The sequence below is a fragment of the Neoarius graeffei genome, chromosome 13 (genome assembly GCF_027579695.1).
Source record: "Neoarius graeffei isolate fNeoGra1 chromosome 13, fNeoGra1.pri, whole genome shotgun sequence".
Taxonomy (NCBI): Eukaryota; Metazoa; Chordata; class Actinopteri; order Siluriformes; family Ariidae; genus Neoarius; species Neoarius graeffei.
In genome coordinates, this window is record NC_083581.1 from 43,343,963 (window position 1) to 43,416,051 (window position 72,089).

The 72,089-nt window shown below is 42.3% G+C and overlaps 1 protein-coding gene across 1 annotated transcript; it reads left to right on the forward strand.

The window, feature by feature from the left end:
* Nucleotides 1-2,792: 2,792 nt before the first annotated feature.
* On the forward strand, nucleotides 2,793-59,282 carry syde2 (synapse defective 1, Rho GTPase, homolog 2 (C. elegans)). Its single transcript, XM_060937772.1, has 7 exons — nucleotides 2,793-4,687; nucleotides 17,094-17,558; nucleotides 28,915-30,020; nucleotides 33,633-33,759; nucleotides 45,060-45,241; nucleotides 47,174-47,405; nucleotides 57,893-59,282. The coding sequence occupies exons 1-7, from the start codon at nucleotides 2,905-2,907 to the stop codon at nucleotides 58,510-58,512; spliced, it is 4,515 nt and encodes a 1,504-aa protein (XP_060793755.1). The 5' UTR covers nucleotides 2,793-2,904; the 3' UTR covers nucleotides 58,513-59,282.
* Nucleotides 59,283-72,089: the final 12,807 nt, after the last annotated feature.

Sequence of the window (72,089 nt, forward strand, 5' to 3'; positions counted from 1 at the left end):
TGTGAATGGTTGTCTGTGTCTATGTGTCAGCCCTGTGATGACCTGGCGACTTGTCCAGGGTGTACCCCGCCTTTCGCCCGTAGTCAGCTGGGATAGGCTCCAGCTTGCTTGCGACCCTGTAGAACAGGATAAAGCGGCTAGAGACAATGAGATGAGATATAAAAGTTCTGAACAAGTTAGAGAAAGATTATCAAAATATCCCAATTTTGTCCTATATGTCCGGCACATTGCAATTAATTATGGGTGGCAGCCAAGGGGTTAAAGTGCATATCACGGGTAAATTCAGGAGCAAGATCAATGTAATTCTCCTAGTTTATATTAAACTTTGGTCAAATATCTGTCACATTTTGCATTTTGTACAATTTTTTTTACCTTGCCCAATACCAGAAAAATTCAGTTGAAATCAAGCCATTTGAGGCGAATTGGTCCGCCTCTGAAAAAACTTTGCATTTGAATTTCCCGGCAAACGTTGATTTTCGTGACGTCGCGTGTGGGACGCCTCCCTCTGAATTCTACGTCAGCGCTGGTTTGTTTATGAAAATACGACCTGGTGGTTTTCTGCAAATTTCTTCAACGTTATCACGTAATTATTAAAATGGTTAACAGATGTATCGTAGGAGGGGGTAGCAACACCAATCATGATGGGATTAGTACTCATCGTTTCCCAAAAGACCGGACAATGAGAGAGAAATGGGAGCATTTGGTCTACACAGGCTGTGCACTGAAACCATGCAAAGCTCTCGCAGCCTGCTGGCGCTTCCGCAGGTGACGTCACAAATCTGGCTCCAAACTCTGTTGGGATTTTCCAGACGTGTTTTATTGTTTTATTTTTTTTCTGCTATAGACAGATGGCCTTGTGCAAAATTACCCTTCTGGATGAGTGTGTAAAGGGACATACTTTCATTAAAAAAAAATGAAATTGGTCCAGGATATGCACTTTAAATATGCAAAATGAAAAAGCGGTAAAGGTATGGAATCAATTTTGTGCCAAAATGTTCATACGATACTTTTGAAATATCAAACAAAAACGACAAATCAAAATACAAAAAAAAGGAAATTTTTTTAGACTGGCAAACAAATTATTCGTGTAATCGTGCAAAATATCAGTCTATTACTCTTCAGAAACCTTTTATTTTTGTTCCGCGTCTTTCTCAGTTCTGTTTGACGTAATTTATTTTGGTTGCGATTCCAGCTTTCTCGTTTGCGCTCCCTGACTTTTTGCTTGCAGTTTTGGCACAAACTTCACGTGTGGGTAGGCTGTCCAGGAACGCATTCCCATTGGCTAACTTGTGTTTGACTGACAGCTACGCTCAGCCATTCCCCCGGACGCTGTTGCGGCCATTTCCTACTTGGATTTTGGCGGACTGTTTGACGAGTGACAAGTGTAATATCATAGTCGCCACTGAAGTCCACTCGATCCTTGTTTACCGTCAATGGATCAGTCACTCGTCAAACAGTCCGCCAGAATCCGAGTAGGGAATGGCTGAGCGTAGCTGTCAGTCAAACACAAGTTAGCCAATGGGAATGCATTCCTGGACAGCCCACCCACACGTGAAGTTTGTGCCAAAACTGCAAGCAGAAAGTCAGGGAGCGCAAACGAGAAAGCTGGAATCGCAACCAAAATAAATTACATCAAACAAAACTGAGAAAGACGCGGAACAAAAATAAAAGGTTTCTGAAGAGTAATAGACTGATATTTTGCACAATTACACGAATAATTTGTTTGCCAGTCTAAAAAAATTGACTTTTTTTTTGTATTTTGATTTGTCGTTTTCGTTTGATATTTCAAAAGTATTGTATGAACATTTTGGCACAAAATTGATTCCATACCTTTACAGCTTTTTCATTTTGCATATTTAAAGGGCATATCCTGGACCAATTTCATTTTTTTTTATGAAAGTATGTCCCTTTACACACTCATCCAGAAGGGTAATTTTGCACAAGGCCATCTGTCTATAGCAGAAAAAAAATAAAACAATAAAACACGTCTGGAAAATCCCAACAGAGTTTGGAGCCAGATTCGTGACGTCACCTGTGGAAGCGCCAGCAGGCTGCGAGAGCTTTGCACGGTTTCAGTGCACAGCCTGTGTAGACCAAGCGCTCCCATTTCTCTCTCATTGTCCCGTCTTTTGGGAAACGATGAGTACTAATCCCATCAAGATTGGTGTTGCTACACCCTCCTACGATACATCTGTTAACCATTTTAATAATTACGTGATAACGTTGAAGAAATTTGCAGAAAACCACCAGGTCGTATTTTCATAAACAAACCAGTGCTGACGTAGGATTCAGAGGGAGGCATCCCACACGCGACGTCACGAAAATCAACGTTTGCCGGGAAATTCAAATGCAAAGTTTTTTCATAGGCGGACCAATTCGCCTCAAATGGCTTGATTTCAACTGAATTTTTCTGGTATTGGGCAAGGTAAAAAAAATTGTACAAAATGCAAAATGTGACAGATATTTGACCAAAGTTTAATATAAACTAGGAGAATTACATTGATCTTGCTCCTGAATTTACCCGTGATATGCTCTTTAACCCCTTGGCTGCCACCCATAATTAATTGCAATGTGCCAGACATTGCACGATTACATGAATAATTTGTTTGCCAGTCTAAAAAAATTGCCTTTTTTTTTGTATTTTGATTTGTCGTTTTTGTTTGATATTTCAAAAGTATTGTATGAACATTTTGGCACAAAATTGATTCCATATAAAGGTGGTACAAATTTTTACCCGTTTGCCCTTCATAAAGAGAGAGAGAGAGAGAGAGAGAGAGACGCACACACATACAGTAGAGAGAGAGAGAGAGAGATGGAGCCGCGGTTGGAGGAACGGGACCCGGTCTCCCTGAAGCGGCTCTGCTGAACCCTGGCGACCGGAGACCCGAACCGGGGAGCGGCGGAATGGCCGATCCTCTGCGGCGGACTCTGCTCGCCAAACTCCGGGGGAAGAAAACCAAGAAGGGTTCGGTACCGGGCGCCTGGAGCACCGAAGAAGGTAAAGAGAAAGTTTTGCGTGCTCGGGACGCGCACAGTCAGCGAGCGGCCGCCGCCATCGCGGAGCGGGATTCCGTGCCGAGCGCGCTGAGAGGTAAGCAGGGCTGTGTGTGCGGGGGGTTCGAGCGCACAGGCGCGCGCTGGGCCGACCAAAACGAGCCGCGTGTGCACGTGCACGCCGGGCGGGGGGGCGATCAGAGCGGCGGATCCGGGGGGCCAGGCGCACAGACGCTCTCGGGGGCCTCCGGGCATAAGAACGAGCCGTTCCTTACAAATGAAGTGGACAAGCAGCCGGTGGCAGTTCCGCGGAGACACACCGAAGGAGACTCGATAGGGTTCGGGAACGGCAGCGAGGTTCCCTTCATGCTTGCCATGGATACCGTTAAAAATGCACACTCCAGAGAAGCTGCTTTCAAAACCAGCATGACCAAAGAAAAATATGTAGAGGTGGAACGATACCAGAACACTGGCAGACCAGAACCTGGCGGAACCGAGATGGACCATTCAGATCCACCTGGCCTTTTCCAGTATCTCCATTCCAGACATGCTCACGAACACGACTTGATCCGGACTATTGAAAGTTCTTTAGAGCTTTGTGAAGATTTCAGCATGCCTTCTTTGCAGAGTCCTACCTTCTTCCCCACAGAGCTGGAGATCGTAGATGCTGATTTGACTCCACACCTGGTGTGTGCAAGAGAGGGAATGAATCGCCACAATTCCATAGACAGTGAGGACGAGGACTATTATGATAATGAAATCTTGCCATTTTACGAGTCCCGGAGCAAAGAGTCAAACAACAGCGAAGATCCATCCAGAGCTTCTTTGCAGTCTGAGTCAGACCAGATTGTTGATTCCAGCGCTCAGGAAACGGACAGGCTCAGGAGTCAACTCAAAGAAGCGTACTACCTCCTGATAAACGCCATGGATGGCATCACTTTTGATGGGCAGATACAGTCAAATAGCTACGTGGAGCAAAGCAGCAGCTCGAGTCAGTCTCGTGATAGCCTGAGTTTAAGTTCTGATTCTTCCATGAGGCTCTCCAGGTCCTCTGGAGAACATGGTGGCCACCATTGGACCCTTCCAATTCCTGGAGAAAGCAGTGCTTCTGACCGTGGGAGTTCTCAGAGGAGCAAAAGTTTGCAGAATCTTCTCCTGACCCAAAGGAGGCCTAATCTACAGCGCTCCATGAGTGATAGTGGTGTCCGGTATCCTCTGCAGGAAAACCAAGGTGAGCCGTGCTCCGAAAATGGGACCCTCACTGAATATGTGCCAGTTGATACACCTCCATTGGCAAATGGTGGAGACCTGGATTTGGAGACTGCAGCTAGCGAACCCATGGTTTCAGAGGAGGAGAATAGTGGTTCCATTAGTAACCAGGACGCTTCTGATGGAGTTCCCCACAGAACGTCTGACCCATTGCGCTCACAGCAGATGAATATTAACAGACATGTTGGAACAAGTGCAGCAAAACCTCCTGGGGTCACAGTGAACAAGATGCAGGAGTGGATGCACAAGGGCCGCTTGCTTTCATCAGAGATGAGGCAGAGAATCGCTGGATCTTCCTCACATGGAGTGGCTCAGGAGCGCCATGGAAATGAGAGCCAAGCCTGGGCCAAAACCTTCAGCCAGGCCAGCGCCATCGGTGGCGAAAAAATAGGAATCGTAAACCCTTCAAGTGGGCATCACTCAGGTACGACTAGCCACAGGGGATGAAGAAACTTCTCTCTCTCATTCTTCTCCCTCATCTCTCTTTCTGTCTATGTTCCGCTGTTTTCTTCTGTTTCTCGGGAATACATTTGTACATCCTCATTATTTGAACCTCAGTCATCATGGACTCTGCTGCTCTAGACTCCATGTAACCGGTGGTGGGTCACGGTTTCTTCATTCCTCTTCCTGTCTAATGAAGGTTCATGTAACGAGGGTTTAGCTAGCTGCATGCTGGTGGAGGGCTCCCACTGGTACACCACTTTAACACCACATTACTAACACTCTGGTGGTGGGGTCATCTTTATCCTAAATCATTCTGTGCTTTAAAAAAAAAAAAGTTTAATGTTTATATGTGCACTGCCCAAATCTTATTCTGAGATTTGTGTCTCTCTGGCCGATGACTTGCATCAGGAACCTGAATTCTGTCTTTGTTCTCAGCAGCAAATCCACCTTCTAGATTTGAGAGGCTCATTTGTCTGACTTCATTAGATAATTATCATAAAGTCTACAGGCTGGATAATGTGTGTGTGTGTGTGTGTGTGTGTGTGTGCACTGATTTGATGTGCTGTGCATGGAAAACAGGCAAATGGAGACCACATTTTGGATGAAGATCTTGTTAGATTTATAGCGTTTAATTCCATGTTGTCAGAAAGTGTTGCTGTGGTGGATACGATTTTGTACCGTGAAAATAAAGCAGGCATTGTTCACATTTTGGAAGCTAATTTTTCCTTACTTTATTACCTAATCATTACGGTTCTACCCTGGATAATGGCTGTGTGTCTGTGCTGATTCAGTATAAAACCGTCGTAGTGCAACGAGAGCTGGATTTTGGTGGAAAGCCTGGCTCCAAAGTTCTTATGAAACATTGTTCAGGGTTTGGATTTGCGAAGCCAATTTCTTTCACCATATTAGTGAATCATTACCGTTAGCCCAGATAATGGTGTTTACGTGCTGATTTGATATGAAAGAAAGAAAGAAAGTGCAACTTTATTCATCACACACTTGTGAAATTTCCTCTCTGCATTTTACCCATCTGAAGCAGTGAGCACACACATGAGCAATGAGCACACACACATACCCAGAGCAGTGGGCAGCCATGCTAACAGCGCCCGGGGAGCAGTAGGGAGTTCGGTGCCTCGCTCAAGGGCACCTCAGCCCAAGGCCGTCCCATATTAACCTAACCGTATGTCTTTGGACTGTGGGGGAAACCAGAGCACCCGGAGGAAACCCACGCAGACACGGGGAGAACATGCAAACTCCACACAGAAAGGCCCTCGCCGGCCGCTGGGTTCGAACCCAGAACCTTCTTGCTGTGAGGCGACCGTGCTAACCACTACACCACCGTGCCGCCCCAATATGAAACTTTACAGCTCAGTAACAGCCATATTTTGCTGGAAGAGCTTGTTGGATTTGTAGCATTTTTACTCCTTGTTCTCAGAAAGCGTGCCTGCAAAGGTTGTTTGCAACAGTGTAGCTCACTTTTTATGCAGGTCAAGACTTTGCATGGTGAGGTTTGGATTTTCAAAGCTAATTTCTCTCACTGTATATTAGCTAATCATTATGGTTAATGACTACGTCTGTGTGCTAATTTGAAATGAAATATCAGACATATTTTATACAGTAACGGCAATATTTTGGTTGGAGACCTTTGTAGGTCTGGAGCGTCTCTGTCTTGTGGATTTCCTTGCTAATTTGTCTCACCTGACGAGATAATAATAAAGTCTGCATCCCCGAAAATGGCTGTCTGTGTTGATTTGGAAGGACTGTAATTTTTTTTTTAAAGATTTTTTTGGGGGCTTTTTTCACCCCCATTGGATAGGACAGTGCAGAGACAGGAAACGAGCCGGAGAGAGAGACGGGGAGGGACCGGGAAACGACCCCGGGCCGGAACCGAACCCGGGTCCCCGGACCCACGCCACGGTGCCCCCGTCGACTGAGCCACGGCGCCCCCAGGAAGGACCGTAATTTGATGGAAGATCTTTGCAGATCTTTAGTGTGCCATCTTGTCCTCAAAGCTGTGTGTGTGTGTGTGTGTGTGTGTGTGTGTACACACATCACTGAGTTACGCACTGCTATTATTGTCCTGCCGCTCTGGGTTCTGAGGGAAAATCCAGTGGCTCATACTCTGCTATAATTGTATTGGTGTGTAGGATGAGTGGAAACGTGTGTTCTGGAGTGGAGACAAAATGGCAAAATCTTTCAAAATGCTGTATGAAACAGAGAGGGGTGGGGTGGGGGGAGTGTGTCAAGGGAATTGTTTGTTTTCGACAGGGCAACTGTTAAGCTTTTAACATATGCACACTCACAGATGCTGGTAGTGTGTGTGTGTGTGTGTGTGTGTGTGTGTGTGAGAGAGAGAGAATGAAGGCTACTGAAGGAGCTTGACATCAGATACAGTGGTCCTAATGATCTCCCACCATGCACTTGAGCCAATTCCAGAAGCTCCCTGCTGCTTCCTCATTCAGGACACTTTCTGATCTCAGATCAGTTTCCACAACCTCAGCACATCCTAAACTATTCAAATCCTCATCACCAACAGTTCTCTGACCTGTATGACTCTTGCTTTCAGATACATTCCTGTGCTATGGAAACGTGACACTCTGGGAGGGAATATTTGGCATACTCGCCGCGCGGCTCGTTTGTGTTTGGTTACTTAACACTACGGATAAAAAAAGCAGCGATTACGCACGAGTTCAAGTCGACTGGGGATTATTCGTTCCGGTTATCCTCAGGTTACCTAAAGAAGAATGATGGCATTGATTCGTGCTGTGTATGACTCGCTGTAATACACTGTGTAATGCACGGCTCGCTCTCAGATAAGTGTATCTGCTTGATATTGTGTGTTGGTTTCTCTGCATACATATTGAAAGTCTTTAATAACAAAGTATGGATAATTTGACAAAGGGACAGAGTTTCCAGGGTGAGCAAGAGTAGAGCTTTTGCCTGACCAGTTAGTTCCTGTTCTCACTTACGTTATAGCAACTATAAACAGTCATTCCTTCACTGGGCTCTTTTTCCTCTCAGCTTGTCATGTTACACGGAAACAGCAAAGTGTAAATTCATTTGTCCTGAAGATATCAAAGTGTTACACTGGAGACCTCCATAAACATTACATCAACATTTCCTTGGGAAAAAACTTCACCGTATCAACAACATAGAGTATGTTATAAAACAAACAAACAAACAAACAAACAAAAACCCACAATTGCAGCTTCTGTTAGAAAATTAACCAACACTTTCTGACCAATCAGAATCCAGAATTCAACACTGCTGTGGTGTAAAAGTGTAGTAATATAATTATAACAATAATAAAACCTTCTTCCTGGTTCAACTATCTGAAAAGTGTGTGTGTGTGTGTTTTGTGACTAATATAACAGTCATTGACTCGTGTGAGTGAGCCGTCACAAAGCTTCCTCATTTCTCCTGACCTAACAGCTGAAGGGATTGGGATGTACAGTTAATCTTACATTAATCCAACACCAACGAGAACCATGGCGAGATTAGTTAAAAGGAATGTGGTGTAGTGTTTTACCCACTGGTCGATTTTTCAGGAACTGTGGCGTGTTTGTTTTTAAGTGATTATTTTAGTTTTAAAGTTTTCCCTGAGGCATGGCCAGTTCAGCTGAACATAGACATGTGTGTGTGTGTGTGTGTGTGTGTGTGTGTGTGTGTGTGTGTGTGTGTGTGTGTGTGTGTCTCTGGTCTCGAATTCCCTGTGTGTGTGTGCATGCTCCTTCAGTAATGAACAACCCTTCAAAAGAAAGACGGCAGCATCCAGCACAACACAGACCTCAATATAGCAACCACAACCAAAGCTCACATTCTCTCTCTCTCACACACACACACACACACACACACACACACACACACACACACACACACACACACACACACGCACACACACACATACACACAAACCTCACTGAGTGGTTGATTTGATAAAAACAGGTTGGTACACACCACACACAAGTTAAATTACTCCCTCTTCACCACACACACTCTCTCTCTCTCTCTCTCTCTCTCTCTCTCTCAACCCTAACACAGTTCTCTGCTAAAAGTACCAAAATGTGTTTGTTTGTTTTTTAATTAAACGCAAAGTGGAATTTTCTGATTAGTCAGATTTTAACGTTTGAATAAAAAAAGTCTGTTTTTAATCACTGTGTAATAACTGCAAAATTCTCAACACATCATGTGATTTGTTATTTATTACAAGAAAACAACTTGCTAACTTGAAACTTCTATCTACAGAACCTGTACTAGGTAGCTAGTTTAAATATGCTAATAAAAAAATCTTGCTAACCAGAAACCGTTATACACAGAACTTATCGTTGATAATTTATAGCTGCTAGCTAGTTAGCTAATTTAGCTAATGTTCGCAATGGGGAAAATTGTGATATGCTTATTACATATAACTTGCTAACCTGAAACTTGTATCTACAGAACGTGTGTGTAACTTATAGTAGCTAGCAGCTAGCAAAGGCTAGTTAAGGCTAGTAATGTAAAAAACAAACAAAAAAACAACAACTTCCATGTTATTTTAATTAGAGTTTAAGGTAATTTTTAATGTTCAACTGCTGTTAAATTGTGACATGGACATCACTTATTGTAGCAAACGTGAGCCAGTTTCTTAGCCTAGCTATAGCCTAACATTATTGACAGTAAAATACATTACAGTTGTACAGTAGCACTGAACTATGTCAATAAACACTGTCACAAAAGTTGAAAACTAGACTTGCTGTTCAGATGTCAAAATATAAATTTTTGTAATAGCATTGAAAGTCTTAGCTAATAGCATAGCATACTGAAGCTTGTGAGGTGGAATAAAGGAATGAGGTGATGTCGGGTTGTCATGGTGACATTTCTAATGAGCCAATCATGCATATTTATAGCTTTGTGCACTTTTTATATGAATGAAGGTATGGACAATTTTCTTGACCATTTTACTAGTGTCTTGGGCAAACAAAAAAGTGTGTGTGTGTGTGTGTGTGTGTGTGTGTGTGTGTGTGTGTGTGTGTGTGTGTGTGTGTGTGAAGAATGGAAACAAGTCTTTTGGTTGAAAGAGAAACAATAATGTCTTTCCATTCAGCATTTGAATCTGAAGAGCAGCACTTGTGCTAATCCTGTGCTAAAGCTCTGTTGTCGCGTGTGTGTGTGTGCTGTGCATTATAGACTCAGGCTAGTAGAAAGTATATAATGGCCCTTTTCCACTACCCTTTTTCAGCTCACTTCAGCTCGCTTCAGCCCGACACGGCTCGCGTTTCGACTACCAAAAACCAGCACGACTCAGCTCGTTTCAGCCCCGCTTAGCCCCTAAAACTCGCACCGTTTTGGAGTGGGGCTGAAGCGAGCCAAACCGTGCCGACTGAGGTTGGGGGCGTGAGCAGACACTCCCCTGTGCACTGATTGGTGAGGAGGCGTGTCCTCACATGCCCACACACGCCCCGCGAGCGCGCTGGGATCTGTAAACACCGCAAACCCGGAAGAAGAATAATTATGAATTACGAGAATTTCTGAAGCCTTATGCGCCTCGCCTCATCTATACGCTCTTGCCAGTATCTGTCCGCGTTGTTGGTGACAACAAGCCACAGCACCGAGACCAGCAACACTAACGACTCCATGTCCTCCATGTTTATTGTTTACTATCCGGGTCGTGAGACTACCGCTTAAAAGCTCACTGAATCAGTGACATACAGAGCATCGTGCACGAGTTCGCGGAGCGCAAGGCTCGTCGTATGCCCTTCAAATAATGCGCGCAGTAGGCTATTGATGTTTTATTATGAGCCATGTACAGTATGTCACCTAATGTTTTTTTGTTTCTGAGTTACATGTTCGTTTGAAGGACTTAATGTACAAAATAACAGTTGCACCCCGTAGTGTTGAAATTGGTAAACACAGTGCATTCAGTGAGGTTTGCACCGCCCTCCTTTTATTTCTGACTCTTCCTGTCACCACTCTGAGCGCTCATTCGTATGCCCTTCAAATAATATGCGCAGTATAGGCTATTGATGTTTTATTATGAGCCATGTACAGTATCCTAATGTTTTTTGTTTCTGAATTACATGTTCGTTTGAAGGACTTGATGTACTAAATAACATAGTTGCACCCGGTAGTGTTGAAATTGGTAAACACCGCAGTTGCGGACATTTTGTAGCCTAAAATGATGTTATGATAAGCTTTAATAAAGGGCCCGGTCATTTGCCCCGCCCCCGGCCCGGCTCTGACTTGTTCCGCCACTGTCACTGATGTCACTGTTTGCGCTGCTTAACGACATCACGTGACGTCCACCCACTTTCGCTAACTCCACCCAATGTGTCCACCCACTTCCAGCCAGCACGGTTCAGCGCGGTTGTAGTCGAAATGCAACTCCAACAGCCCCGCTCAGCTCGACTCAGCTCGACTCGGCACGGCACGGCTCAGCCGCGTTTGTAGTGGAAAAGCGGCATAAGTGTGGGAAGGAATAAATAGACACTGTTTCTAAGGGCCCGTCCACACGAGTACGTTTTTGTCAAATCTGCATAAATACTTCATCGTTTCGGCCTCGCGTCCAGACGGATCTGGCTTTTTCGAGGTGTGAAACCGGTATCTTTTGAAAACGGGTCCCAGAGTGGGAAAATCCTAAAACGCCGGATAGCCCGGAGTCGTCTGGACGGCGAATGCGGATTTTTTCAGAAACGATGATGTATAAGCCCCGCCTCTCTAACCTTTAACCTCAGCCGCCGCCGCTAGATGCGTCATAACAACAACAATGGCGGACTACAGGCTTGTGCTCGTACTGCAGAAACGTCCAATGTGACACGAAGTAGAAGTTCCACTTCATTGTCGGTCCACACAAAAGACTCTCCTCTTCCTCTCAGAGTTGCGCTGGCCTTAATTGTCCTCTTCTCGTGTTATGAGCTTGTTTATAAACATCGCGTGACCTTTATACGCATGCTCCATGGCTTCTCTTCCTGTTTTAGTGTATTGGTGTGGCGGCATCACAGCGCCACATACAGGCCTGGCATATGTACTACAGCGTTTTGGGTCGTTTCCAGTGAATCCGTGTGGATGCAGATATTTCTGGAAACGACGCCGTGTTTACGGAGATTTTTTTTCAAAACGACAGCGTATTGGGTGAGGCTGCGTACTCGTGTGGACGGGCCCTAAAAGTACTGAGTCAGGTTTGCATCAGGACTGTAACAGCTATCATGCTAATATTAATGCTAATATGGTCCTACAGTGAGCTCTGGTGAGATATTAAAAGCCAAGAAACTCAAATAACGTACATAAATATATGTTATTTACCAGCTGGGAGGTCTGTATCGTGAAATACCGTGACCGAGGTCTTGAAAGTACTGACCGAGATCACGGTATTTCACCATACGGACCGACCCTAAGCTGATAAATAATATATTTATTTTTCCTTTACCAAATTCTAACAGAAAACAAGAGCGCCCGAAAGGGAAAACTGAGCCAAGCCGCCATTTTGAACCTTCATTCACAGCTGTAATGCAAATGGCTTCCTCCTTGGTATACAAGTGCACTTCCATGGCAGGAAAAAAAACTACATTTTGTCACCTGTGTAGTCCCCTATTTATACAAAATTGAGTCATTCAGGATTCGGCTATGTTTTTGCTCAGCGTCAGCAAGTTAGAGGTTTTTAGCTTTCTCCTGAAATGTTTTATTTTATTTCTTCTTCCTCAGGGTAGTAAAACTCGCTTTCACTGTGAACACTGTCGTTATCGCTATCCATGCTGTAAAATTAATGCTATTCTCCTGAGAAATGCTGGCAAAAATTTACAAAATTTTTGATAATCTTATAAATAAATCTTATAAAAAATAAGATAAATGTTGACAAAAAATTCTACTAAGTTTGTTGTTGTTGTGAACGAGCGAGTCGCCAGAAGTCCGTAACTGGGGTCCATATCATAGGATATGGACCCGCTCGCCAGCCAATCAGAGCACAGGAATTGATGGAAACTGCACCGCAAAAAAAAATAATTTAATATATTTCAAGGTGTCAGTGTTCTGTATAGTCTAGCTAATAAAGGAATGCCTGATTCCTATCCAAATTACTTTTTGCTAGTGTAACACAAAACCTTATATGAAGTGGAGCTCACATCTATGCAGCTAAAAAAGAAGTGACTTAATGAAAAATCTTCTCATTTTCAGTAAAGTTCCCCAGGGACGGTACATAATGTTACACTTATGCTATTATGGTGCCGTGATCGCATGTACCTTGCTAATAAAAATGAATATGTGCACTCTTAACCAAAGATGTAAAACATTAATGTTGTGCTAATTCTAAATGATATTAAAGACACAAGATAATGCCAGTGTTTCCCACAGCTCTGGGTTATACTGGTGGCAGCTGGTGTAAAGGGCTGGCATTACCTGCTGCCACAAAAATGCTCTACTCCATGTGACTTTGTACCACACTGGAACCTGTTCCACTCGCGCTGCTCAGTGAATCACGCATTATCTATCGGTGACAACCACAGGTTTCAGAAAAAAGACTCCTTTCTTTTTATTTCGTTTACGATTTATTTTTTTGAGTTACAAAGAAGAAACAATTTGCTTTCCCCCACAGTCCAAAGACATGCAGGTTAGGTTAACTGGTGACTCTAAATTGACCGTAGGTGTGAATGTGAGTGTGAATGGTTGTCTGTGTCTATGTGTCAGCCCTGTGATGACCTGGCGACTTGTCCAGGGTGTACCCCGCCTTTCACCCGTAGTCAGCTGGGATAGGCTCCAGCTTGCCTGCGACCCTGTAGAAGGATAAAGCGGCTAGAGATAATGAGATGAGATGAGATGAGATGAGATGAGATGAAAAAGCCAAAAATAAAGAGATTTATAGTTTAGAGTATCAGGGTAAGAATTACAGATAAAGGCTTCTTCGTGTGGGGCAGCACGGTGGTGTAGTGGTTAGCGCTGTCGCCTCACAGCAAGAAGGTTCTGGGTTCGAGCCCTGTGGCCGGCGAGGGCCTTTCTGTGCGGAGTTTGCATGTTCTCCCCGTGTCCGCGTGGGTTTCCTCCGGGTGCTCCGGTTTCCCCCACAGTCCAAAGACATGCAGGTTAGGTTAACTGGTGACTCTAAATTGACCGTAGGTGTGAATGTGAGTGTGAATGGTTGTCTGTGTCTATGTGTCAGCCCTGTGATGACCTGGCGACTTGTCCAGGGTGTACCCCGCCTTTCGCCCGTAGTCAGCTGGGATAGGCTCCAGCTTGCCTGCGACCCTGTAGAACAGGATAAAGCGGCTAGAGATAATGAGATGAGATGAGATGTTGTACCTGCAATTTCTGATAATAAAAATAAAATGGCCTTTTAATGTCTGTTACTGACAGGAAAATAGAATGAACAAATGTACACAGACTGTTAATGTCCTTTTAATAATCAGTTAAATAGGCGAGAAAAAAACAACAAAACGTACTGACTGGACTTGGACGCTCCATGTTGTCATGTTATGGTAACATTGACAATAACATGTAATGTGCATCCTGATTAAGATTGTCTGGAGTGTGAAAGCTCTGTTCGTGGGGTGGTCTGTTTGGCCAGTGGTTCCAGCACAACACAGTTCCTTTTAGCGATACAGGGCATTATGTTCATTATTGTTACCATCGTCAACTTTGTTGGAGGAGGTTATGTTTTCCCCTCCGTTTGTTTGTTTGTTCCCAGCGTAACTCAAAATGTAGGGAACGGATTTTGATGAAATTTTGAGAAAAGGTGGGCCGTGGGCCAAGGAACAATTGATTAAATTTGGATGTGGATCCAGGATTTTTTTTGTTTGTTTGTTCCCAATGTAACTCAAAAAGTTGTGAACGGATTTTGATGAAATTTGGTGTACAACTTTAGTATTATCCTAGATTCAAGTGATTTGATTTTGATAATGGGGCTTGACGGAGGTATGAACCCTACCAAACAAAAATAATTGGGTGTCAGGGAAAATTCTTTTTATGACCTACACTTGAAAAATCTGAACGTCAGTCTACCTTTAACATTGTGTTTTGTGTGTCGGGTTTTCTGATTTTCTGCTTCTCTTATGACCGACGTAACATTGTGTGAGATACAAAAACAGCTTTCATTTTTTTTAGAACATTGTAGGATGTTGTTTTAGTATTTTGTTACACTTGACCTTGAGGCGAAGTGGCCAAGTGGTTAAAGCGCTTGACCACTAAGCGAACGGTCCCCGGTTCGAGCCTCGCCTCGGACGGTGATCTGGGGCTTGCCTTCTGTCCACCCAGCAGTGAATGGGGACCTGGTGGAAACACTGGGGAAGTTAAGGCGGCGAGGAAAGGAACTGGCCACCCTACCTCACTATGCCGATGGCCCAGGACAAGTGTGCTCTCTAACAGGCACTCCCCCAATGTACGAAAACGTATATGGGACTCTCTTTGACACTTGACCTTACACTGGACCTGTCGAATATATTATTGAATGCTCTGCAAAGCCTACAGTGATGTTGATTTGAATCCTTATCTAATTTTTTTCCTAATACACTTCACTTGAGTTGATAAACTAAAGAAACAGTCCTTGAAATGGCAGTGACGTGGGCAAGTTAACAAGGACCTGTTAAAATGTTTTGGAACATGGTCATGGTCTACTGTAGTAGACGCGTGCTGTCTCATAAGCTCGTAACATCATACATGTTATGCTTTTTCAGCAGTGACACGGATGCTCTGTGTTACAGTTCTGCAGTTGTTAGCCTCCAAACCGCCGTAATGATATAGTCAGCTCTGCTTCCCTCACTGTTTTTTTTTCACAAGTGAAAATATTTATTCGAGAGTGTAATTAAGAGGTTGCGTGAGACTGTGTTTCCTGCAGGAATAAAGAACATGTTATTAACATGCGCACACCAAAGAGAGAGAGAACGTGTGGGGGAATGCATATCAAAACAGTCTTTACAGTAGTCTATTTAGCGTGTAGCAGCAAGACTCAGATTGGCCGCTGCTTATGAGTGAATTCCGTAAAGCTTGTGTCCCATAACCTTGTTTTAGTGATCATAAATCTCTGGTGCTTTTGAAAAAGCAGACACTTTTTTTTCACTCTCACTGTGACTGCAATACACTCCACTTTCTCAGTCTGAAAATACAAAAGTGCAGACTCATAACGGCATCTATCATAACATGCCCCAGGCGACGGGTGCGTTTATTTTTGCCTTATTCTGTTTGTTCAGGCGGAGAAGCTCTACTTTTTCATTCATGTCTTTACTCAGTGTATGTGTAAACACTTTGGATTGGTGGTATTTAGGTGTGTGTGTGTGTGTGTGTGTGTGTGTGTGTGTGTGTGTGTGTGTGTGTGTGTGTGTGTGTGTACATAATGTGTTTATATGCATGTTTGTGGAACTTTGAGAGGACCAGGCACCCCTATAATAAATGTTTTGACCTGGATGACTCTGAAATAGAAAAGTACTTTTGCAAATCGCAAAAATTGAAACTGTTATTTGAAATCCCAAATGAAAAAAACCCCAGATTTTCTTCTGGTCACTGAGATAAAGGTTAAAGTTACAGCTGTAAAGGTTGAAGACATCGGGGTAGAGGATAAAGTTTCTGAGGTAAAATGTGAAGTTACTGAGGTAAAGGTTAAAGTCACAAAGGTAAAGGCTAAAGTCACTGAGGTGAAGTTTGGAATTGGTGACAAAATGGGGAAGTTACTGAGGTAAAGGTTGAAATTAGTGAGGTAAAGGCATACTTGCCAAGCCCCAGAGGCTGAAAAGCCGTAGATAAGATTGTGCAACACAGTCGTGTCCTTCTGGGGGAGTCCGGGGGCATGCTTCCCTGAAAAAGTCTTGGAAAAAAACCGGTGTAAAATGGTGCATTCTCCTGCATTCCGAGTGCCATATTTAAAGAAAACTAATCAGGAAATTGGACCAGCATACAGCACAAAATGTATGCTTCTCACGTCGCTTTGATGCTGGATGATCCGATGACTAAGTTGCCTTGACCTTGTTGTCATAGCGAATCTTTTTTCCTTCAGAGTTTTCATTGTTTGTGATCATCAGCATGTGTATGGTTTTTAAACATACCAGTACGATTTCTTGTAATATGTGACCTCATTGCTGATTGGCTAAAACCACAATCAGAACCAATGGAATGGCGCGATAGAGTGATGCAATTTAGTATGTAAAGTGTAAATTCACTGAGGTGAAGGATGAAGTTAGTGAGGTAAAGTTGCTGAGGTAAAGGATGAAGTTGCTGAGGTAAAGGGTAAAGCTGCTGAGGTAAAAGGTAAAGCTGCTGAGGTACAGTAAAGGGTAGTGGTGAGGATGGTGTTGGTGGTGATGGTGTTTGTAATTTTGTTGTTGGTGATAACAGTGATGTTGGTGACAGTGATGACGATGATGATGACTCTTCTTCTCTCTCTCTCTGTCTTTCTCTCTCTCTCTCTGTCTCTCTCTCTCTCTCTCTCTCTCTAGTACCGGTGATGGACACCCGAGACTCTTGCTCTCGCCCAGTTCCTCTAAACTCCATCACTGTCTCCAAGAAGCGTAACTGGCTGAATCAGAGCTCCATGCGGCCCTCGTTAATCTCTGATGAGGACAACCATGCACACCCTCCACAAGTACACACTCACACTCAACCAAAAACGTGCACTCGATCCCATACTCATATACCCCATGTCCCCACCTCTGACCCTGCTGAGGAGAATGACGCTGACGACGAGGGTGAGATCTGGTACAACCCGATTCCTGAGGATGAGGAGGTTGTGCTCCATCATGGGGAGCATGGAGCAAGAGTGCTGAAACGGACGAGTGGTGAGGAAGGGGTCGGAGCCTCCATTTCTTCCAGGGAATCTGGGAACTTGAATGCCAGTTATTCCAGTGAGCAGAAACATGTGTACAGACAGATGTGCAGATCACAGGAGGAGAAACCCACAACAGGTACAGATGCCTCTTCTACTCTCCATCCTTCTTTTTTTCTCCTCTTTTTTACCACTTGCTGACTCTTTTTCCCAATGGACTTGTTGAAAGTCACATCACACATCACATCACATTATCTCTAGCCGCTTTATCCTTCTACAGGGTCGCAGGCAAGCTGGAGCCTATCCCAGCTGACTACGGGCGAAAGGCGGGGTACACCCTGGACAAGTCGCCAGGTCATCACAGGGCTGACACATAGACACAGACAACCATTCACACTCACATTCACACCTACTGTCAATTTAGAGTCACCAGTTAACCTAACCTGCATGTCTTTGGACTGTGGGGGAAACCGGAGCACCCGGAGGAAACCCACGCGGACACGGGGAGAACATGCAAACTCCGCACAGAAAGGCCCTCGCCGGCCCCGGGGCTCGAACCCAGGACCTTCTTGCTGTGAGGCGACAGCGCTAACCACTACACCACCGTGCCGCCCTGTTGAAAGTCAATCAAAAATAATTACACTACACCCTCTCAGTCTAAGGCATGTGTGTATGTGTGTTTTACTCTTCTGGAGTAGCTGATGAGCTCAGCAATATTCACAGGTTTGTGTGGCCTTCTATAATAAACATTGTGTCGTAGTGTAGCGCTACTTACAACAACTCTGTTTAGACCCTCAGTCACTCTTTTATAGGACAGAATTAGAACCATCTGTTCTATCTATTTATATTATGCTAGCAAAATTGGAACAGTATGCTAACATTCTCATTAGCAAACTGTTCCAACTATCTTACTGTATTTATTTTTATCAAGGTAGTGAATATATGAATGCTATATTAGTGAAGTCAAGTTTATTTGTATAGCGCTTTTAACAATAAACATTGTCGCAAAGCAGCTTTACAGAATTTGAACAACTTAAAACATGAGCTAATTTTATCCCTAATCTATCCCCAATGAGCAAGCCTGTGGCGACGGTGGCAACCAGGGCCGTAACCAGGATTTTTCAAATACCGAGGTCAAACATTGCGATACATCTTATTTGCCAAAAAAAAAAGTCCTAATATGGTGACTTTTTATACATTTTGGAAACGAGTCAAAATCACAAGCCCAACAAGATGAGCATGTAGGTGAACATGTTTATTTTAACAATTTCAAAACTGCACAATCACAAAAGTATTTTGTGTGTGTGTGTGTGAGTGAGAGTGTGTGAGTGAGAGTGTGTGAGTGAGAGTGTGTGAGTGAGTGAGTTGGTGTGAGTGAGTGAGTGAGTGAGTGAGAGAGTGACAACGCAATCTAGCCGAGCCTGAATGGACTTCAATTGCTTTTTAAAAAATATCTGCCCTTTTCAATAGCAAAATACTAGACGGTTATTGGACAAAACCGACTAAAACGCTACATTCGGAGACTGAGCCTCACTGGAGATGGGAGTCAATAAGAGGGGCGGGACAAGACTTCCCGAGAGGAGGCTCATCTCCAGCTGGTGATCGGAGGAGGAGCTGTGAACGCGGCTGGGCTGTTCATGATTGACAGAAAGCAGTCAGAGGTGGTACATCATGTTGTAAATAAAATGTGAACATAATAAGTTTGCTACCCGTTTTCATTTCCGTTCGAAAATACAACCAATGATCAAAACAATAGTGTCTTGTGTTCACGTTAGCCTATAGTCTGGTAAGTTAGCAAAATAGCTCAAGTCTCGTCAGCACCCAATAACTTCATAAACAACAGGTCACGACTGTCCAGCCTTTTCTGATCTGAAACGCACCAAATCAAATCGAGAGAGAGAATAAAAGAGTTTGTGCCGCCTGGAAAACGAAAATCCTACCTAGCTAAGTGGCTTCGACTGTTGTTGCTTGAAATGCTAATTAAAATTGCACTGTTAATGATCATAAGCATTCCGGGACATAACTGTCAGTGACTGGCAAAATTAACTCCCCTTCTTCCCTCTTTCTTTTTATCTCACTTGTTGACTTTCCAGAGCTGAGTTTGGTTTGTTTTAGTGTAGTAGACTTCTTCATCTTATGTCAATTTTCAGATTCCACGACTAATTGACAAACTGCCTGGCTGCGGAGTCGGACCTTGATGAGAACACTTCTCAGCTCTTGTATATCCCGCGGTGCTGAGCTGACTATCGCGAGGCTGCCTAATATGAAATGTTTCCAATGTCGGATATTTCAGCTTCGTTTAAAAATGATTATGTGGACTTTATTTTTAGACAAACAAATGAGAACAGGAGGATGCAAGCTGAATTTAGAATTTTCCACCGATCAAAGTCAGAACGATTTTCATCATATATTAATTTCACATTTCTGAGTGAAAAAAAATACCGTGGGAAAAAAATGCCGAGGACATGACCTCGGTGTCCTCAATGGTAGTTACGGCCCTGGTGGCAAGGAAAAACTCCCTCAGACGACATGAGGAAGAAACCTCGAGAGGAACCAGACTCAAAAGGGAACCCATCCTCATTTGGGCAACAAAAGACAGCCTGACTATAATATTAACAGTTTTAACATGAGGACAGTTTCGTTGATGTTATAACTCTTCATTGATGGAAACTTGAGTGCAAAACTGTTCATGACAACTGCAGTCCTAAAGTTAGCAAGACAACTGTAGTCCTCAGCCATAAAAGCATTACTGTAAGAGTTAAGAGCATCCTCCAGGTATAACCCTCAACTATCCTCATGGGGCCGTCCTTCACAGGAGCGATGCGATAAAACTCCGACCAGACACAGGGCACCATGATGGATCAAGCAGGTCCGAGGGGCAGAAGAGGCCAGCATCTCAATCCCAGGACCAACATGTAACTCAGAGGGACAGATTGGGGGGGGGGGGGGGGGGGGGGAGAAAACACATGTTGTTAGGTATGCCCTAAAAATGACAAGTATTAAATCTGTGTGGTAGGCTCGCAGAGACGAGAGTCTTGACATCAGGCATAACTCACAACAATGGCATGTTAATATGGTAAAAAATACATCATGACCTGCTCTGGCTGGATGCTTGATTGGGTGATGGGAGCACACTCCTCAGCAATGATGAGATGCAGATGGGACCCTTAGGGCTGGCCAAGACAATTCAGTTACATTTCACCGGGTCTGGGACATGCGACAGAAGTCTGACGGCCGATTCCCTGCAGGCTACGATAGCCAGTCGAGGTCTCCACCCTCTCCACCAAAAGATTTCCTGTTGACTCCATGTAACTCAGAGGGACAGATTTGGGGTGGGGGAGGGGGGAGGGAAAAAAAACCCAGGTTGTTAGGTATGCCCAATGTCACCTGAATAAGTAGGAGCAGTATACATATTGCACCAAGTACAAGCAGGGACTCCGGCAACTAACTAAGACAGCATAACTAAAAGGAGAGAGCCAGAAGGTAACACAGGCATGAGGGATCCCTGGGACATAAAGCAGCCAGCCACTACACCGTCAACAAACTCGAGTGAGCAAGCGAGTGGGGACTGACAGCATCCATTAATCTATTAATACATCTATTAATACTTCTGGTTAGCATGATGCTACTTCCTGTTAGTCCTAACTAATGATTATTATGCTGCTTAGCCATGTAAATAGCACATGACATAACAGTTCTGTTTTTAAGATGCTAGTTAAGACTATTTCCTCAAAAATCTTTGTGTGTCTGTAACTAGCATAGGACAAGCTAGTTATATTACTAAGACATGAGCAGAGACCTAATATTCAAGCTGTATATGTTTTTGAAGTTAATATCCGAGCACAGAAGCTATTGAGATGCTAGGATTAACCTTTCTGCTTTGTTTGTACAGCCTGCAGCCTCTGATGTGGTGACGGTCGCTGAGCGTCTTTGCTAACAGCTCAGTTAAAGCTGTAATTATGGCTGAGCAGAACTATAGATGTATGTAACTCAATCTCAACAATGACACGCTGAGTTTAAAACCTATACGAATTACAGTGGGGCAAAAAAGTATTTAGTCAGTCACCAATTGTGCAAGTTCTCCCACTTAAAAAGATGAGAGAGGCCTGTAATTTTCATCATAGGTATACCTCAACTATGAGAGACAAAATAAAAAAAAAATCCAGAAAATCACATTGTCTGATTTGTAAAGAATTTATTTGCAAATTATGGTGGAAAATAAGTATTTGGTCAATAACAAAAGTTCATCTCAATACTTTGTTATATACCCTTTGTTGGCAATGACAGAGGTCAAACGTTTTCTGTAAGTCTTCACAAGGTTTGCGCACACTGTTGCTGGTATTTTGGCCCATTCCTCCATGCAGATCTCCTCTAGAGCAGTGATGTTTTGGGGCTGTCGCTGGGCAACACGGACTTTCAACTCCCTCCAAAGATTTTCTATGGGGTTGAGATCTGGAGACTGGCTAGGCCACTCCAGGACCTTGAAATGCTTCTTATGAAGCCACTCCTTCGTTGCCCGGGCGGTGTGTTTGGGATCATTGTCATGCTGAAAGACCCAGCCACATTTCATCTTCATTGCCCTTGCTGATGGAAGGAGGTTTTCACTCAAAATCTCACGATACATGGCCCCATTCATTCTTTCCTTTACACGGATCAGTCGTCCTGGTCCCTTTGCAGAAAAACAACTCCAAAGCATGATGTTTCCACCCCCATGCTTCACAGTAGGTATGGTGTTCTTTGGATGCAACTCAGCATTCTTTCTCCTCCAAACACGACAAGTTGAGTTTTTACCAAAAAGTTCTATTTTGGTTTCATTTGACCATATGACATTCTCCCAATCCTCTTCTGGATCATCCAAATGCTCTCTAGCAAACTTCAGACAGGCCTGGACATGTACTGGCTTAAGCAGGGGGACACGTCTGGCACTGCAGGATTTGAGTCCCTGGCGGCGTAGTGTGTTACTGATGGTAGCCTTTGTTACTTTGGTCCCAGCTCTCTGCAGGTCATTCACTAGGTCCCCCCGTGTGGTTCTGGGATTTTTGCTCACCGTTCTTGTGATCATTTTGACCCCACGGGGTGAGATCTTGCGTGGAGCCCCAGATCGAGGGAGATTATCAGTGGTCTTGTATGTCTTCCATTTTCTAATAATTGCTCCCATAGTTGATTTCTTCACACCAAGCTGCTTACCTATTGCAGATTCAGTCTTCCCAGCCTGGTGCAGGTCTACAATTTTGTTTCTGGTGTCCTTTGACAGCTCTTTGGTCTTGGCCATAGTGGAGTTTGGAGTGTGACTGTTTGAGGTTGTGGACAGGTGTCTTTTATACTGATAACGAGTTCAAACAGGGGCCATTAATACAGGTAACGAGTGGAGGACAGAGGAGCCTCTTAAAGAAGAAGTTACAGGTCTGTGAGAGCCAGAAATCTTGCTTGTTTGTAGGTGACCAAATACTTATTTTACCGAGGAATTTACCAATTAATTCATTAAAAATCCTACAATGTGATTTCCTGGATTCTTTCCCCCCATTCTGTCTCTCATAGTTGAAGTGTACCTATGATGAAAATTACAGGCCTCTCTCATCTTTTTAAGTGGGAGAACTTGCACAATTGGTGGCTGACTAAATACTTTTTTTTGCCCCACTGTATATCGTTTTGGTTTTTGGCTCATTCTGCCGTCCTGATTTTTTAGCCTAGCTTGGTTGTTAAAAGCGTCTGTGTGGTTTAATTAATCAGTAAAATGCTTAGCCTAATGTTAGAAACCTTGCCTCAGAACATACTGAATGTCGGATAGAATCATTAAAATTGGCTAAGATTAGTCGTTAAAGGAGAACTGAAGGCAAATTTATCAAAATTCTCTCATTTTATTAAATATAATAAATATAGGAATGCATTTCTGACAGCTATTTTGTCACTGCTATAGCAAGTTATGAGCATTTGAAATATGCTCTGTAATATATCAGTCCATATGTCAAAGCAATGGCCGTAAACGAGATTGGCTGAGACCTGTGCGAGACATCGTAAGACGGAAGTAAAACGTACAGCGGAAATCAAAGTGACCAACATCTGCCAACGTTGTCAAAAGACGCACGTGCCCTCTTTCGAATGCTGACATAATCAAGCCGGAAGTTTTGTTTGTTTTGATAGCGATCAGGAAATTTTGAAAAAAGTAGGCAGTAATCGTTATTTAAACTCGTCATTTAAAACAGATTTCAAAATGGCGGCACTGATACCTGGCTCACATTTTACGTTTCGAAGTCTCGCACAAGTCTCATGAAGATCACGCGGATAAGTGACGCCTGCTGTGGACCAAAGGAACTAAATTCAACATGGCTAAAAACTGAATAGGCCGATAAGTATAATATTTAATCGTAATTAGTTGCCAATACGAGTCACGATGTAAGGTTACTAAAACCGAAAACGTAATTGAAGAACACATTAATTAAGAAATAAAGCAAGTTTAAAAATGACTTCAGGTCTCCTTTAACTAGCTAGATTTGCTAAATGGTGTAATTAAATCCAGTATTTTATGCCAAGTTGAAGAAGTGAATAGAAAAGCTAGGTGTGGGGTCATGTGATCATGTTTGTGATTGGCTGATAAAATGTAGGTAACTAAAGCAACACTCTTGATGTCCCGTGAGCACCTGGTGACTCTCGTGGCCTCCCCAAGACAGACACACACACACACACAGAGTGAGGTCCCAGTAAATAGCCATCCCAGTTTAATTAACAGAGAGATAAAAAACCCTCTTTCTCTCTCTGTCTATCTCTCGTTACTTGAGATTACCTATAATCCCTTGGAGAGTAATCTGAGCTGACATGCTGTGACATGGCAAGGTGACATGAGAAGCTGCAGGACAATGACGGAGATGCTCCCCTGACTTCTATCCTATAGAACCACCATGACTGTGTGCATGTCTAATGTGTGTGTGGTATCAGTCTGTGTGGAGTGCTGTAATGAGACACTGTTCTTACGATACTCCTGCTGAATGATTTAAGAGAAGAGGAGATCCTATACACACACACACACACACACACACACACACACACACTCTCCAGCATGGCGTTTACTGGTAGCCCCTGCATCCATGAAATCAGACTCCATTTTTGCATGGATTACCTCAGCAGGTGCGCAGTGAAGACCAGGAACTGCTAAAGAATCGTCATAAATCTTTAATGTCAGAGCCAGTGGTGTTGTACTCTGTGTGTGTGTGTGTTGTTCCACAGTTCCTCCAGTGGAAATGGTCCCAAAGTCTCATACAGGGTGCATGTTTGTGTTTCCACCAGGACACATTTTGCTTTATGGAACCTTTTTAGTTCCCGTTACAGGGTTGGGACTCTTCTGCTTGGTCCAATGAATTACTAAAGCACAGCCCCAATTCCAAAAAAGTTGGGATGCTGTGTAAACAAAAACAGAATGCAATAATTTGCAAATCTTGGTAACCCTATATTTCATTGAAAATATACAAAGACAGTTGTTGAAACTGAGAAATTTAATTGTTTTTTGAAAAATATATGCTCATTTGAATTTGATGTCAGCAACACATTTCAGAAAAGTTAGGACAGGGGCATGTTTACTACTGTGTTGAATCACCTCTACTTTTAACAACACTCTGTAAACATTTGGGAACTGAGGAGACCAATTGCTGTAGTTTTAAAGGAGAAATGTTGTCCCATTTTTGCCTCATACACAATTTCAGTTGCTCAACAGTTTGGGGTCTCGTTTGTCGTATTTTGCACTTCATAATGCACCAAATGTTTGAAATAGGAGGCAGGTCTGGACAGCAGGCAGGCCAGTTTAGCACCCGGGCTCTTTTACTGTGGCGCCATGCAGTTTTAATCTGTGCAGAAAGTGATCAGACATTGTCTTGCTGAAAGAAGGAAGGCCTTCCCTGAGAAAGATTTTGTCTGGATGGCAGCATATCGCTCCGAAACGTGTATATATCATTCAGCATTAATAATGCCTTCCCAGATGTACAAGCTCCCCATGTCATGTGCACTAATGCACCCTTATACCATCACAGATGTTGGCTTTTGAACTGTGCACTGATAACACGCCAGATGGTCCCTCTCCTTTTTAACCTGGAGGACGTGGTGTCCGTGATTTCTGAAAAGAATTTCTACTTTTGATTCGTCAGACCTCGGGACAGTTTTTCCACTTCGCCTCAGTCCATCGTAAAAGAGCTCGGGCCCAGAGAAGGTGGCGGTATTTCTGGATATTGTTAATATCGGGTTTTAACTTGCATTTGTGGATGCAGTTATGAACTGTTTTCACAGACGATGGTTTTCTGAAGTGTTCCTGAGCCCATGCAGTGATTTCTATTACAGACACGTGTCTGCTTTTAATGCCGTGTCGCCTGAGGGCCTGAAGATCACAGGCATCCAGTGTCAGTTTTCAGCCTTGTCTCTTGCATACAGAGATTTCTCCAGATTCTCTGAATCTTTTAATGATATTATGTACCATAGATGATGTGATCCACAAATTCTTTGCCATTTTACATTGAGGAACGTTATTCTTAAAGGAACAGTCCACCGTACTTCCATAATGAAATATGCTCTTATCTGAATTGAGACGAGCTGCTCCGTACCTCTCCGAGCTTTGCGCGACCTCCCAGTCAGTCAGACGCAGTCAGACGCGCTGTCACTCCTGTTAGCAATGTAGCTAGGCTCAGTATGGCCAATGGTATTTTTTGGGGCTGTAGTTAGATGCGACCAAACTCTTCCGCGTTTTTCCTGTTTACATAGGTTTATATGACCAGTGATATGAAACAAGTTCAGTTACACAAATTGAAACGTATCGATTTTCTATGCTATGGAAAGTCCGCACTATAATGACAGGCGTACTAACACCTTCTGCGCGCTTCGGCAGCGCATTGATACGGAGCTCAGATATCAATGCGCTGCCGAAGCGCGCAGAAGGTGTTAGTACGCCTGTCATTATAGTGCGGACTTTCCATAGCATAGAAAATCGCCACGTTTCAATTTGTGTAACTGAACTTGTTTCATATCACTGGTCATATAAACCTATGTAAACAGGAAAAACGTGGAAGAGTTTGGTCGCATCTAACTACAGCCCCAAAAAATACCATTGGCCATGCTGAGCCTAGCTACATTGCTAACAGGAGTGACAGCGCGTCTGACCGTGTCTGACTGACTGGGAGGTCGCGCAAAGCTCGGATAGGTACGGAGCAGCTCGTCTCAATTCAGATAAGAGCATATTTCATTATGGAAGTACGGTGGACTGTTCCTTTAAATTGTTACACTGTTTGCCCACACAGTCTTTCACAGAGCGGTGAACCCCTCCCCATCTTTTTGATGCTCTTTTTATACCCAATCATGTTACTGACCTGTTTCTAGTTAACCAAATTAGTTTTTTTTTTTAGCATTACACAACTTTTTCAGTCTTTTGTTGCCCCGTCCCAGCTTTTCTGAAACATGTTGCTGACATCAAATTCAAAATGAGCAAATATTTTTCAAAAAAAAAAGAAAAAATGTTTTTCTCAGTTTCAACATTTGATATGTTGTCTTTGTACTATTTTCAGTGAAATATAGAGTTTCCATGATTTGCAAATCTTCACATTCTGTTTTTATTTGTGTTACACAGTGTCCCAACTTGTTTAGAACTGGGATTGTACTTTAACGTATTTTACTTTTAAAAAATCTGCTAATTTAAGCACCTCTGCATGCACACAAATGGTGTGTTTTCACTTCAGGAACCCAGGAACCTAAGGCACGTTTTTCACCTTTTGGAACTTGAATGAGAGCGTCACAGTTCCTCAGTGACTTCCTGTTATTTGTTTCTAGTACATTTCAGGAACAGAAAAAGAAAAGGTCATTCGACAGTCAGGCAACTGGCAGGAGACTTTTGTTCAGAATTTGTGAAGAATATAGTTATAGTACATAGTTTCCTATTTACACCCCTGTTCTCTACAGACACAACTGCTCCCTTAGCGTGCGTGCATGTGTGTGTGTGTGCGCATGTGATGGAGCTAAAAATGGCCATGATTACGAAAGAATGATGGAATGGCCAGTTTGGCTGGACACACACACACACACACACACACACACACACACACAAAAGCAGAGTGCCTGCCAGTGTATCAGAACAGATGTCCTAAAATACAGCCAACCATGTCTCTCTCACACTCGCTCACCCAGTCCTCGTATGTGCCCTCAATTTCCTCGCACAGAATCACTTCTTTGTTTCATGTGGCGGATCAGACTCACAGAGCAGAACGGAGTTATGTGCGAGCAAGATCAGACCCAAACAAACAGCTGCTGTTGTAGCACAAACCTGGAAACACGCTGAGAGAAAAGTGATAAAGGAAGAGATGGAGTGAAAGCAAGAGTGAGAAAGTGACATGTAAACAGAGGAGAAGGAAAAGATGGATTGAGAGAGGAAAAATGAAAGGAAATCTGATCATGCATGCCACATGGATTTTAATAGAAAGCAGCTTATCCCGAAGGCATTCATCAGCTGTTACATAACATACTGGCACACACACACGCACACACACACCCCGAATAGTGCGGCCTTTTCCACGCTTGCAGCTCCAGTTGGACTATGAGCTTCCACATTAATTTAATAGACAGCTTCAGTCTGATCTTTTTAACTTTTCTAGATACCTTATAAGAGCTACAGTCTGATCTTGCCACCCTTTCTACAGCTGTGGAACTTTTTAACTTGTAGAAATATTGTCTGATTTCATTAACTTTATCTGTGCAAAGATTTTTCTGATCTTGGTAAAGTTTCTCTCTTACAGAACTTCAGTTTGAGCTCAATAACTTTACTATATCATCGAACCTCAGTCTGATCTTAGTACTTCACCAAACTCACGAACATCAGTCCGATTCCAGCGACGTAACTACAGTAAATAACTTCACTCTGATCTCACGAACATTTTGACCATAGCGAGAGCTTCAATTTAATCTCATACACTTGTCTACTTCAGAACAAGTTTCAGTCTGATCTCACAAAATTTATACTCCAAGAACTTTGGTCTGATCCCATAGTTTTGCCAAATAAAGAGCGCTTCAGTTTGAAGCAAGTCATCCCCCCCCCCCCCCCCCCCCCAAAAAGAGCTTCAGAAAGCTGCAGTCTGATCTTGCTAACTTTTCAAGATATCTAACAAAGCTTCAGTCTGATCTCAGTAGAATTTCTAGATAACTCACAAAAAGCTCCAGTCTGATCTCACAGTTTAAGAACTTCAGTCTGATTTCAAAAACTTTTTGACCCCAGAAAGAGCTTCAGTCTGATCTCACATATTTTTCTAGGTGTCTCATAGAAGCTTAAGTCTGATCTCACCAACTTCAGTACCTTGGAGAAACTCCAATTTGACCTCACTAGGTTTTTTACTTCCTCAACAAGAAATATTTGGTCCAATCTTCTAATCTTGCTAGTCTTTCCGATAGGCAGAGCGAGTTAGCCTTATCTCAGTTACAGCTTGTGGATCATGTGGAGGTTATTTGATTCCTCCATTTTTGTTCTCTGTCTTTTTCAGAATCTCCTGAGCAAAGTATATCAGGCTTCTCCCCCCCCTCCAGTCCAAACCCGGCTAAGAAGAGCTGCTCGATTAACTGGTCGTTCCCAGAGCGCATCAAATCTCCACGCACTGTTCGCAAACTCTCAATAAAGATGAAGAAGCTTCCTGAGCTCAGCAGGAAGCTCAGTGTTAAAGGGAACCCGACTAATGGACAGATGGAAAATAGGACCCACCTGCTTAGAGCCAATGGTCCGGCTGATCTGGGCTCAGGAGGTGTGTCCACAGCATCCACAAGTGGCAACGTGATCTGGCGGTATCACTTGGATAGCAGTGTGTGCACACAGCAGCAGAAAAAGAGCAGTGGCTTAGGAGCTCCTAAATCGGCCATTAAAGGCGGGTACTTGAGCGACGGGGACTCACCGGAACTAGTCGCCAAATCAGCCAAACATGGCTCGTGTTCTAAATCTCACCAGAAAATGCAGGAAAAGGATTCCTTTTTGAATTCTGGCATCTCCAAACTGGCTGATGTGGCTTCTTTCCGTCCTTACTGCTTGCCAGAACAGGCAAAGTGCGCATCATCACCACCCGTCTCAGGACTGCTGAGTGTACACTTGTGTGGCGCTGAGGGTCTAAAGACACCACGGAGTGACGAATCGCGCCACATCTACTGCGCTATTCAAGTTGACGAGGCAAAGCGAGCACGCACAGCGCTGCTCCCCTGCCACGCCGACTTCCTCGCCATGGACCACACCTTCCAGCTGGAGCTGGAGGAAGCTCAGCGGCTCCGCCTCGTCCTCTTCGGCTGTGAAGCAACAACGGCACCAAGGAGGCAGCGAGTGTGCTGTCATGGAGCTGTGGCACTGGCGCCACTCTTCAGGATACTAAACACAGCCCGTGTGCACCGGCTTGCCGTGCGCCTTGAGCCACGTGGGGTCATCTACGTCAAACTGGGATTGACGGAAAGGCGGCAGAGCTTGACAGAAGGGAACGAGGTGGAGAAGGAACGAGAGAGGGAGGTTTTCGGAGTGGATGCAGCACGAGTGGTGGAGCGCGAAGCCACCGGGCTCATGGTGCCACTCATCATCGAGAAGTGCATTGGCGAGATTGAGAGGAGAGGATGCCAGGTGAGTGTGTTGTGTGAGAAATTGCCTCTAAGTTACTAGAGTCAGGGGACGTATTTGTAATACTAAGCCAAATTTATAAGAAAGAGTCTGACCAAACATTACATTACATTACATTACATTACAGGCTTTTAGCAGACACTCTTATCCAGAGCAGCCTGGGGATCAGTTGAGGGTTAGGTGCCTTGCTCAAGGGCACTTCAGCCATTCCTACTGGTTTAGGGAATTGAACCGGCAACCTTTTGGTCCCAAAGCTGCTTCTCTGACCATGAGGTCATGGCTTTCCCAAACAAAGTTTGTCTGGTGAAAAAGTCAGTTCTTTTGAATGGTGAAGGATGTGAGAACCCTGAACAACAAAGGATTTGCTTCAAAAGTGAGATCTTTTGGTCAAATTTTGAGTTGTAAGTTGTGTTTGTAGCGACATGACCGTTCAAAATATCCACAAGAACTATTTAACGTTGTTAATCGTAATATGAAGAAATTCACAGTTGGGTTCAATCTGTTCCAATTTCATAAGCAAACTGGCTATAAAGTAATTTCATCCTATAATTCGCTAACATGCTATGTCTATGCTAATTTGTGCCAAAGCCTGATGTTCTATATACGTTTCCTGTAGTCCTGAGCTTCAGTAGATTAAAGTCGTGCCTTCGATTAATTCTTATTTGATTAGAGAGAATAGAAGCTGTGACAGATTGTTAAGTAGCAGTGTGTTTGTAGAGTTAAGAGTACAATAAATGTGCCATTGGCACTGGTCAGTAGTAAAGCCCCCAACACACACACACAGGGTCTCTGGAAGGGTTGTGTACCCAGGCTCCTCGCCAGGCCTTTATCCATTCATCTCTTGTACTCTGTCTCTCTAACTTAAACACATGCAACTCACTCTCTCTCTCTCTCTCTCTCTCTCTCTCGTCCGCAGTGGTGCTATAGCTAAAGCACAGGAAGTTTCTGTCCCTAACCCCCTCCTTTCCATAACAGGTTTAAACTGATCCTGAATCAGTGGGTGTTATTCCAGCCTAAATGGAAGTCAAGAAAAAACCTGGGTTTCTGGTTCACGTTCCTCTGCCTTTAGTGACAATTGTGAAGGCGACATGGACCACAGTAAAAGCGTCTCAGCAGAACAGCTGAGTATGGCTTCCTCTCCATACTCAGAAATTTTAGCATAAATATTTGCCTCCATTTTCCACAAATCTGACTTCCAAACTGTCCACTGTTGGATTGCTCTCGAGCGATCGGTACGAGCTGGTCCCATAACAGAAGGTTTCTGTGAAACCCACAGTCCAAGAGACGGATAAAATGGTGGAAAAACTTGGTGGAAAAAATGGACAGCTGATACAGATGTTATGCTGCACAGCGTGGTGCGTCATTAGTTTTTCATGAGCGCTGCTGACTTTCAGTGACAGGAGGCAAAGCACTGTGAAGTGGGACGTGCAAATGACACAGTAATGTTGCGTGAAATGGAACTTTATGCAAATCAGAATTTGTTTACTACCAATAAGAGTGAGGGACCGTAGTGCTGCGGAGAAATTTTACAGTGGAGGTGTTTTGCTGGTAGTTCACGCCACTGAGGTGCTATACTTTGGTTGTGCTACTACAGGTAATTAGCATGTGTGCTAATCAGTTAAGCTGGATTTCCTACGGTGGCAATCAGACACCGAAATAGATTTTTTTCCTGAATTCAACACTAAAGGCGACTCTCGTTTACTTAACAATTGACTACTTTCACATACACATAATGCTTTGCTCCTTGGCGGGTAACCAGGCGATATATTTGTTTACCAAGTCAGATAACCTCAGTCATTTCTTTGAATTCACATGGGGAAAAACGACTTTTCCTGATTTAAAGTTTTACAGAATACCTAAAGAAGCTAAGCGTTGAAAAGCGTGATTAAACCGAATTCGCCGTCAAAATTTTACACCGACAGACAACACGCGACTGTTCTGCACACTTCAGTGGTGGAGTAAAATCTGATGGTCCAAGTCACGAAGCCTACAACCCCTCGGTCTTTGTGTTTAGTCTTAAAAAGTGCGAAAGCCGAAAAACAAGGACGAGTCAAAGAACTGAAAAGGACAACTTTATTGTAGGTTCAAATCCCAAAACAAAGCACAAACTATGCAGTGTAAGGAAGCTTCCATGTACTTCCACTTTTAGTGTTTACACAGGGAGATCGAATGTAGTATTTGACCCTGTGGTCCTAACAGCTTCCTAAAGATTGTCGTCATTTGGGAGCATATGAGCTCAAGGAAAATCAGAGTGAAGGAAATCAAAACCAACTTCAACTTAAATAAGTGACAGTTCTGCTGTGTTTACAGTCCTTACTTGACTGAGTGAATGCCTTGCTTGTGTTCCCATGCATTAAGCATTTTGTATTTTCTTACGGCTTTCTCGTCGTAACCAGCACCCAGCAAAAACGACTTCACTGTGGGTTCTTCTATGATCAGTGTCGATCTTTCTCAGCTCTTCTGCTGATCTTTTAACTTCTGCAGGTCAGTAATTGTTGGAACCCCCGTGTTGACAGACAGAGAAGGCTGCTGACTGTCACCCGAAGTAAAGATGTTCAAAGCGTTTGATACGATATTTACCAGCGCTTTTTTACCGATTGATTTCTCGAAGTCCACAGAGAAGGCTTTGCAGATTTCTTTAAGCTTTGGTTTAGTTAGTTTTGACACTTCTTTAAAGGTTTTAAGGAGATTTAAATTTGAAAGATTACGGTCAGTGTGCAACGCCGTGTTATTTTAATTTGTTTATATTTTGGTTACCCCCTGAGGCGCAAAGCATTATGGGTAACGTGAAAGTAATCAATGAGATACATTTACAAATCTACAGTCACTCCTCCTCCATAGGCACCATGATTGCTCACGATTGGTGAAAATACACATTAGAGAGGAAGTTGGTCACAGAAGTAGAAACTGATTTAATTTATTTGTATTTGTCATGAACAGGTTGAGGGCGGCACGGTGGTGTAGTGGTTAGCGCTGTCGCCTCACAGCAAGAAGGTCCGGGTTCGAGCCCCGTGGCCGGCGAGGGCCTTTCTGTGTGGAGTTTGCATGTTCTCCCCGTGTCCGCGTGGGTTTCCTCCGGGTGCTCCGGTTTCCCCCACACTCCAAAGACATGCAGGTTAGGTTAACTGGTGACTCTAAATTGACCGTAGGTGTGAATGAGTGTGAATGGTTGTCTGTGTCTATGTGTCAGCCCTGTGATGACCTGGCGACTTGTCCAGGGTGTACCCCGCCTTTCGCCCGTAGTCAGCTGGGATAGGCTCCAGCTTGCCTGCGACCCTGTAGAAGGATAAAGCGGCTACAGATGATGAGATGAGAATCTGTGCTTACTTTTCTTATTTCTGGGATTAGTACACATGACTAACCTGTAAATATTATTCTGGGCAATACTACCTGAATACTTTGCGAGGTTTCCATGAGTTTTCTTTCCCTCCATCAAAATGACATCAGTGAGGCTCACGTACTTATCTCTGAAGGAGAGATGTCTCATAGGTCGAGGTAGAGATATTTTTTCCAGACATTGTGTTTGCTTAGCTGATTACGTCTATAAATTATAGCTGATGTTGCATGTGTATTTTGTGTGTGTGTGTGTGTGTGTGTGTGTGTGTGTGTGTTCAGGTGGTGGGACTGTATCGCCTGTGTGGCTCGGCTGCGGTCAAGAAGGAGCTGAGGGAGGCGTTTGAGAGGGATAGCCATGCTGTAGAGCTGTCGGAGAGCAATTACCCTGACATCAACGTCATCACAGGTAACACACACACACACACACACACACACACACACACACACACACACACACACACAGTCCAAGTACAACATAAATACAGCATGTGTATAAAAGGAGTTTAACATTTGTTATAAAGTACATATAGACATCACATAATGCTGTGTGTGTGGGGGGGACTTCTGTAAAATGGGGGTTGTTCTGTCATCCCCATCTGACCCCAACTGTGTTTTCACCAACAGCTGATGCATTCCACTGAATGTTTCATTTGTGTGTGTGCGTGTGTGTGTGTGTGTGTGTGCACGCGGTAGTCGCCTGAAAGGGCACTGCAAGTTGTCATGCATTTGGGTTATTATATGACACAGGATCTCCGTCTCTCTGTGTCCCTTTCTCTCTCTCTCTCTCTCTCTCTCTCTCTCTCTCTCTCTCTCACACACACACACACACACACACACACACACACACACACACAGAGTTACAGCTCATGGCAAATTTTTGAAAAGAGAGAGATTAACCAAAGGTCAAAGGTCAAGCCTGAGCTCACAAGCCAAGCACCCGACACTGTTTCTATTTCTTTGTATCACATTGTGTCGTGAGTTCTTGCTCTCTCTCTCTCTCTCTCTCTCTCTCTCTCTCTCTCTCTCTCTCTCTCTCACACACACACACACAGAATAAAAGAAAATAAAACATGTCTGGCACGCTTGTCTAGCGCTATCTTGTAGGTTATCGGTTAACGGATGTTTGTGTACGTGCATGCACACACACACACACACACACACACACACACACACACACACACACACACACACACACACACACACAGAGCGTTTCCCAGGTTGAAAGTACAGTGTCTGTGTTGGAAATCTGGCAGCAAATTACACAACCTCATCAAGGTTGCTCGATATGATTCGTTGCTTCTGTAATTTCCTGTAATGGATCTCCGTTCCTGTTCATAGAATGGGACTTTGGAGAAGGAACAACAGGAACTGTGTGATTCCAGAACTCTTTAGGTGGAACGCTACCTGATGTAGGTAGTAAAGACCACATGGAACACGTGGCAAACAAATGGGGTGAAAAAGTGGGGAGCTGCCAGATCAGTACTCAGAGAAGGGGTCATAGACACACACACACACACACACACACACACACACACACACACACACACTCTGTCTCTCTCTCTCTCTCTCTCTCTCTCTCTCTCTCTCTCTCTCTTTCTCTTTCTGAATGACAGACTGTGGCTCTGAATGCAGACTTCCATATGTTGGCCTCTCCCCCTGCCTGTGTGTGTGTGTATGTGTGTGTGTCCTGCAAAGACAAAAAAAAAGTCATAAACAAGTGGCCTTTTTGTGTGTGAACACACACAGATGGTATTTGACTCACGCCTGCTGGATTAGCAGAGTGCTAACAGACACAAAGCCACAGGGATGGGGAGGGGTGTGTGCCAAAAGTCAGGGGACGTGTGTATGAGAGACATGTCGGTCAAAATGTGAAAACACTTCTCGCACCTGCGAGAAGAACCACCACCTGCCTTCTCAGCAGTCATGACCTTGTCCTTATAAGCGCTGTGTATGTGCGTGTGTGTGGGTGGGTGGTGGTGGTGGTGGGGTGTTAGAAATTGTACAAACATAGCAGAGAGCAGCCTAGTCATAGTGTGTTAATCATTGACCTTCTCTTAATGGACACACACACACCTCAATGAGTTATCAGGGTTGTATGAGTGTGTGTTTGTTGAAGGACGTGTTTTAAAGCGTGGGATCATGGCTGGTTGAGAGGAAGGACATGTCACACACGTTTCTCTGCTAAAAGAAAGAGAAGAAACAACAGCGCACTAATGCTAATGCTAAGCAACTCTGCTGTTTAAGAACTCTACAGTTTCCTGTGCCACTTGTCCTGGCATTAGAAAAGACCAGGTGCTAACAGGAACGATAGCAATTGCCTCATAAATTAGCAGTTTCTAATTTACGAGGCATTTATGCAGGCTAGATCAACCATATTTCAACAGCAGAGCCGCCCTTTTTTTTTGTGCTTACTTTTAACGGACATCAAACATCATCCAGTCAGAACGGTTGATTACGAATTTGAATTTTTTTTTTTTAAGAATGAAAATGGGGCGGCACGGTGGTATAGTGGTTAGTGCTGTCGCCTCACAGCAAGAAGGTCCGGGTTCGAGCCCCGTGGCCGGCGAGGGCCTTTCTGTGCGGAGTTTGCATGTTCTCCCCGTGTCCGCGTGGGTTTCCTCCGGGTGCTCCGGTTTCCCCCACAGTCCAAAGACATGCAGGTTAGGTTAACTGGTGACTCTAAATTGACTGTAGGTGTGAATGTGAGTGTGAATGGTTGTCTGTGTCTATGTGTCAGCCCTGTGATGACCTGGCGACTTGTCCAGGGTGTACCCCGCCTTTCGCCCGTAGTCAGCTGGGATAGGCTCCAGCTTGCCTGCGACCCTGTAGAACAGGATAAAGCGGCTAGAGATAATGAGATGAAATGAGAAGAATGAAAATGTTAAATGATTGTAAACATGAAGCCTGCTTCAGAAAAGATCAAGTTACTGGAACGCTCTGCTAGAATCTGACAAGCTATAATAACGTTTTAGTCACATGTTCACACTTAGAGAAAATCTCACATTATGGAAATGTTTATGCTAACATTCCTACATCTAAAACGTCGCTGAATCATGGTAGATCATTTTTAAAAATACAATATAAAAATTTATGTTAAAAAACCCCCCAAAACAAACAAGCAGGATCCTTGAGAACGAAGTTAAATTTCCATGGCCCATAATTCTCAGAAGACGTTTCAACTATAACCGATCGCAGGGTTTTTTCTAGAAAAATTTAGTATGAGGGCGCTCACCATGGCGAGGGAGCGAAGCGGGGGGGGATGGTGCCGGTTGTTCCCCCCCCGCCGTGTAAAGCCTTTGAAAAATGCTCCAATGGGACATTCTGAGGCTATCTGAGAGGGAAATTATAACAAATTGTCTGTCAACATTGAAAAAGAAAGAAGTAATCTTCTTCTGCCCCGGACAGTCTTTGGCTTTCTTCCGCTTCGTGCCGCGGGATGACATCTTTAAATGCCCAAGTGTCAACAAAAACAACTCGCGAACTACTTGTCAAAAGCTCCCGCGCCGGTGGGTGAAAGGTCATTCAGTCTCAAGAAATCTCGCACTACAAGTCAGCTGACCTTATATGTAACCCATGTCAAATCTCGCGAGAGCAGCCGCGACAAGTAAACAACTAAACAACATGGCGCCTCAGTCTGGAAAACGCCAATTCGGATTGTTTTTGTACCGTCTGGCGGTGTATCTACTATGATTGGAATATTTTTGGAGCAATTATAACGTATTTGATGATCAGACACATTGTCACGTAGTGTTGCTGGGATGTTTTCACGGAGTCGGTAAGGGGGCGCACGGCGAGAGTAAGAGGGCGCAGCGCCCCTGTTCCCCCGTTTAGACGAAAGCCTGGATCGCAGAAACGAAAGCATCATGTTTTGTCAAAGGATGCTATGATGCTAACAACTTTGTTAATGTTACTAAAGTAATGTCTCTGCAATGTTCTGACACATGTTGTAATAATGGTTTGCTCACATGTTTCCTCAAAGCTAACATCATGAACACATTTACGCTAATATTCCTACAGCTAATGTTGCTGAGTCATCCTGGAAAATTTTGTAAACTTTATGCAAAAACATTATGCAAACAAACAGGAAACTTGAGAAAGAACATTGAGTTCCTAGAACTGTAATATTTAACTAAACAACTGACAGAAACAGTAATGGTTTTCTAAAAAAGATGCTAATTTATTAATTGTTATCTAGTAGTAGAGTGTTAGCATTATAGAAATGCTTGTGCTAACATTCCTTCAGTTAAAATGTTATCGTTCCTCTGAATTCCCAGCTCAACATACAAAAGATGCTAAATTAGCAATAAACTATACTCTCGATTAATGCACTGTTAGCATCTTATAAATGTTTGTGCTAATATCACTGCATCTAAACAGTGTTTTTCTTTTGGAAGTAATTCTGTTCCTCCACCCTGGTGTGGGATAATTATCATTAACTAATGTAGAATTCCATAGCAAAACATACACAAGTTGCTAATAATAACAACAACTCATGCTAGTAGTGGGCTTAAGGACAATATGCTAAGTCCCTGAGTATATGTGAACCTTGTCACACATTGCTGATTTTGTGTTTTGATAAATAAATCTCTCGTCTATTCTTGACACAACCCAGAAAAAGCCAAACTGCTCAGATGTATGCTAAGATAAAAGAAAATAATGTTTCAGGATTTTTTTTTTTTTGCTAACCTCTCAGTTTTCTTCCTTGTTAGCTCGTAATAACGTAAATATACAGTACTGTGCAAAAGTCTGAGGCATCCTACTTTTTTTTTCCATACAAATTTTGTTATAGATTTCTACTTTATGACTTCTACATTATCAAGTCAGTACAAAAACATTTTAGAGTCCAAACGTTCGTTTTCCAGGACAAAATTAAATGTTACAGAAAAAAAAATGTTTGTATCTGAGCAGCATATTACATAAGAGAGCACTTTTCAGAATAAAAAAGAAAACATAATGAAGGCTGCTGGGTTCTGGTGCAAAATGAAGAAGCGAGTGTGACAGTCAAAGTGTCCAGAAGAACTGCGGCTGGTTCTGTAAGATGCTCAGTAAAACCTACAGCTCATTTCCTTATCAAACTGCACTCACTGTACCTGAGACTACTATTTTTTTTTAAAGCAAAGAGTCGTCTCACACCAAATATTGACTTTGTTTCATTTATTATGGCTTACTGCTGTTTATAGTATTTTTTTTATGTTGAAACATTTCATTTCATTGTTTTTAAGCCATTTTTGATCTACAGCATTTCTTTACATGTGCCTCAGACGTTTGCATAGTACTGTGTGTGTGTGTATGTGTGTGTGTGTAATATATATGTTGCTGATAATTTATAGCTTTTAGTAGTACCGTTAGCAGTAAGCGACTGATTAGCCTAGCTTTTTGAAACAATAGCTGAAAACCTGTCAGAATGCTAAATGTAATTATCTAAATCAGTGATTCTCAAACTGTGGTACGCGTGCCACTAGTGGTACGCCAAAGAATCACTTAATTAATATAAAAAAAATTTAAAAATAAAATAAAACGTGAAATACTATCCATAATATCCGAATGGATGAAAATATCTTATCAACCGATGACAAGAAAATGAAAGGAGATACAAATTAAGTTAATAATTTTAAAAAGTTTGCAAGTGCTTCTGGGTAGCCATACATAGCGTACGTACGCATTCCCGCCGGTTCCGCTGACAGACGGTTATCCGCCATTGGTAGACTAGGCTGTGATGGGAAAAGGTGGAGGTGGCTTTGCTAATTATGACGAGTACGACAAAATTACTGCTGTGGCTTAAATCCGCGAATGGGAGCGTGGATCAGGAGAGAGGGAGAACTGAAGAGGACGTGTGTGAGCCGAGCGCAGATGCTAACGACAGTGGCAAAACCAGCCCCAGAACTGCTAGCAAACAGCAGAAACCAGTGAGGAGGAAGTATGACGAAAAATACATAAAACTGGGATTCATTTGGAGCGGGACAGAGGAGCTGCCCAGGCCGCAGTGTGTTGTATGCGGGGACAGTACTTTTTTTTACTTAACATTTAAGTACAGTACAGTTATTTAACTTTTAAGTACATTTTCATTTAATCTTTAAGAACTGTCTTTTAATATTTATTTTAGTACAATGTTTATTTCACTTTTATGTGCAATTAATTTTATTTGATTCATTATTTAAGTACAGTGTTTTATTTTCCTATATTTCAACACAGTGTTACTGTTCAAAGTACTGTGTGTAATGTCACAGTGGCCAACAATATTAAATATACTTGTTAAATAAAACCTCCGCCTTGTTTTTAATGAATACTTAGGCCTACTACGCTACTGTATTTTAATGTTGGTCATTATGGTGGTACTTGGAGAGCCAAGTATTTTCTGAGGTGGTACTTGGTGAAAAAAGTTTGAGAACCACTGATCTAAATCACAACCTCACATATTGTTACGCTAATATCCATCCATCCATTATCTATGTCATGTATCTGTCAGGGTCGCAGGGAAAGCTGGAGCCAATTCAGTGAGACGTGGGGCACATCCTGGGCAGGTCGCCAATCTATCACAGGGCTTGTTAAGCTAATATGTTCAATGTTATTGATATAGTTTTATGGGTTTTTAGCTAATGGCTTCAGTGCTTTGTTTTGCCAAGTGCTTTGAACACTGAACTTTAACTTGAACACTGATCTCTGTGTGTGTGTGTGTGTGTGTGTGTGTGTGTGTGTTTGCTTGTGGCCAGAGCAGCAAGGCTAATCCTGGCTAATTTCTAATCTGATTTGATTAATGAATCACTATTTTGCTCAGCAAAACAGCACACAGTCCACTGATCTAATAAGATTTAAAAGTGTGTGTGTGTGAGAGAGATGCTATTTCTAGTCCAGCCATTCTTGAATCAGAGCTGAATTCACTCTACTTTTTGGATTCTGCCAATTGGAACTAGCAATAGCCAAGCGTATTCGCTAGCCTGTAGCTCGCTCCCTGCCTGCTGGCCTGATCAAATAAAGTTCCAAGTCTCTTCAGACCCTAGTTACCCGCCTCGTTTTCACTCTTGCAGAACCGATTACCCTGCTCAGGAAGCTTCAGAAACCCCCGGGTTAACGTAAACGTCCAGGTCTCGGATCGAGTCTCACGATTAGCAGTGTTGCTTTCCTGCCTGGCTCTGCTTTTATAAAGTCACTCACTGTGAGACTGAACGCTCAGGTGTGAAAATTCACTCTCTCCATCCCGGGATGAATTCCAACGTCTCTCAGAAGTCACCACAACAATGAGATTCCCTCCGGCTGCCAAGTCTGGGCTCTCAGAGAGGGAGGCAGGGGAGAGAAGTGGAGCGGACACTGAATAATGGCTCTGCTTTAGGAGATTAGCCTCGCTGTAATTTGTTAGGTATCTCAGCGTGTCCTCAAGGCACACGCTCTCGTTCTGCTGCGTCTGCATGCACACACTCGGTATTTCTAACTCTGACGCATCTTGTACTGGATGAGTCGTGCAGCTGCAGCCATATCCAAAGAGCCGCGTATTAAACACCTCCACCGATTTTATGGCTCGTTTTCCTTTGTGTGATGCAGCGGTTACTAAATTACAGCTGAAATCCAGAAGATCTTACAGTGGTTTGTGTAAAAAAAAAATTCTGTGGAGATTTTAGATTTACAGTATAATTAAGTGCAAAAGTTTGCATACCCCTAAGAAAGGTGATTTGTAGCAACAATGCTTTTAATTTATTAGGCTTCACGTGTTCTCTTATTATTAATAGTAACAAAAAATGGTTGAATTTAAATAATGAATGATATTAATATTGAAAAAGTTACATGTACATCTAGTGTCTTATATCTTCAGTTTTTAAACCTTTAAATACTTCTATTCACTTCAAAAGTTAATAGTTTTCACTTTCCTTCACATTATTGCATTTTATTTAATTTATTCTCAATATAATATTGATATAATAGAAAATTATTTAACAGTATGTAAGAGTTTGTGATGTCATGAAAATTGCAATAGCTTTACAACTTAAATACCACTACTGCAGAATATTTAAGAATCTGATTTGATATTTTTTCTAATATTTTGACTCAAAATAATTAAAATTGTAAAAAGAAATAATTTAAAATTGTTGAATTTTTTCTTCAACTTTTAAAATGTTTTTCCTTCAATTTATATTTATTTAAGAGTTAATTTTTGTAATAAATCAGCACTCCTGAATCTTTTAAAATTACAAGTTTTTACAGATGGGTACATTTATTTATAGTTTTTCCTCCTTCTAGTGTTATCTATATCATTTACGTGTTATTTATTTTGTAGAAATAACCATATTAAGTGTTATAAAACAGTTTTAAAATCCAATACTGTCTCTAAAAATGGAAAAATGATAACTGTTCGAGAATTAAAATATAAAAAAAGAGTAATTAACACTAATTCATTTTTTTTTTAATGCAACAGTACAACTTTGAGTCTTTAAAATTGTAGAATATTACAGTTTTGGGGTTTTTCTTTCCTTTTCACTGCTGATTTATCTTGTAAATGTTAAATAAAAGCATTGGACTTTTTTAAATAAAAGGAACACCACAATTTTGCATCTTTAACGTTGTAACAAAAAAAATTACAGAATATTTTTAAATTGTTTAACACAAATATAATACAGAGTAGAAATGTATAATAGAACTTTTTTTTAATGCAACAGTAGCTTTGCTGGCAGTTGAGGAAACCTGTATATTGTGTTGTGCATCATGTACAACCCTGATTCCAAAAAAGTTGGGACAAAGTACAAATTGTAAATAAAAAACAGAATGCAATAATTTACAAATCTCAAAAACTGATATTGTATTCACAATAGAACATAGACAACATATCAAATGTCGAAAGTGAGACATTTTGAAATTTCATGCCAAATATTGGCTCATTTGAAATTTCATGACAGCAACACAGCTCAAAAAAGTTGGGACAGGGGCAATAAGAGGCTGGAAAAGTTAAAGGTACAAAAAAGGAACAGCTGGAGGACCAAATTGCAACTCATTAGGTCAATTGGCAATAGGTCATTAACATGACTGGGTATAAAAAGAGCATCTTGGAGTGGCAGCGGCTCTCAGAAGTAAAGATGGGAAGAGGATCACCAATCCCCCTAATTCTGCGCCGACAAATAGTGGAGCAATATCAGAAAGGAGTTTGACAGTGTAAAATTGCAAAGAGTTTGAACATATCATCATCTACAGTGCATAATATCATCAAAAGATTCAGAGAATCTGGGAGAATCTCTGTGCGTAAGGGTCAAGGCCGGAAAACCATACTGGGTGCCCATGATCTTCGGGCCCTTAGACGGCACTGCATCACATACAGGCATGCTTCTGTACTGGAAATCACAAAATGGGCTCAGGAATATTTCCAGAGAACATTATCTGTGAACACAATTCACCGTGCCATCCGCCGTTGCCAGCTAAAACTCTATAGTTCAAAGAAGAAGCCGTATCTAAACATGATCCAGAAGCGCAGACGTCTTCTCTGGGCCAAGGCTCATTTAAAATGGGCTGTGGCAAAGTGGAAAACTGTTCTGTGGTCAGACGAATCAAAATTTGAAGTTCTTTATGGAAATCAGGGACGCCATGTCATTCGGACTAAAGAGGAGAAGGACGACCCAAGTTGTTATCAGCGCTCAGTTCAGAAGCCTGCATCTCTGATGGTATGGGGTTGCATTAGTGCGTGTGGCATGGGCAGCTTACACATCTGGAAAGACACCATCAGTGCTGAAAGGTATATCCAGGTTCTAGAGCAACATGTGCTCCCATCCAGATGACGTCTCTTTCAGGGAAGACCTTGCATTTTCCAACATGACAATGCCAAACCACATACTGCATCAATTACAGCATCATGGCTGTGTAGAAGAAGGGTCCGGGTACTGAACTGGCCAGCCTGCAGTCCAGATCTTTCACCCATAGAAAACATTTGGTGCATCATAAAACGGAAGATACGACAAAAAAGACCTAAGACAGTTGAGCAACTAGAATCCTACATTAGACAAGAATGGGTTAACATTCCTATCCCTAAACTTGAGCAACTTGTCTCCTCAGTCCCCAGACGTTTACAGACTGTTGTAAAGAGAAAAGGGGATGTCTCACAGTGGTAAACATGGCCTTGTCCCAACTTTTTTGAGATGTGTTGTTGTCATGAAATTTAAAATCACCTAATTTTTCTCTTTAAATGATACATTTTCGGGCGGCACGGTGGTGTAGTGGTTAGCGCTGTCGCCTCACAGCAAGAAGGTCCGGGTTCGAGCCCCGTGGCCAGCGAGGGCCTTTCTGTGCGGAGTTTGCATGTTCTCCCCGTGTCCGCGTGGGTTTCCTCCGGGTGCTCCGGTTTCCCCCACAGTCCAAAGATATGCAGGTTAGGTTAACTGGTGACTCTAAATTGACCATAGGTGTGAATGTGAGTGTGAATGGTTGTCTGTGTCTATGTGTCAGCCCTGTGATGACCTGGCGACTTGTCCAGGGTGTACCCCGCCTTTCACCCGTAGTCAGCTGGGATAGGCTCCAGCTTGCCTGCGACCCTGTAGAACAGGATAAAGTGGCTAGAGATAATGAGATGATACATTGTCTCAGTTTAAACATTTGATATGTCATCTATGTTCTATTCTGAATAAAATATTGAATTTTGAAACTTCTACACTCCGCAACTTCCGCATTCCGTTTTTATTTACAATTTGTACTTTGTCCCAACTTTTTTGGAATCGGGGTTGTACATAGAAATGTTTCTGTGCAAGTATCAAAGGACACAAATGTTACATCGCCCACCTGGAGATGGGAAAGGATAAAAAAAATAGAATCCAGTAAGACAAGTAAAGCATGCATAAACAGAAATAAACCTGCAGCCAGGCTTTACAACACAATACAGAAAACAAAGATGAGCTAAAAAATAAAGCTACCAAACATTCAACTCCTCCCTCTTTTTCTTTTCATTTTTTACTTTTCCCAATGGTACAAATAATAGTTATTAGAAATATTTATTTGACCATCGTAAATGTATGAGAAATTATATACATCCATCCATCCATTATCTGTAGCCGCTTTATCCTGTTCTACAGGGTCGCAGGCAAGCTGGAGCCTATCCCAGCTGACTACGGGTGAAAGGCGGGGTACACCCTGGACAAGTCGCCAGGTCATCACAGGGCTGACACATAGACACAGACAACCATTCACACTCACATTCACACCTACGGTCAATTTAGAGTCACCAGTTAACCTAACCTGCATGCCTTTGGACTGTGGGGGAAACCGGAGCACCCGGAGGAAACCCACGCGGACACGGGGAGAACATGCAAACTCCACACAGAAAGGCCCTCGCCGGCCACGGGGCTCGAACCCGGACTTTCTTGCTGTGAGGCAACAGCGCTAACCACTACACCACCGTGCCACCCCAATATCAGTATTTATTATAAATACATTGTTATTATTATGAAATTATTACTTTCTACACATACACTTTTGTCACTCTTTTCCTTCTTTATTTTTTAATATTATAAACATTGATTATAAATTATAAATACCGTTTATAATTTATAATCAGTTAATTAGATTATTAGACATTATGCATTATTACTTTGTGTGTATTTATACGGTCACTCGACATTTTTTTTAATTTTTTTTTATTTTAGGTCTGTTGCAGTCATTGGTCAGTTACAGCTTTAAGTCAGCTTAAAGTCTCTCTCTCTCTCTCTCTCTTTCTCCTTGTCCTTCATTCTTTTTCTCTGTCAGGTGTTCTTAAAGACTATCTGAGGGAGCTACCTCATCCTCTCATCTCTAAGCCTCTGTACGAGGCAGTTCTAGACGCCATGTCCAAGCGGCCGCTGATGATCGGAAACAGCGGCTGTGAGAACGACTCTGCCGATTCGGAGCACGCCGCCGGGTTGCTTGAGACGCTGCCTGTAGTTGAGAAGGTATTATAAAATTACAGAAGTTTTCATATTTAAAGTTTTACTGTACAAACAGTTGTCAGTCTATCCTCACACTGTTTCCTTGGGCGATTCCTCGTCTCTATCCATCACTTCATCTGCTTAAGTGGATTTTAGATAAGAGCTTGGAGGTCTTGGAGGGTCCAAGTCAAAACTTGTCGACTTTAAGAGCAGTATCTGGTCAGAAATCATTACAACCTGGTGCAGCTTTCAAAAAACAGCTGTATGCACATTGTTAGAAAATTTAAAAACCCTTACAAGTTCAATTGTCCTTTAAATGGAGAACCCTACAACACAGCATTTCCCCATTACAACGAGTTCGAAATATAACTTTTTAGAACCCTTCATTATCCCTTGAAGAACCTTTTGTTTTCCTCAGAGTGTATCACGTACCTAGAGCTAGATGTTAAGAAAGACATAATTATCAATATTTTGGAGATTGTTCAACACGATAATCCTTAATTATCCAGTGAACCATTAAAGAAACCTTGAAGGACCCTTTTTTCTATGAGTCTACCAAGTTCCAAGAGTAGTGATTTTCCATAGATTTCTCAGATTCTTCTTCTATTTTGAAGAAAATATATACCCACTTAGAGAGAATTAAACAAAGGTTCTTCAAAGGTTCTTTTGTGGTACAAACTTCAAATTACCGGTTATTATTTTCTCCTTAAAGGGGAACTGAAGGCAATTTTTTTATTATCAAAATTCTATTTCTCATTTTATAAAGTGTAGGAATGCATTTCTGACAGCTATTTTGTCGCTGCTATAACAAGTTACGAGTGTTTGAAATATGCTATGTAATATATCAGTCCATATGTCAAAGCAGCGGCTGTAAATGAGAGTCGCTGAGACCTGTGCGAGACTGTGTTGGATGGAAGTTAAACGTACAGCGGAAATCAAAGTGACCAACATCTGCCAACGTTGTCAAAAGACGTGTGCGCTCTCCTTCAAATGCTGACGTAATCAAGCTGGAAGTTTTCCCTGTGTCCGAAATCTCTCCCTACTCACTATATAGGGCACTATATAGTGGGGACGTCATTTTGTAGTGCTGTCTGAAACCTTAGTGAGGATTATGTGGGAAATGCGCTCAGTATAAAATGTATTTATTACAAAAATACATGCATGTATTTATTATTTTGAAAACCCACCAGCCGCCTGATCTGGCACGTTTTAATTGTGTGACAGTAAATACCAGCGCGACGGACTAGTCCTTATCCTGCTGTCTTTCCAACTCTTCTCTACTCCATGTTGTTTCGAAGTTATATGAAATAATCTCCATCACTGATGAAGCTGGCAAATCTCAAAATTAATCTAAATTGGAATGATATGGCGATCTGGCCGCTGTGTAAACAGTTTTCAAAATGGCGGCGCTGACACTTCATGTTTGAAGTCTCGCACAAGTCTCGTGAAGATCGCGTGGATAAGCGACACCTGCCGTGGACCATACAAACTACATTCAACCTGGCTAAAAACCGAAAAGGCTGATAAGTGTAATATAATATGCCAATACGAGTCACGATATAAGGTTAATAAAACCGAAAACGTAATTGAATAACATGTTAATTAAGAAATAAAGCAAGTTTAAAAATGACTTCAGTTCCTCTTTAATGCCTAGAACATGTTTAAACATTTGCTAAAATGTATTGGTGCTTGGTAGAAAAAAAAAAGTTCATTGGTCGTTTGTTCATTCGAAATGAGTTATACTTTGAATCATTTCTAATAGGAAAAGCACTTTGTTGTTGTGTTCTACATAGAACCTTTAAGGGTTCCTCAGAAAGACAACTAAATTTGTTCTATGATAATTTATTATAACTAGTTAGCAGTCTGTTTAGTATGCTTGTTAATGTTTTGTTTAGTATGCTTGTAAACCAGTGACAGAACCTTGGCGATTCACTCTTGCGTCTTTCCTCCTTCTAGAGGACTCTGAGGAAACTTCTGGACCACCTGAAGCGCGTCGCATCACATCATGAGTTGAACAAGATGACGTGTCAGAACCTGGCTGTGTGTTTTGGACCTGTGCTGCTCAGTCAGAGACAGGACGCTTCAGGTCTCGCTAACCGAGTGTTCATGGACTCGGAGGAGCTAGCCAGCGCTCTGCACTTTAAGAAGCACATCGAGGTTCTGCACTACCTGTTGCAGCTGTGGCCAGGTAAGGACACACACACACACACACACACATACACACCGAGGTATATACATGAACAAGAAACCTGAAATGATGTACTGGTTTAGATGATGGTGTAGTGGTGTGTTTACAGCGACAGACTCCATTATAGTAAACCAGCAGCTAGTGTGTCAGCCTTGTAACTTTAAAGCTTTAAAAGAAGCAAACTTCACACTCAAAACATGGCTGATTGACTACAAGTGGAGTAAAATTGTGCACATTTTAATTTCTGGATTCTGATTAGTTAGAAAGTGTTGAATAATTTTCTAGAACAGCAGTTGTTTGTTCTAATACCTTATTGTTTCCATAGCGACAGCTTTAAAATTATTGACATGGTAAAGTTTACTCTAAGGTGTTTAGTTGACGTTTATGGAAGGAGTCTCCAGTGTCAGCGCTTTGTAACAGTCAGAGGTAAAGCTGTAACCAAGTTTTCCAACATCTTCAGGACAGAGGAGTTTACACTTCTTTGTGGTTTTGCATGATGTGTCATTTTAAATAAAAATTTTTAAAAAAGGCGGCGCGGTGGTGTAATGGTTAGCGCTGTCGCCTCACAGCAAGAAGGTCCGGGTTCGAGCCCCGTGGCCGGCGAGGGCCTTTCTGTGCGGAGTTTGCATGTTCTCCCCGTGTCCGTGTGGGTTTCCTCCGGGTGCTCCGGTTTCCCCCACAGTCCAAAGACATGCAGGTTAGGTTAACTGGTGACTCTAATGCCGCTTTTCCACTACCAACGCAGCTGAGTCGGGCTGAGCCGTGCCGTGCTGAGTCGAGCCGAGTGGGGCTGTTGGAGTTGCATTTCGACTACAACCGCGCTGAACCGTGCTGGCTGGAAGTGGGTGGACACATTGGGTGGAGTTAGCGAAAGTGGGTGGACGTCAGGTGATGTCGTTAGGCGGCACAAACAGTGACATCAGTGACCTTTTAAGCGGTAGTCTCACAACCCGGAGAGTAAACAATAAACATGGAGGACATGGAGTCGTTAGTGTTGCTGGTCTTGGTGCTGTGGCTTGTTGTCGCCGACAACGCCAACAGATACTGGCAAGAGCGTATAGATGAGGCGAGGCGCATAAGGCTTCATAATTCTCGTAATTCTCCTTCTTCCGGGTTTGCGGTGTTTACAGATCCCAGCGTGCTCGCGGGGCGTGTGTGGGCGTGTGAGGACACTCCTCCTCACCAATCAGTGCACAGGGGAGTGACTGCTCACGCCCCCAGCCTCACTCGGCTCGGTTTGGCTCGCTTCAGCCCCACTCCAAAACCGTGCGAGTTTTGGGGGCTGAGCAGGGCTGAAGCGAGCTGAGTCGTGCTGTTCTTAGATAGTCGAAACGCGAGCCGTGTCGGGCTGAAGTGAGCTGAAGCGAGCTGAAGTGAGCTGAAAAAAGGTAGTGGAAAAGGGCCATAAATTGACCGTAGGTGTGAATGTGAGTGTGAATGGTTGTCTGTGTCTGTGTGTCAGCCCTGTGATGACCTGGCGACTTGTCCAGGGTGTACCCCGCCTTTCGCCCATAGTCAGCTGGGATAGGCTCCAGCTTGCCTGCGACCCTGTAGAACAGGATAAAGCGGCTACAGATAATGAGATGAGATGAGAATTTTTAAAAAAGTAGCATTAATTGTTGCAAATTGCTGCGGTACAAGATGAATAAAACATCTCAGGGCATGCTGTTATAGGAAAGCAGGGTAAAAGTAACTCCTATAATAGTATGACACTGAGCATTTTATTCCTTATATAAACACAGAACACTGAAATATCGCAGATAAAGTTTCATCTCTGTGGTTTGTAGCAACCTCTCTCTTCTGAAACTTCTTTGATACACCCTCGGTTCCTCTGGTTCCTAAACATAGTGCAAACAGATCCGCTTCCATATGGGAGATCAAACAGCCATGCTAACCTTCTCAATTGGCATGCGGGACAGAAAGAGAGAGAGAGGGGGAATTGTAAAGTAAACCAAAGCCCTGGAGGGCTGAGACCACGCGAGGAATCCTGCCCCCTGAGAGCAGCATTTATCCTGAAGAGCTGCGGCTCAACCATTGTGGCGAGAAACAGCTGCGCGCCCTCAGGATTGCAGTTAAACTGTGATTGATACTGTGGAGAAAGGACAAGATGACAAAGCCTGTCAGCATAGTGATGCGTTCCGGGTGTGAGGCTCTATTGGTTTAGGTTTACTAACGTAGCAATCGAAGAATTTCCAGAGCATGAGCTTTTCATTTAAAGGAATACTTCATCAAGCTAACCCTAGCAAGGGACAAGTCTCTCATGCCACTTCTGTCTTGTGGGTGTGAATGAAAGCAATAGCAACCAAAACACACACTCTCCAGCCCGCTGTAAAATTTATACACACCACTTTTGTTTAAAACATATTTAAATATTATTTGCCTGTTGCGTACTTGGGTTCATGCTCGCTTTGTTATCAGATTAGACTAGCAGTGCAAGCTAACCACTAGCTCTACTAGCTGCGTACACTCACCAGAAGCACCGGTGCTTTCTGCTACTTCCTTCCAAGCTTGTGAGAAGAAATATCAGACACGTGCACAATAGAATTGGTCTGAGGAATCATTTGAGCCAGTTGTTTGGAGTTCTCCTACTTAACACACTTAGAATAAAGGAAATCTTTATTCAAATGTTACAACCCCGATTCCAAAAAAGTTGGGACAAAGTACAAATTTTAAATAAAAATGGAATGCAATGATGTGGAAGTTTCAAAATTCCATATTTTATTCAGAATAGAACATAGATGACATATCAAATGTTTAAACTGAGAAAATGTATCATTTAAAGAGAAAAATTAGGTGATTTTAAATTTCATGACAACAACACATCTCAAAAAAGTTGGGACAAGGCCATGTTTACCACTGTGAGACATCTCCTTTTCTCTTTACAACAGTCTGTAAACGTCTGGGGACTGAGGAGACAAGTTGCTCAAGTTTAGGGATAGGAATGTTAACCCATTCTTGTCTAATGTAGGATTCTAGTTGCTCAACTGTCTTAGGTCTTTTTTGTCGTCTCTTCCGTTTTATGATGCACCAAATGTTTTCTATGGGTGAAAGATCTGGACTGCAGGCTGGCCAGTTCAGTACCCGGACCCTTCTTCTACGCAGCCATGATGCTGTAATTGATGCAGTATGTGGTTTGGCATTGTCATGTTGGAAAATGCAAGGTCTTCCCTGAAAGAGACGTCGTCTGGATGGGAGCATATGTTGCTCTAGAACCTGGATATACCTTTCAGCATTGATGGTGTCTTTCCAGATGTGTAAGCTGCCCATGCCACACGCACTAATGCAACCCCATACCATCAGAGATGCAGGCTTCTGAACTGAGCGCTGATAACAACTTGGGTCGTCTTTCTCCTCTTTAGTCCGAATGACATGGCGTCCCTGATTTCCATAAAGAACTTCAAATTTTGATTCGTCTGACCACAGAACAGTTTTCCACTTTGCCACAGCCCATTTTAAATGAGCCTTGGCCCAGAGAAGACGTCTGCGCTTCTGGATCATGTTTAGATATGGCTTCTTCTTTGAACTATAGCGTTTTAGCTGGCAACGGCGGATGGCACGGTGAATTGTGTTCACAGATAATGTTCTCTGGAAATATTCCTGAGCCCATTTTGTGATTTCCAATACAGAAGCATGCCTGTATGTGATGCAGTGCCGTCTAAGGGCCCGAAGATCATGGGCACCCAGTATGGTTTTCCGGCCTTGACCCTTACGCACAGAGATTCTCCCAGATTCTCTGAATCTTTTGATGATATTATGCACTGTAGATGATGATATGTTCAAACTCTTTGCAATTTTACACTGTTGAACTCCTTTCTGATATTGCTCCACTATTTGTCGGTGCAGAATTAGGGGGATTGGTGATCCTCTTCCCATCTTTACTTCTGAGAGCCGCTGCCACTCCAAGATGCTCTTTTTATACCCAGTCATGTTAATGACCTATTGCCAATTGACCTAATGAGTTGCAATTTGGTCCTCCAGCTGTTCCTTTTTTTGTACCTTTAACTTTTCCAGCCTCTTATTGCCCCTGTTCCAACTTTTTTGAGCTGTGTTGCTGTCATGAAATTTCAAATGAGCCAATATTTGGCATGAAATTTCAAAATGTCTCACTTTCGACATTTGATATGTTGTCTATGTTCTTTTGTAAATACAATATCAGTTTTTGAGATTTGCAAATTATTGCATTCCGTTTTTATTTACAATTTGTACTTTGTCCCAACTTTTTTGGAATTGGGGTTGTACTTGCTGATGCATGCATGTTGCCTGCTAATGTGAACACAGTAATTATCGAGTCACTTCTTAGCATGCGTCTTCATAATAGTCTTGAGAAGATGCGCTGCAAAAGTAGTCAGTTTCAGCCATAAGTTTGGTTTAGTAATGAAACATTCGGATGATTTACATAACAATGTTTAGCTAGTAATGTCATGTATAGCTACAGGTCATCTGTTTTTAACATCAAGTTTAGTTCTGCGTGTTGATTTAAGGAACAAAAGTATCACTTTGCTAACTGCTAACTAGCTGCTAGCTGTCTGTGAGCTGTGTTATTGTTTAGCCACTGAATAGGCTACAATAGTACTTCATATAAATTTTCCTATTTTATTTTTTATACGTGCTAATAAAAACTTTTCTGGCAAATTTTTCCTCAATTATTATTACTTGGTGTCATGAATTCTGAAAAGGAAAACTCTTTTCTTAAATGTTTGTACGTGGAAGTTAGCCACGTCACTGGCATGTCTGTCTTTAGCATCTTTCCTCTCTTTTAGTCTTTATAAATGGTGTAGGATTAGCGTCTGCATCCTCTATCAGGATTTAGCCGAATGTGTTGATTTTGGTAACTACAGTGGTGCTTGAAAGTTTGTGAACCCTTTAGAATTTTCTATATTTCTGCATAAATATGACCTAAAATCTCATCTCATCTCATCTCATCTCATCTCATCTCATCTCATCTCATCTCATCTCATCTCATCTCATCTCATCTCATTATCTGTAGCCGCTTTATCCTGTTCTACAGGGTCGCAGGCAAGCCGGAGCCTATTCCAGCTGACTACAGGCGAAAGGCAGGGTACACCCTGGACAAGTCGCCAGGTCATCGCAGGGCATGACCTAAAATATCATCAAATTTTCACACAAGTCCTAAAAGTAGATAAACAGAACAGAGTTAAACAAATGAGACAAAATATTATACTTGGTCATTTATTTATTGAGGAAAATGATCCAATATTACATATCTGTGAGTGGCAAAAGTATGTGAACCTTTGCTTTCAGTATCTGGTGTGACCCCCTTGTGCAGCAATAACTGCAACTAAACGTTTGCGGTAACTGTTGATCAGTCCTGCACACCGGCTTGGAGGAATTTTAGCCCATTCCTCCATACAGAACAGCTTCAACTCTGGGATGTTGGTGGGTTTCCTCACATGAACTGCTCGCTTCAGGTCCTTCTACAACATTTCGATTGGATTAAGGTCAGGACTTTGACTTGGCCATTCCAAAACATTAACTTTAATAATAATAATAATAATTTCAATTTATATAGCACCTTTCACAAACCCAAGGACGCTTTACACAGGAGTTACCAAAAAAAAAAGCCACACTAGGAAGAGGAGTGTGAGGTAAAGAGAAAAGTTTTCAAGTTAGCTTTGAAGGAAGAGAGAGTGGAACAGTCACAAAGTGATTGTGGTAACGAGTTCCAAAGTTTAGGAACAGCAGCACTGAATGATCTGCCACCCATAGATGCCAGTTTAAAACTTTATTCTTCTTTAATCATTCTTTGGTTGAACGACTTGTGTGCCGAGGGTCGTTGTCTTGCTGCATGACCCACCTTCTCTTGAGATTCAGTTCATGGACAGATGTCCTGACATTTTCCTTCAGAATTTGCTGGTATAATTCAGAATTCATTGTTCCATCAATGATGGTAAGCCGTCCTGGCCCAGATGCAGCAAAACAGGCCCAAACCATGATAATACCATCACCATGTTTCACAGATGGGACAAGGTTCTTATGCTGGAATGCAGTGTTTTCCTTTCTCCAAACATAACGCTTCTCATTTAAACCAAAAAGTTCTATTTTGGTCTCATCCATCCACAGAATATTTTTCCAATAGCCTTCTGGCTTGTCCACGTGACCTTTAGCAAACTGCAGACGAGCAGCAATGTTCTTTTTGGAGAGCAGTGGCTTTCTCCTTGCAACCCTACCATGCACACCATTGTTGTTCAGTGTTCTCCTGATGGTGGACTCATGAACATTAACATTAGCCAATGTGAGAGAGGCCTTCAGTTGCTTATAAGTTACCCTGGGGTCCTTTGTGACCTCGCCGACTATTACATGCCTTGCTCTTGGAGTGATCTTTGTTGGTCGACCACTCCTGGGGAGGGTAACAATGGTCTTGAATTTCCTCCATTTGTACACAATCTGTCTGACTGTGGATTGGTGGAGTCCAAACTCTTTAGAGATGGTTTTGTAACCTTTTCTAGCCTGATGAGCATCAACAACGCTTTTTCTGAGGGCCTCAGAAATCTCCTTTGTTCGTGCCATGATACACTTCCACAAACATGTGTTGTGAAGATCAGACTTTGATAGATCCCTGTTCTTTAAATAAAACAGGGTGCCCACTCACACCTGATTGTCATCCCATTGATTGAAAACACCTGACTCTAATTTCACCTTCAAATTAACTGCTAATCCTAGAGGTTCACATACTTTTGCCACTCACAGATATGTAATATTGGATCATTTTCCTCAATAAATAAATGACCAAGTATAATATTTGTTGTCTCATTTGTTTAAGTGGGTTCTCTTTATCTACTTTTTGTACTTGTGTGAAAATCTGATGATGTTTTAGGTCATATTTATGCAGAAATATAGAAAATTCTAAAGGGTTCACAAACTTTCAAGCACCACTGTAGATTGCTCTTTTGCTAACGGCTAAGCTATCTGCTAGCTGTCCGCGAGCCATGCTATTTGTGATATCACCAGGTTATTTTTGCTCTTCTTGTTGAGGTAAAATCTACAAACATGGTCCAACTGCTAGTTAAAACTAATAATGTAAACTGACTTGTTAGCTGCCTGTGAATGATCCAGCTACTGAATAAAGTATATAAATGCAAAGCTGGGCGGCACGGTGGTGTAGTGGTTAGCGCTGTCGCCTCACAGCAAGAAGGTCCTGGGTTCGAGCCCCGGGGCCGGCGAGGGCCTTTCTGTGTGGAGTTTGCATGTTCTCCCTATGTCCGCATGGGTTTCCTCCGGGTGCTCCGGTTTCCCCCACAGTCCAAAGACATGCAGGTTAGGTTAACTGGTGGCTCTAAATTGAGCGTAGGTGTGAATGTGAGTGTGAATGGTTGTCTGTGTCTATGTGTCAGCCCTGTGATGACCTGGCGACTTGTCCAGGGTGTACCCCGCCTTTCGCCCGTAGTCAGCTGGGATAGGCTCCAGCTTGCCTGCGACCCTGTAGAAGGATAAAGCGGCTAGAGATAATGAGATGAGAATGAATGAAATGCAAAGCTGTGGTAATGTAATAACTACTCCAAAATAAATGTTTTGTACATTTTCTCAACACATGTCTGCGCTCAAATAGGAACAGCTAGGCGTTCTTTTGGCCCTGTCCTAGCCTCTCACTTGAGCTCCTTTTAAACTTGAATTTTAGTCTCTTTTCTGTTCTTTTCACTATGAAAAATTGTCTTGCATGCTGCTAAAGGCACTATATAAAGTTACTGTCCCTTGGCTCCACTTCCAGCAGAGAAAAATGCAATAAACTCACTCTATAATTACACACATTCCTGACCTAACCTTTCGCCTTGTGCTTAGCCACTTCACCCTGAGATGCTCACGCCTTACTGAAATCCTCCTCCCAGAGGGCACATTTTCACAGAAACACACACTGAGGTTGTTGGGTGGTGGTGAAACAGCCTTGTGTTAGCTATAGGTTCGGTGTATAATTTTGTAGGTTTGTAGGCTAAAGAGGAAGTGGACAGTCTGGGTTTGTTTAGCATGAAATGGATGGCAGTGAAGGAAGAAAAAAACTGTGGGAGAAGCCAAAGTGTGGGTTTGTTGGTATTTTTAGAATGTCGAGGCCACAGCCGTGTGTGTGTGTGTGTGTTGATGTTTGTGTTTAGTTTTTTCGATAACCCTGGATTGACCTTCTAAACCAACAGAGCATACAAAGTCTCCTTGTGGTTATAATAGAAAACCTGCAAATGATATGCAATGCTAATATGCCTAGCAGTAAAAATTATTTTTAATCCTTATGCTTTAAAACCATCCGAAATCTTTAGAATCCTCATTTTACCTTGCTAGCAATTTTTTTTTGACAAAAAGATTCAAGGATATGCTTCTCCACAGCACTAAATTCATTGCTTATTGCTGGCAAATGTGACTAATGCCGCTTTTCCACTACCAACGCGGCTGAGCCGTGCCGTGCTGAGTCGGGCTGAGTCGAGCCGAGTGGGGCTGTTGGAGTTGCATTTCGACTACAACCGCGCTGAACCGTGCTGGCTGGAAGTGGGTGGACACATTGGGTGGAGTTAGCGAAAGTGGGTGGACGTCAGGTGATGTCGTTTGGCGGCGCAAACAGTGACATCAGTGAGCTTTTAAGCGGTAGTCTCACAACCCGGAGAGTAAACAATAAACATGGAGGACATGGAGTCGTTAGTGTTGCTGGTCTTGGTGCTGTGGCTTGTTGTCACCGACAACGCCAACAGATACTGGCAAGAGCGTATAGATGAGGCGAGGCGCATAAGGCTTCATAATTCTCATAATTCGTAATTATTCTTCTTCCGGGTTTGCGGTGTTTACAGATCCCAGCGTGCTCGCGGGGCGTGTGTGGGCATGTGAGGACACTCCTCCTCACCAATCAGTGCACAGGGGAGTGTCTCCTCACGCCCCTAGCCTCACTCAGCTCGGTTTGGCTCGCTTCAGCCCCACTCCAAAACAGTGCGAGTTTTGGGTGCTAAGCAGGGCTGAAGCGAGCTGAGTCGTGCTGTTTTTGGATAGTCGAAACGTGAGCCGTGTCGGGCTGAAGTGAGCTGAAGCGAGCTGAAGTGAGCTGAAAAAGGGTAGTGGAAAAGGGCCATAACTGTGCTAAACGTGACTAACATTAATGCTAACATTGTGGTACTGATTGCTAATAATTTGGTAATATTACAACGGTCATGGGTGGTGTAGTGGTTAGCGCTGTCGCCTCACAGCAAGAAGGTTCTGGGTTCGAGCCCAGTGGCCGGCGAGGGCCTTTCTGTGCGGAGTTTGCATGTTCTCCCCGTGTCCGCGTGGGTTTCCTCCGGGTGCTCCGGTTTCCTCCGCAGTCCAAAGACATGCAGGTTAGGTTAACTGGTGGCTCTAAATTGACCGTAGGTGTGAATGTGAGTGTGAATGGTTGTCTGTGTCTATGTGTCAGCCCTGTGATGACCTGGCGACTTGTCCAGGGTGTACCCCGCCTTTCACCCGTAGTCAGCTGGGATAGGCTCCAGCTTGCCTGCGACCCTGTACAGGATAAACGATTACAGATAATGGATGGATGGATACAACAGTCATAGTTTTGATCATAAACTCTGCAGGATAAAACAAAATCATTAGCTAACATTAACTATCAAGATAGTGTGGTTTTTTTTAAATGGTGATAACTGTAAATGTATTGTAAAGTAGCATGCTAAACTGGTCAGACAGTACATTTACTTCAGGATAAAGCAAAAATCTAACGCTAACTTCAGCTAGAAAATCTCTCTAATAATCCTTATTTTATGATGCTAGAAATTTTATTGAGTCACTTAACACCCAGAAGCTAAATTTCTCTCTCTTTTTTTTTTTTGGGGGGGGGGGGGGGGGTGTCTTTTTCCCCTGCTAATTTTTTTGCTTGTTTTTCTGCAAACATTACTGTATGCTGTTTGTTTCTGTTTTGTGTTATCCTTTATTGGCAGTGAACTGTAGACATTTTAACACATTTATTCTATTTGTTTTTTGTGTCATTGACTTCCCAATTGCGAGCCAGGCAGGTAACACGAAGGGATGGTTTGAGTGGTTTGAGCTTTTTCTTTAGCATAGGGAAAGTGGAAGGGTGTATACCGTATATCCTGTGACTCATGTAGCTTTGAATGCTAGCTCAGGATGAGATATGCTAGGTTTGAGATTATATCGCAATACTTATCCTTTCACCTCAGACTTTTCACCTCAGACACTTCAGAAAATAAAAATCTAATCATGTGTGTCTGTTAAGGAGCTTATTTTGTCTTTGAGCTAGCTTTTTTTTTTAAAGAAAATTAGCATTAACTGGTTGGATAATAACTTAAATTTTTAGGTTTTGTATGAGGAGCTTGCTTGTTTGAAAAAGCGTTTACATCATGTGTTCCTAATGCATGTGTTTGTCCCTAAATGATTTTCAGTTCACTCCTGTACTTGCATACTGTTCTACTGCCTGCTAGCAAATACTCTTTAGGCTTGTTATCCAGTTTGTTTTTGCACTAAATCTCCTTCCCTTTCTCTCTTTCTTGTCATTGTTGTTTCAGTTGCGGATGTCCAGAGCAAACCCTCGTCTCTTGCCCTGGACCCCCCTGCCCCAGTGAGGAGAAGAAAAGAGCGCCCTCAGGTGTTAAACCTGAGCGATGCTGAGCTAGCGGGAGTTCTCCGTCCCCGTCCTGGGCGCTTGGACAGTCCAAGCAACCGCTACGCTGGAGACTGGAGCGATTGCAAGGAGACGTACCTCCATCAGATGCACCCAGAGGAGGCAGAGGAAGCAGACTATGCCGACGTGCCGAGTGAAGAGGAGAAGGACGAGGGCAAGGACAAAGAACGAGGGGAAGAGGATGATGAAATGCTAGAGAGTAGAAAAGCTGTACAAATAGAAGTGGAGAAGGAGCAAAAGTCTGATGTTCAGGAAGATGTTTTTGTTGGAGAACAACAGAAAATTGAAGACATGCCATTGCTAATGTCATATGATCGAATGCTAGTGGCGCGAGAAGAGCACAGAGCCAAAGAGCACACATATCAGGCATTCATGAAGATCCAGGAGATCAGCCCTGTTCTGAGTAACAGGGTGAACCTGCGAGATCTTCAGGAAAGCATTGACACGCTCATTGGCAACCTGGAACGAGAGCTGAACAAGAACAAGTTCAATGTCGGGTACTGAGATGCTAAACACCAAGTCAGATTTTGGTTTTTGGTATCTCCATGATGAAACTTCAGGATTTTGGTCTCTCAAACATCGCACTTCTTATCAACTCACACACACTACAGACTTACTCACATTCCTTACGTTTAAATATCTGACTTTAGAGGCCTCTGAGGTTTCTTCTCGGGTTCCGTGTCATCTGGTTTGGTTTGTTACGTTTCTTCTTATTAGAAGAAGCCATTGAGCCCTGAGGGGTGAGCCAGATGCCTTAATTGTGTAAAGGTGGTACTTAAGGCTGGGGAGAACTTTTTTTAATAATTTTTATTATTTCTATTGAGGTACAGAAAATGCAAACCAGTGCACTTATAAAGCCAGCTTTCAAAGTCAGGGTCAGGGATTAAGGCCATTGATACTGGCATGAAATACAGTTAAATGAGTAGATCCTTACACTAAACTTTAAACATGCTAATATTCCATGCAATAAACCAGAAACAATCCAGAAATACCAAAACCATCTGTACACTTAAAAATAAACTACATCTACCCAAAAGATACCTACTTCCGAAGATCCCTAATCTGTACACACCTCTAAATTCCTGAAATATTAACACCCAAAAGGTTTTAAACTACCACTTCATAGGATCTACACCCCTGGAAAAAAAATTAAAAAAAATAAAATCCAGAAATCAAAACACACTTTTAAAGCCTTAAAGTGCCATTCCACCATTGGATGTATTCTTTGGCATAAAATACAATATATTTTATGACAACATGACTAGACAGAGAAATCTTTTAGCTTCAAAATGATATATCAGACATAATTTTTTGACAACGACAAGTATATTAATTTTGCGACCAAAGTCACCTACCCTTTTAATTTCCGCGCGGTAGTGAAACATGATGTCATCGGCAGGTTCCCCTTCTTGTGTACCACGTGTCGGTCTATTTTTAGACCAGGAAACCCCCAAAGTGAGAGAGTCATTTCTCCTCGTATATGGGGGCCAAAAAAATTGCGAAAAATTTTGAGTTAATCTTTCAGTTAGCTAGATTTATTGGTATTATTTTTATCGCGTTCTATCCGCCATTGCTGATAATATGTGCCACGTCACGTGGTACACAAGAAGGGGAACCTGCCGATGACATCACGCGCGGAAATTAAAAGGGTAGGTGACTTTGGTCGCAAAATTAATATACTTGTCGTTGTCAAAAAATTATGTTTGATATATCATTTTGAAGCTAAAAGATTTCTCTATCTAGTGATACCATTTATATATGTTGTCAAACTATATTGTATTTTATGCCAAAGAATACATCCAATGGTGGAATGGCACTTTAAGCTGTACACCCTGAAATCCCAAAATCTCTGAACCAAATCAACCCCCAAATCCCAAACATCCTAAAAGTTTCAGGTTCCCCAACACCAAATTAAAATTTGGCTAGCCAATTGCAAAGTTGAACAACTTTTATTCCCTTTTAAAATTTTTTTTAAATAGTGCTTAATTTAAATGTTGGTTCTAACTTCTCAATGTATTCGTTCAACAGCTCACTTTGCAAGCTATATAAACGCAAGCCTGTGCTTGGTGAGCTTCGCTAACTTTAGCAATATGTCTCCAGAAGTAGCTATAGGATGTACATAGTGGAGTTCTCTCAAGCTAATAAACATCAGTTTCAGCAGTATGCATGCTAACATACAAATTAGCTAATGTTAGACTAACCATTGTGGAACTCAAAACAGAAACCAGGTTCTCTAGCAAGCTGGTTAACATTAATGAAAGTATTGTGATGTCATCAGTACAGTCACCCTGAATAATATCTTATTTTTGTTATTCCATAGATGTGCAAGTGTAGTTTGCTTTAAATTTAATAATGGAAGCATGTCAAGCTACCAGAATGGAAAATAAATGCTAATTTTGCTAATATTATTTAAAAGTAGCATGTAGAACCTATTAGAGAATAATTGAAGAATATTTTTTTTCCTCCACTGTGCTGATTATCTTTGAATCCTGCACCACGTTGGGAAAATAAACACAGCTGGATGTGTGTTTGCTTATGACAGGTACGTGTGGAAGACTTTCGCCACAGACCAGGGAAACAGTTTTGTCAGTATTTATCAGCTACAAGTGTAAATATAATCCGAGTACGCTATATTTTTTGACAGCTTACGTTTCCGTGTGTGTGAATATGTAAATGTTTCTCAGCTGCCTTGTAGTATTTGGGTTTAAAAATAATAAATGTATAAATAAGGTGATTTTTTTCCCTTATTTGCGTGTGCATGATGAATCGAAGGGACTTAAGCTGTAAGTTAAGAAGATGATGTGTGAGGTTTGTGCATGCACTAGTTTCTTGAAAGCTGCATGGTCAAAAGCTTTACAGTCCTGAATACGCATCTGCTTCATTCATCTGTATTTATGGTATGTGTGTAAATAGAGATTATTTTAAATGATGCTCACATGGTTTGGTTTTGTTTTATTTGGCAGCTGATCACACAGTTGTGAATTCATTTTTGTAAACTGCATTTATTCATGCTAATATGAAAACGGCGTGTAATCGTGCGCTAAACATGTTTGAAAGAACTTTGAGAATTTCATGTCGTCCTCGATACAGGGTCATAGCAGAGAGGTCAATTTTCAGGTTATTAGTGTTTGAGGTTGCTTTCATGCCTGTCAGTCTGTTTCTTGAGTCTGAATTAGAGTGAAATGGATTTTAGGGTCCTGGGTCAGTTGGATCGCTCAAACACACAAGACAACCTGCTAATGTGAAAGCAGGCTAATTTAGGTCAGTTAAAACTGGTTTCTTTGTAGCGCAATGTGAACACCAGCTTGAGCTCTTTTTCTCATTCCTGGAAAACTGTGAGCTGGAAGCTAATGTTGTACTGTGGCATTATTTTGCTGGCAAAAGTCAAAATGCAAATGTCCATTTGTGCACTCAAATTTAACGGATTTTCTTCAAGTCTCATCTTTTGCCAGTAAAATAACACTGTACCGTTTTGTTGTTTTTAGTGTGAGGTGGCTTAACGTGCTGATCTGTGATCAGATTTTTATTTCAAGTTTTGTCCTCTATTGTACAGAGGATGAATTTAGAACTGATCCTGGGTCAAGTATTAAGGATCCACTCATACATATGGAGGGGAAAAGGTACTGGATTTAATGTATAGTGTGAACTGCTTGTTTTATTGTGAAAACATTCCTTAATTTGTCTCAATTTCACCTTTTTTTTGGGGGGGGGAATTGTATAAATGCCTATTTTGTGTTTTTGTTTTGTTCATTTCAACTCATTGGACAGACACCCTTATATGATGAAACCGTCACTAAATCAGATATACTTTGTACTGATACTGAAAAAAAATGGTCATAATAAAAGTATATATATATATATATATATATATATATATTTCATATCTGAGTCCACTCACTTGCACCAGGTTTTTATTTTTTTTATAAATATACATTTATTTCATGGTCACAGTATAAGGCAACATTTATGAACACTTTTTTGGACTCTTGCCATTGATTTCAATGAGAACCTATTGACTGCGACATTCGCAGAATTCACATTCCATCCCCAAAACTCATTTTATGAAAACAGCTTATGTGGCCATAAATCAGCCAATCGGACAAAGTCTGAGGCAGCGCTTTAGTCATTTATGCTGATGTAGTAATGCTTTGTCTTTTATCAATTTGCATCCAGATCTGGCTAAAGCTGCTCTACAAAGCCAACACCAACTCACAAGGAGCCTCAGCTTGGCACACACAGCGTCTACCAAACTATATCTCAATATTTATTTTTCACCTAAACTTGAGTCACCGACAACAAATAAATCATTGGCATCCGTGAAGTTTGAAGGATGCTGAGAAAGTCCTTGTAGCTTCAGTAGTTGGAAAACTGGCCAGTGGAATGGGAAATGTGCTCCATTCTCTGTGCTCTTACAGCTTTGAAACTCAGACAGGAGCTGTGGATCAGGTAGTGACACTTCTACACCACGTTCAACCCTCATTAAACTGTTATACCTCAGTCTAGGATCAGGGCTGATAACGGAAAGGGGAGATGAGAAATGTGGGTTAAAATGAGGTCAATGGTACAAATGAGCTTTTATGAGCTATAGTGTAGAAACTATAGTCACCAGCATTACTTCAGGCCAGTCAGGGCAAAACAACACTACCTGCATAAAAGAAAGCTGGCTGACTTATACAAAGAGATGATAAACAGATGACATATGGATTCCCAATTATCCTTAACTAAAAACAGACAACATGCCCATACCCAACAAAATGGCAATCAAACCCTACACCTGGTGACTTGGAGAACATCATACACAAATATTTACACAATAGGAAATACATATGAAGAAGGCTTTATCACTCAAGCACAGTGAAATTCCTCCTCTGCATTTAACCCATCTGAAGCGGTGGGCAGCTATGCTACAGCATGTAGGGAGCAGTTGGGGGTTAGGTACTTTGCTCAAGGGCACTTCAACCATGATACAGACAGAGGAGAAAGTGCTGTTCATTCACTCACCTCCCCTCTCATTTTTCATGTCAGTCCTGGGAATTGAACCAGTGACCCTTTGGACCCAAGGTTGCTTCTCTAACCTTTTTTAGCCGCCCCTATGGGGCAAAACCAAAGAGTACAGGGAAATTTCAAAACAGGCAAACAAGCCTGGGGGTCATTTCCCAGAATCAACCAATCACAAATAACTAATAGTACAAAGTAGTGCTACAAATGAGCATAAAAGCTAATGACTGTTAACTCCTTAAGTACCAATGAACAGATGACTTAGAGTAATGAGCCATAGGGTACACCGTAAGTGATTGTCTGGAACACACAATTGGATAAGGAATGGCCCGCACCTGGAAAAGCTGAAATGGACTAATTTAATTAATTAATTAATTAATTAATTAATTAATTAATTAATTTTTCATCTCATCTCATTATCTCTAGCTGCTTTATCCTTCTACAGGGTCGCAGGCAAGCTGGAGCCTATCCCAGCTGACTACAGGCGAAAGGTGGGGTACACCCTGGACAAGTCGCCAGGTCATCACAGGGCTGACACATAGACACAGACAACCATTCACACTCACATTCACACCTACGGTCAATTTAGAGTCACCAGTTAACCTAACCTGCATGTCTTTGGACTGTGGGGGAAACCGGAGCACCCGGAGGAAACCCACGCGGACACGGGGAGAACATGCAAACTCCGCACAGAAAGGCCCTCGCCAGCCATGGGGCTCAAACCCGGACCTTCTTGCTGTGAGGCAACAGCGCTAACCACTACACCACCGTGCCGCCTTTTATTTATTTTTAATTAATTAATTTATTTTTTTTAATTGGTGGGTTGCAGGCCCTTTATGATTGGGTCACAGACTGCTGCGAATAGAAAAAGTTGCTAAATGCAAATGATAAAACATTACAAAATGGAAAACCATGAAAAAGTATCAAGAAAGCAAATTATTGTTTCAAAAAAGTAATCACCTGTAAACAATTGGTGCCAACACTAATAAACACAGAGTGGATTTCCCACTTCCTATAAAAGGCTGGAAAAAAAAAGACGACAAGGTAAATGAAAATATGACAAGCATGGTTTGTGCAGAACACAGTGTGTGGTGAATTATAGGCTGTTAAAAGCATGAAACTATTGAAATTCATAAAGTATTTCAAAGCCATAAAGACAAGCCTGTTGACTTTTTTCAAAAGAAAGCAATGGGAGCTGGATACATCTCAAAAAACGATCAAAAACATGTGCATTGTTCAGACGCAAGCACTTCACGCATCAAAAACTCACTCACTCATCACATTTCAAAATGCAAAAAAGACCCATATGGTTACAGAGGATCTTATTTTATCCACTGCTGTCAACATGACCAGAGAGATCCTCAGGGCAAATCTGCTGTAAATCAGTTGAAAAAAATCTCAGTTTCTAATGACGCCATACAGCGGAGAATGCAACGTATTTCCAAGGACATAAAGCAACAGAAAGAAACATGCATTAAGGCAAGTGACTATGATGCACTCAAGCTAGATAAATTAACAGATGTATCCGATCATGTCATGCTGATGGATCATGTCATGTCATGAAAAATTTATGAAAATTAAATTACAGCTTCAGGTTTCTCACTGATTTGCACAGGCTATGATTTCAGCTCTGTTCTTATTAGCTGTAGTTAAAGGTGCATTGTGTAAGAATTGACCAACTGGTATATTCATACTCCAGAATCACTTGATCACTGATTTTGTGCACCTGTTCACAATCTCACCTCACTCTATTTAAGGAGTTTAAACTACACTCACAACCCGCCGTACGTGCTACTATGGGCGGTCTATGGTAAAAAATTTGGCAAAACTGTGCTTGAGACTTGCGTGACACTTGTGTGTGTTCAGCGCTGTAGAAGGTTGCAGACTGGCCATGGAGACTTTTGGTCCTGCACATGCAAATTCTACGGGTCTTGTGAAAAATCAAGAATGCATACACTACATACGGGACCCGTACTCCTTTTGTACACCTGAACCAAGTCAGCAGCACGGCTAGTAGAGGCTTTTTGTGATGACAGTAAGATGCATGAGTGACGCACAGTCATTGTACGAGTGACATGTCTCAGAAGTACTACACAAGTATTCCACACTTGCTCTTTCTGCGGCCCCCAAGACAGAAGTACATCTCACTTTCTACCCCTATGTGTGGCGTGCACGCAGCACACGAAACCCGCACGCGACATGAGGGGCAAGACTCTGGGTATATATATTGGGGGAGGAACAAGGGAACTGATTATGTAGCGTGTAGCATTGTAGAAGGGAAGAAGGTGGCTGTCACCATACCGCCGCAACGACTGAGGGAGTTGGACCTTTATAGGCAGATGATAGAAGCTGAGGAGCAGCACAAAGTGATATTGGCTTTGCTAATACAGGAACACCGATGTCAGAACATGAGGCGGTGGCCTCTGTCCCATCTTTTCCCAATCACTTCCTCTCTCTTGCCCTCTGCCAAATGCAACCTGTACTTGATAAGTACTTTGCCCGTACTCCTCCCCCAAACTTTCCCCTGGGTTCACTGCGACCCTGCGAGCTACCAAACCCTGTGACCCGTGCGTGTCCAAAACACTTACGGTGGGTTGTGAGTGTGGCATTAGTTTTCAGTTTCTTTATAAATATTCAGTTGTTCTGACTTTACCAAGCCTGGTTCAAACAAACAAACAAACAAACAAACCCACCACATCAACCCGACCTTTGTATGTTTCTTGGATTTTGCTCTTTTGCCATTGCCTTTGATATTCTATTTGTGCCTCGCCTGAACCTTGCCTGTCTATTGATTCTCAAGTTTTTGAATTTGTCTGCCTGATTGCCTGAATAAACTCTCTAAACTGCACTTACATTTGTCTGTCCCCTGCTTACCAGACAGATTACTTTGTCATCTTCAGGAGAGGCGTGCAGGCATGCTGCCATATCTGCACAGAGCTGTCTTCTAGAACAGAAGCAATGTCTAGGTGATCTCAATGTGCATGTGACCCAGCTCAACTCTTTGATCATAATCTTGAACGGGTAGAGGTTGGTGAATAGCTACCCACTGTCAAGCAAAAAAAGAGACCTATTACATAGTATGCTTTCAAGTTCTGCACACTCGCAGCTGGAAATGGCTGGAATGAAATTGCCTTCCAAGATATTTTTTGCTCAGGTCTAAATCCTAAGATACTCACCAAGCTGGCATGTCATGATTATGAGGCCTCCCTGATTCACTCATTGATGTATCCATCTGACTCAACAACCTGCTCAGGAACTGACCCTCACTGCACATACCCACCAACCTCCCAAGTATCACAGAAACCCCAGAACCCATACAGATTTCATGAGCCAAGCTAATCCTCTCTGAATGTGAGGGAAAGCATAGGGAGAAGTTGTGTTTCTGCACATTGTGTCAATGTCTCTCTCAACAAGGAAGCTCCAATCTCTCACCAGTGGTTGACCACATAAAGTCCACTCTTGGCAAGTTCATTTAAGTCTCTTTCTCACCAATCTTTCATGCTTGATGTACAGGAAAAGGCTTTCAGAATCTGCCTATGTTTCATCAGCCCTGATTGGCACTGGAGCTGCCAGGAACTTCATAGACTGTGACAAGACTTCACAGTCTGAAGACTGCAGATCTCCACACAACCATTCCAGCATCCCCTAAAGATCAGGACTACTGACATTGGAAGTGATGATATCACCCTAAGCACCTAATCTCTCGAGCTCCAAGTAGGTGCTCTGCATTATGGAGCCATCTCCTTCTTAGTCATGATAACCATGAACCATCCCATCATCCTGGGGTTTCCATGGATGCAACAGCACAACCCTCAGATGGCTGGACAGAGAAATAGTGCAGTGGTCCAAATCTTGTCTCCAAAATTGTCTACGTGTCCCCAAACTCACACTGCACCACTGTATCATCCTTATTTTGTACCAACAACCTGCAATTAAGGTTTTTAAGGACATTATCCTTTTCCTTAGGGTTGCTATGTTGTTATGCCATTGCCAAAGGCCTTGCTTTGAACCACCAAATTGAAGCTGAGATCTTGTTCAGCTGAATTTGCTCCCTTGCTTGAGGCTTATAAGGTAACATTGTGCTTTGTTCACCAGTAAATAAAGATGACGTGATCTATGACCAGTAAACAGGACTTGAGGTCTTCTTCAGGGTCACCAAGTTGAAAGCACAGCTTTCTTTAGTGTCACTAGAGCCCTTTTCACATACAAAATCCATTATTGTATGAGTTAGGAAAAAAAGCACAGAATAGATAACAAATTTTCATTCCCATCTGACAATATTTAATGGGATGCTATGGACTGTCAACCTCTGTGTGATATAAAACATGCGAGACTGAATACAACATATAATTCACAAGGTGGCAAGTCTATTGTTGTGAAACGATCAAGCTGAAACATTAGCTAGTTAGCAACAATAATGCACTATCACTTTTTACAATGTTTACAGTGCTTCTCACATACATAATGTTTACATCCATTTATTTCTTTTTACATATACTACCTAAATACGCACATTCAACTTTCTGCACATTAACAGTAATGGGTACTGGTTGGCACTGGATTGTCTGTCTGTGCCAGCTGTTGTTTTTGCACTGTCCTTGTTGTTTGGACTTCGTTGTGTGTAGTTTATTGTCTGCAATGTTTGCACTGACTGCACTCTTGCACTTTGTTATTTGTAGAGTTGTAGTCCTGTGATGTTTAATGTAGCACCATGGTCCTGAAGAAACGTTGTTTTGTTTTAATGGTGTACTGTACCAACTGTATATGGTTGAAATGACAATCAAAAAGCCTTGCCCTTGACATGGCACGAGTCAAGCTGCATCACGTCTCTACATGACTCATGAGAGTTGTCATCCTGTTTCTGAACATTTGTTTTGTTCAAGCAAAGGCTATGTATTACATTTTTGCTTACATTTGCTGATGTCTTCTTTGCCTGTTTTGAGTTTGCTGCCAATTGCTTTACACTGAGGCAGTATGAATAGCTTCATCACAATATCACTACACCATGATTTACATCACCGCCAGGACCATCACGACTAGTCACAACACACAAATCTGATGCTTCTGATTTCCACTGGTGCCATAACAAATGATTTATGTAAATGTTACTAGGTCACCAGGAGATAGATTAACATTTCAACTTTGCCATTTTGCTCCCATTCCCACATGACAGCATAATAACAGAAAATATACAGTTTTCGGTGTCAGTGGGAATGACGTATAAGAAAGTTCTCTGTTAAGGTAAGCACCCTTGCCTTGGACCACTGAAATTGAGGTAGGCATCTTGCAACTTCCACTTAGTGATCCTGCACGCCATTATCTAGGGCAAATACCATTGTGCTTTTGTCCAGGGCCACCAGCTGAAGTTGAGCCTTTATCTAGATCAACTTTATTAAGTTGTGCCCTTGTTCAAATCATGATTTTAATGTGGTACTTTTGTGCTTACTTGAGGCTAATAAACTAGTAAGTAAACTGAGATTGCATTACCCAAGTCTTGTTTTCTTAAACAAACAAACAAAAAAAAACCCAAAAACATCACCTTCCTTGTCATACTTGCTGAACCATGGACTGATAATGCCTTCAAAAAAGGAAGAAAGATCTCAATGGCCTGAGCCTTTATAGGTAAAAGGAGTGTTTGGGAATCCCCTGGGAATGAACAAGAATGATTTGGGACATTCCCTCTCTTTTAATCACATCATCTGTGTTTTTGAATTAAAAAAAAGTCAAAAGAACATTCTGGATTAAAGGAAAGATGTGGCAAGATGATCATTGTTATCCTTTCAAACGTCCTGCCTGCTTTACAGTCAACTTCACTGCTGTAGGAAGAAAGATCCTCTGATTTCTTTTCTCAACATGTGGTGTGAAATAAAAGGTAAAGAAAAACAAGTGGAGATGAAGAAATAAAGTTTTGTATGAGCTGCTGCAGAACCACTGAACGCTGAAGTGTGTTTTCTCAGACAGGCCTGATATCTGATACGAGACTGTCTGCCAGCGTGAACTTTTGCCCCTTTCTTCTTTCAGAATGCATAAACAATCTCTGGCTCTCTGTGTGTCTGCTCATAGCCCACCTGAAAGACCAGCTTCATCCACAAACGCAAAGATTGAGAGTTAATCAAAATAGGACACTACTCAGGAAGGTAATATGCCATTTAGGATGTGGTCAATGAGTAAAGTGACCAAGGCATCCAGCCATAAGGAGTCTAAAGATGATTTGGACTTTATTTAAGACATTATCTATTTTGTACTTTGACAAAAACTGGCTTGTTGAGAACTCCATAAAAACTGGAACATTTTCTATAAACAGAAAAAAATGCTAATGCGAAAATATAAATGCACCCTCATGTATGTATATAATATAGACATGAGTGTTTTTACTGGGAGATACATCACTCCTATTTATCATATGAACTACATCCGGGACACTGAGTAACATATTTTCCAATATCTTCACTCTTGAAGATATTGATGAATTGTTTTTATGAACTTGCATAGTTTTTTTGTAAATGTAGACACATTTATATAATATATAATAAAAAGAAAATTACACATTGGCTTGAAGATATCTTCTCGTTTATCTTCTCGGGTTGAAGAACTTGTATTTTTCATATGAAACTCATCGCGGATCTGATTGATATGTGTAAATAATGTTGGCTGGCGTTGAGTGGTATATCAGATACATCCCATTCAGCTAGCAATGATAGTGAACAGGTCAAAGACAAGTTTTATATATATTGATATATATTGATATATTGAACAGTACCAGTCAAAAGTTTGTACACCCCGTACGAGGACTCCTGTAGGAATTTTAAGATGAGTAGGTACTCCGACTTCCTAGTTCTGAGTTCCCAGTTCTGAGTTCCCACTTCCGACTCCCCAGTTCCAAGTTCCCACTAACGACTTCCCAGTTCTGAGTTCCCACTAATGACTTCCCAGTTCCGAGTTCCCACTAACGACTTCCCAGTTCTGAGTTCCCACTAATGACTCCCAGTTCCGAGTTCCCAATTCCGAGTTCCCAGTTCTGAGCTCCCAGTTCCGAGTTCCCACCTACCATTTCCGAGTTCTCAGTTCCGAACTCCCACTTCCGAGTTCCGGCTTCCCAGTTCCCAGTTCCCATCCCCAATTTCTTATTTGCATCCAATTGCTAATCCATCCCCCAATTTTTCAAATCCATTGTCCCCCATTTCCCAATTCAATCCACCCCATTCCCAATTTCCCATTCTCATCCATCACCCAATTTTCTATTTCCTTCCATTCTTCTAATCCATCCTCAAATTTCCCATTTACAGCCACCCTGTTCCCATTTCCCACTTCCCAGTTCCCATTTCCCAGTTCCCGAATCGAACCAATGACCTTTTGTCCCAAAGCTGCTTCTCTAACCACTAGGCCTTGGCTTCATCTTAAAAGAATAGACTGTGAAGAACAACTGGGAAGAAAAAGCCAGAGACAGATACAAGTGGAGAAAGATTGTGAAACAATCGGTATGTTGTTATTATAATAACAACACTAGAAAAGCACTTGGAGAGCGCAGACCTCTGCCAAGGATCCTTTAAAAAAATCCAGGATCCAGAAGGTGATCCTGATCACCGCCAAAATTTAATGGATTGTTACTTGTGCCCAGTCACACCTCTGGAAAATATTTCAGAGCAATCCGTTCATTACTTTTTCCGTAATGTTGCTAACAGACAAACCAACCAACCAACCAACCAACCAACCAACCAACCAACAAACAAACAAACCAACGCTACCGAAAACATAACCTCCTTGGTGGAGGTCATAATAATAACTAGAATGCATTTCCGGAGAAAATGCAAAAGTGTGCTTGCTCAGGTGCGCCACCATGGCGACCCGGCAAGAGAGGCGACTGCACTCCCACACGACAAGTTTTGTGTCAACACGCGAAAGTTTGGCCAAGACACAAGGCGGATTCTCATACGGAGATGACAGGCTGGCTAGGTTCTTTACAGGGACATCCCAGAGCATCACTAACATGAAAATGTAGATGTAATTCTAAATCCATAAAGAGATATGACCCAAAACACATTTTTGCTAATTGTCACGCCCCCTAGTTGCCAAATGACACCAAATTTGATGAGGGTAGTTTGGATGGTGTCCAAAATCATGCCACTAAATATGGTCTTGATACATCAAGGTGTTTCCATGATATGAGCTCACTTCCTGTTTGGTGGCTTTGCCATCGATTTTGATTAGCTGCCATGGGCGAACGCTTCAACATAAGAGAGCGAAACGAATATCATTCATTAGGCATGGACTGGAGATCATGTGTGCCAAGTTTCGTGATGATCGGACAAAACATGTGGCCAGGGTCACTCTACCTTCACTTTGGACAAAATTCAAACATGAACTGGTGCCGAAAGTCATCTAAACAAATATGGTCTTGATACGTCAAAGTGTTTCTGAGATATGAGCCAAAATACGTTTTTGCTAATTGTGATGCCCTCTAGTGGCCAAATGACACCATATTTGATGAGGGTAGTTTGGATGGTGTCCAAAGTCATGCCTCTAAATATGGTCTTGATACGTCAAAGCGTTTCCGTGATATGAGCTCACATCCTGTTTGGTGGCTTTGCCATCGATTTTGATTAGCTGCCATGGGCGAACGCTTCGACATATGAGAGCGAAACGAATATCATTCATCAGGCATAGACTGGAGATCATGTGTGCCAAGTTTCATGATGATCGGACAAAACATGCAGCCATGGTCACTCTACCTTCACTTTGGACAAAATTCAAAATGGCGGAAAATCTAATTAGGCGGGGAATGACGTCATAGGGTGCGTTGGAATAGTCTAGCTCCAAGGATTCCAACGGCACCAGACTTATGAAATTCGGACATACGGATCAAAAGTTACCTGCATGAACGTATGTAAGACTGTGATCAGTTGGTGGCACTAGACTGTGAGACGCACCAACATGAAACTTGATGAAGTCAATCAGGGTCCACTCCTCTATCAGTGTACCAAGTTTCATGACTTTACACCTTACGGTTTGGCCTACAGAAGGAAAAATCTGTTTTTTGTGTCGCGCGCCCATTCATTTCAAAGGGGAAAAAATTAATCTTTTAA

What these genes read in the sequence shown, in the direction of transcription:
- syde2 (XM_060937772.1), top strand. Translation starts at nt 2,905, where the DNA reads ATGGCCGATCCTCTGCGGCGGACTCTGCTCGCCAAACTCCGGGGGAAG. An exon ending in GGAGGAGAAACCCACAACAG is followed by an intron (nt 17,559 to 28,914) that starts GTACAGATGCCT and finishes TGTCTTTTTCAG; the next exon opens with AATCTCCTGAGCAAAGTATA. An exon ending in TTGAGAGGAGAGGATGCCAG is followed by an intron (nt 30,021 to 33,632) that starts GTGAGTGTGTTG and finishes GTGTGTGTTCAG; the next exon opens with GTGGTGGGACTGTATCGCCT.